General features: G+C 42.9%; 3 protein-coding genes and 2 long non-coding RNA genes across 5 annotated transcripts; 4 read left to right on the forward strand and 1 right to left on the reverse strand.

Moving 5' to 3' along the window:
- Positions 1–6,752: 6,752 nt before the first annotated feature.
- Positions 6,753–34,588, reverse strand: LOC116333737 (myelin-oligodendrocyte glycoprotein-like). The gene is made up of 5 exons (XM_039602879.1): positions 34,552–34,588; positions 25,377–25,718; positions 25,103–25,201; positions 22,324–22,517; positions 6,753–6,785 (listed from the first exon to the last, which is right to left on the reverse strand). Exons 1-5 carry the CDS (start codon positions 34,586–34,588, stop codon positions 6,753–6,755), a joined length of 705 nt encoding a protein of 234 aa, XP_039458813.1.
- Positions 34,589–42,209: 7,621 nt separating this feature from the next.
- LOC120434655 lies at positions 42,210–43,002 on the forward strand. Its single transcript, XM_039602880.1, has 2 exons — positions 42,210–42,904; positions 42,982–43,002. The coding sequence occupies exons 1-2, from the start codon at positions 42,221–42,223 to the stop codon at positions 43,000–43,002; spliced, it is 705 nt and encodes a 234-aa protein (XP_039458814.1). The 5' UTR covers positions 42,210–42,220.
- A 26-nt stretch (positions 43,003–43,028) lies between these two features.
- Positions 43,029–51,395, forward strand: LOC120437809. The gene is made up of 4 exons (XR_005611415.1): positions 43,029–43,149; positions 43,249–43,389; positions 51,093–51,297; positions 51,375–51,395. It is a non-coding gene; the product is annotated as an uncharacterized LOC120437809 (long non-coding RNA).
- Positions 51,396–51,431: 36 nt separating this feature from the next.
- On the forward strand, positions 51,432–52,570 carry LOC120437805. Its single transcript, XM_039608369.1, has 4 exons — positions 51,432–51,474; positions 51,560–51,750; positions 51,834–51,975; positions 52,060–52,570. Exons 1-4 carry the CDS (start codon positions 51,450–51,452, stop codon positions 52,509–52,511), a joined length of 810 nt encoding a protein of 269 aa, XP_039464303.1. The 5' UTR covers positions 51,432–51,449; the 3' UTR covers positions 52,512–52,570.
- Positions 52,571–58,234: 5,664 nt separating this feature from the next.
- On the forward strand, positions 58,235–58,637 carry LOC120437810. The gene is made up of 3 exons (XR_005611416.1): positions 58,235–58,275; positions 58,365–58,409; positions 58,494–58,637. It is a non-coding gene; the product is annotated as an uncharacterized LOC120437810 (long non-coding RNA).
- The last annotated feature ends 13,452 nt before the right edge of the window (positions 58,638–72,089 follow it).

Here is a 72,089-nt window from a genome sequence, read left to right on the forward strand (position 1 = left end):
GGCTTGGGCCTGGCGGGTGTAGTCATGAACCACCTGCAGCCGCTCCTCAGCCTCCTGTAATAGTCCATCTCCGCCCGCCGTCAATCTCCGGCTCAGGGGGACCCGAACACCAGATCCACGGGCATCCGGAGCTCCCGTCCAAACATCAAAGCAGCAGGTGTGCACTGGCTGGACTCCTGAACCGCAGTCCGATACGACCAAAGGACCAGGGGCAGATGTCGGTCCCAATCCCGCTGGTGGCGGCTGGTGAGAATGGCGCGAGCTGGGTGGCCAGCGTGCGGTTAAAGCGCCGACCAAGCCGTCGCTTATGGGTGAAGCGGTGTGGTTCTCGTCTTCTCCACCCCAGCCGCTGACAGATCTCCCGAAGACCTTCGATTCGGGTTACGCCCCTGGTCACTGTGGAGCTCAGCCGGGACCCCAAAACGGGTGAACATCTCCTCCACCAGCTTCTCCGCCGTCGTCAACGCACTCTGGTCCGGCACAGCGTAGGCCTCCGGCCACTTTGTGAAATAATCCATGGCCACCAACACGTACCGGTTCCCTGCCTCCGTAACAGGGAAAGGCCCTAGGGCGTCCCTCCCACTCGCTCCATCGGGGCCCCCACCAGGTACTGTTGAAGGGGGGCAGTGGAGCGTTGAGTTGGGCCCTTCTGTGCCGTGCAGGTGTCACAGCAGTGCACATGAAGTTCCACATCCCGTCGACAGCCCGGCCAGTAGAACCGTCCTCTGAGACGGCGGAGAGTTTTGGCATTCCCATAGTGGCCGGCCCCCACCGAGCCGTGGACGAGCTCGAGCACCTGCGCCCGCAGCGACCGAGGCACCAACAGCTGCAGGAGATCTCTGCCCTGCCCGGGGGCCCGCCATCTCCGGTACAGGAGGCCGTCGTGGGTCTCCAGATTGTTGTACTGGGAGTAGTAGGCCTTCACTTCGGCTCCTGTCCCGACACCCCGTCCAGTCGGGCGTTGCGCCATCTCCAGCCAGGCCCCACCTGAACCAATGTTGCATCGGCCTCCTGCTCCCGCTTCAGCTGCTGCGGGGTCAATGGGAGCCATCCCCCTCCGCTGGCCGTGGCCTGAGCAGCAGCCACCCCCAGCGCCTCCTGGGCCCGTTCCTCCTGTCGCAGACAGTAGCGACACTCGACGGCCATGCAGGGCCTTCTGGAGAGGGCATCAGCGTTGCCATGCTGTCGACCTGCCCGATGCTGGATCTCAAAGTCGTAACCCTGAAGGACCTCCAGCCAGCGGGCCACCTGACCCTCCGGGTGTTTGAAGTTCAGGAGCCAAGTCAGAGATGCATGGTCGGTGCGCAGGAGGAACCGGCAGCCGTGCAGATATGGCCGGAAGTGCCGCACCGCTAGCACCACAGCCAGCAGCTCCCGCCGGGTCACACAGTAGTTCCCCTCGGCTCGCCCCAGAGCTCGGCTGAAGTATGCCACCACTGCTCTCCAGCATCGTCCTGCTGGGAAAGGACCGCCCAACTCCTACATTGCTAGCGTCAGTGTCCACAATGAAGGGTTGCCGGGCGTCGGGTAAACCAGGACTGGGGCTCTGGTAAGGGCCTCCTTCAACTGTGCTTGAAGGCATGAGCGCAGGCATCACCCCAGCCAAACGGCTGGCCCTTGTCGGTTAAGCGGTGGAGGGGGCTGGCTGTCGTCGCAAACCCCTTAATGAACCGACGGTAGTAGGAGGCTAGGCCCAGGAAGCTCCGCAGTTCTTTGACGTTCGAGGGAGTCGGCCAATCCCGGACCGCAGCCACCTTTGCGGGATCGGTGGCGATACCCTGAGCGCTGATCACATGGCCTAAGAACGTAGTCTCTCTTGTCAACAGCCGGCACTTCGCAGGGTTGAGCCGCAGCCCAGCTTGACGGATGGCACCGAAGACCTCGCTCAGGTGGGACAGTGCACTGTCGAAGTCGCCACCGTGTACCAACAGGTCATCCAGGTACACAACACAGCGGCTACGAGGGATGTTCACGAGCACCCTCTCCATCAGCCTCTCAAACGTCGCTGGCGCATTGCAGAGCCCAAAGGGCATGACCCTGAACTGCCACAGCCCCTGTCCAATGGTGAACGCAGTCTTAGGCCTTGCTTGAGGGGCTAGCTCCACCTGCCAGTAACCGCCATGTGGGTCGAGGGAGCTGAACCAGCTAGAGCCGCTGACGTAGTCTAGGGCCTCGTCGATCCGTGGAAGCGGGTACGAGTCCTTCTTGGTGACTGCGTTGAGACGGCGAAAGTCCACGCAGAACCTTGGGCTGCCATCCTTCTTCCCCACCAGGACCACGGGTGCCGCCCATGGGCTGTTGGACGGCTCGATCACCCCAGCCGCAGCCATCTCACGGATCTTTTCCTCCGCCACCTGCCGTTTTGAGAGGGGCAGCCGATGTGGGCGCAGACGGATGGGTTGGGCAGAGCCGGTGTCGATGGTGTGCTGGACCAGCCCTGTCTGCCTGCAGTCTTTGTCGCTGGCGGCGAAGATGTCCGCATTCTTGTCCAGGAGGCACCTCAACCGCTGGCGCTGATCACCGTTGAGACCTACGCTGCTGCGCTGCCACAGGTCACCAACAGCCTCGGTTGTCTCGGTCGAGGGAGATTTGTTGGGCTGAGGGGCCGGGGCTGAGGTAAGTAGAGATGACCCGGAGCCACCGGCGCCCGAAATCTGCTGAGCGGCAGCTGCCTGACGCCTGTCTCGTCTGGCTCTGGCCCCCTCCGCTCCCTGCTTTTGACCGCACTGGAGGGCGAGAGTCTCCGTGCCAAGAGTGATAGCCCGCTTTGCGGTGTCGACGCAGGCCCCCCAGCGGGTCAGCAGATCAAGGCCGATGATGCACTGGTCTTGGATGTCCGCAAGCCAGAAGTCGTGAATCAGCTCCAGATCCTTCACTCGGATCTGCAACGGTTTCTTCCCCCGCATATCAGCTCTCTCCCCCGTCACTGTCATCAGCTGGATGTCGGTGGGTGACCAACCCTCGACCAACGACCCGGACGTTCCAGGAAGCACGCCAGGTCGTATCAGGGAGATGGTAGACCCCGTGTCCACCAGGGCCCGGCATGGCTGGCCCTCAACGCAGCAGCTCAGGTAGAGTCCCTTGAGGTGCCCAACCCGCCCACCACCGCATCGTCCTTGGAGGGGCAGGAAACTGGGCGGTGGTCCCTCGCTACACCGCTCCCACCCGCTTCCTGTGGCTTCGTAGTTCTGGCCGCCGGGCAGGTGCTGGGCAGTGACGCCCACGCGGCCAGGCTCATCGCACCGGTAACAGCGGTCGGTGGGACGACGACGACGCCTCCGAGGCACCGAGGGCTGCAGCTGGCATATCTCCGCGACCGCCCCCTCCCCGTCGCAGTCTGCGGCTCTGATTTGAGGGTAGTTTGGGGCGCGCCTGCTGGTTAGGGTGGCGGGTGAGCACCAGCTCGGCCCTTTCAGCCTGAAGGAGCGCCTCACTGAGAGTCTGAGGCATGGCCAGGCAGGCGTGTTGGCGCAGTCGCTCTGGAAAAAGTCCACGCAGGAAAGCATGCAGGCTAAGCTCCTCACGGGCTGCTGCTGGGAACTCTGGGTAGCCACGACGAGCATACAGCAACACATCCGCTGCAAAGGTGCCCAGGCTCTCCCCTGGCCTACGGCTCCGGTTGGTCAGCTGCTCCCTGCTCTGATCAGTGGAGTGCCGCTGCCCAAATCGCCTCTCGAGTGCTATGGTGAGGGCCTGGAGCTCATGCTGCTCTGACGCGGCTAGGTCAAGGAGTACCTGCAATGCATCTCCTTCCAATGCTAGCGCTAAGTGTGTAGCAGCCTCGCCGTCACTCCAGCCATTATGTCTCGCGGCTAGCCGTACTTGTGAGAGGTAGGGCTCTAGCGGGGTTAGCCCGTTATATTTCGGTACCTTAGCTGGCGTTGCAGGCGTCACTGCTCGCCGTCGGGGGCCCGGTGTGTCGGCCGACGGAGGCAGCCCATCAAGCATTGCCCTAGCATCGGCCCGCCGTGGTGCACTCGCGCCGTCGGGACCCATCGGGGGACTTACATGGCCGCTAGCTTCCTCTCTCCTCAATTGCCAGCTTCCCAGGCGGGTAATGTTCTCCTCGATAGCTTGCTCTAGCCTCCGGATGTCTCTCTCCATTCTGGCGAGGGTGAGCTATCCCACTTCTGACACCAATGTGGCGAGCTCAGGAAACGGAGGAGACAGAGGTTTCTTTGGTCTTGCTTTCGGCGAGCTAGCCAGAAAGCACAGCCGTTTATTATCCTTTTCTGGAGAACACTGCCGCTAGCAACTGCTCAGCGCGGCAGCCAAAACAACAACAACAAAAAAAGGCGCTCTCTCACCGGAAAACACACACAGAGGGAGCGTCACCTGTTACCATGACAACATAACAACAAACGTAACTGCAAAACAGAACATAAATGTCCATAACATCCCCGAACAGCTCTGGCCCGCTACAATATGAAGATATTACACACACAATACAGACTGCAGCTCAGACAGCTGCTGGAGACAGGTGTGTGTGTGTGTGTGTGTGTGTGAGAGTACTTTAACTCCTTTATTTGCATTTGTTCTGCTTTCTCTGCTTTTATTTGAATGTAAGAGAAAAACACAACTAGAATTTACACAAATGTGTTTGCAGGCTGACTTTAATGTGTTTCTACACATGTTTGTCCTCTGGTCATGTGATCATGTGGTTTGTAGGAACGCTCCTCTTCCTCAGAGGATCCACCTGTGCTTCCTCTCCTCTCTCCTCCACCTGTTACAGTGAGGGAACGTCCTCCATGATGGAGGAGCTGCTGGAAAGTGCTGAGAGTTTCCTCCAGAGTGAGACCTCTGTCACAGTTCAGAGGATCTACGGCAGTAGAGACCTTCATGGACACTAAAAGTCTCAAACACACAACAACAACATCACACTGACTCCACTCTGACATCACTGATCAATAATCAAAGAACACACAGATCAAACTGATTGATCAGCCATCAGAGGAGTCGGATCAATGGAGCTGCTTCTGTTCCTGATGTCCCCTGTTTGATCCTGGACCTGAACTCTCCCTGCAGAGGAGACACAAGACAGTCAGACACACACACACACACACACACACACACACACACACACACACACACACACACACCTTTGACTTTGAGCTGTGTAGTCTTGTATCCATACATCTTCAAACCATTTCTTTCCATTCTGTCAATTCTACACACATATCTCCCACTGTCTCTCTCTGTGGGGTGTTTCAGGGTCAGACTGAGGTCTCCAGTTTTCAGCAGGTCTTCATTCATCTTCGTTCGGTCTCTGTAAACCTGGTGCTGTTCTTCAGGCTGGTCAGAGCCGTTCTCATACAGGTGGACGGTTATTATTGATTCTTTTTCAAGACGTCCCCACCACACTTCAGCATCTTCAGGCAGGTTTTGTGTGGTTTTGAAGGGCAGCTGGACAGACTCCGCCCCCTCCTCCACCTCCACCTGACAGACTGAGAGGACAACAAACACAACATGAGCTGTACAAAGTGTGATTGGTGTTGACAGAGCAGCATCATGTGACTCTTGTTCTGCACTAAATGAAGCGATGGAGTGGCGCCTCCTTCAGGCAGAGAAACAGCTCATGGAGAGAAATAATTATTAGAGCAAAAACAAGAGTGGAGCTGCAAATAAGGCCGAGAGGAACGCTGCAGAAAACTGTTCATGTGTGAATTCATAACTTCATAGATTTATTTGAGCACTAAAATCAGAGCTGCTTCTATTTCTAATATGACAGCTGTACATTAGAGCTGGAACACTTTAAATGTGAGCCATAAAAACATGATACTCTACAAGTGCATTCAGCTCTGACACTGTCACATCATGAAGGAGACGTGGAAATCACTTTGTTACACAAATCAAAGTCAAATCAATTCTATTGATGGAATATTGTAAGTAGTAATATAATGGCAGTTTTTGCCCCCCCCCCCCACCCTCACCCACACCCACACCCCTCACCCACACCCCCCCACACCCTTCACCCCCTCCCCACCACCCTGCGCGTCCATGTGAGTGCGTGTACTCGTGTATAGGCTTTGCACGTGCATGTAAGTTCAGGGGTCATATCATAACGTTCAAAATGACCAAAGTGAGGACTACAGGCGTTTCTCTCAGTTGGTTGTGTTTAGGGAAAAACCGCTAAATACACTGAGACTGCTCCACATTGTTAGTGAGTTAACTCTGGATATCTGTAGGTTTGTCAAACCTGCACCCACAACATCCTGGAGGCAGCAGTCAGGCAGCCGTCGGTATAGTTTGTCATCATGCCGTCAAGCGCAGTGTCCTGCTGATGAGGTGAAACCTCTTGTGGGACATCGTAGCCCGGATTTGTCACTCGAGAGGCAAAGGATTTTTTTCATGTTTTGACCTATAAACACAGGCCAAAATGAGCAGCCCACTTGAGTAGCAAGAATTTCCTCTGTCCATATCTCGCTAGTCTGCGCCTCCCGTGTGGTCATAAACTTAAATCCTTAGCAGCTGTGCACAGCTGGATATCAAGTCAATAGTTCGGCCAATGTGTAGGTACTGTGTCGATCACCGGATCAAGGCTATATAGCTGCTGTGACGGTCACGCGTGTGCCGAAAATCAAAACGTTTTTCCATTTTTCTAAGTCCATTGCGTGGCTGGTTTATCATCTTCCCTCCCCAGGGAACGGTGTCGAATCGTTTCTGCCTCTGAAATATCCGTCATAAATCTCAATAATCCTCTGAGAATGATGATTGTCTATTCGATGTCCTGTTTTCACACGTATCCACGCTGATCACGTGTCATGTGCCCTCTTGCGCACGTTTTCCTGTTCGGACAGGAAATGTCATCAAAATGACATACTTCCGTGCTACGGCTTATTCTCGTCAAAAAAATTGCATCAACAATCTGAGTTTGAAGCCAAATAAAGTCTAATTTGGTTTTGGTTCTAGCTTTTATATTTATTTGTTTGTATTTCAGTGTGGCATTCTGAAACTTTTGAAATTAGATACAAAAATGTCAACAACAAAAAAAAATTGGCACAGAGATCTTTATTTTATTTTTTTAGGCAAAAAGGCCTTTATTGTTTTTAAAACACACTTGCCATTATCCAGCATTGATAGTGACAAATAAAAAATCATTTTAGTTGGAAAAAAAGTAAATTTGCCCGCAAATGTGGAAAAAATTGCGCCACCTGCTGGCCAAATAAAAAAATTACAAATTTAAGCCCCGACCTAAAAAAAAAAAATCCTCACTTACATGAATGCATTAGTTTATGTTATTATAATTTTGGGATGAAAAATAGCACTTATAATTGTTTTCAATGGGGCGTTTTTTGTCCCTAGGCCTCAAGGTGGATGCATTTCTGTAGTTTAGCCATTTTAGGCTAATTTAATGAACTTAGACCGCAATTTTTTTTAAAAAAAAGAGAAAAAAAAATGTTTGGCAAATTTGGCTATATTCCACTCAACACATTGAAGATGGTTTAAAATTAATGCAAAGGACAAAAAATGTCATCAGGACTGCTCCACCTGACATTTTTGGATTTTAGATCAAAACATCAAAGAATTTATATTATTTAAATGAACTGAAAATAGATTCAAATAGGGATGGGTACCGGTATCCGGCACCGGTTCTGACATAAACGGTAGTAACCAGACCGAAAAGCAGCGCACATTTCGATGCTTTCTTTCGGTGCTTTTTTTTCCCCCTGAGATGTCATACACTTTGAATTCTAGCCAATCATTTCACTTTTGCAAGCGTAGTAGGCGGGGCCAGGTACGTACGTTCTTTTAGAGCAGAGCTACAGATTAAAAATGCCCAAGGCGAAGCGGTCAAAAGTCTGGCTGTACTTCACAGCAAAAGATGCAAACTCAGCAGCCTGCAACAAGTGCTTTAAGCTGATACTGTGATACTGTCAAAGGAGGTAACACCTCAAATCTGATGAAACACCTGGCGACACATAGTGGGGTTTTTTAAAGCCGAGAAATGCGCCGTGTTTGATAGCTTGCTGCGAAACCTCACACCGTGCACATCTACTGCGGGTGTGGTGCCTGTTATCGGACCCGGAGTTAGCAACATCCCCCAAAAACCCAAAGAGTAGAGTCCTGGCCCCTAGCCCTGTCAGTGTAGCAGAAATGATGACGGATGATGATGGCAGCAGCAGGCGTTCTTCTCTGCTTGAGTAGCTTCATGTTGTTCGTGTGAAATTTATATTGAGTAGGCTAACCACGTTATTACATTAATGCATGTAAGGTGAACTAGCAAACACCGTCGTAGTTACATGCGGCTGTCTTCTTGTTTGATGGCAGATACTCCCTTCACCCTGGCCAAAAAGGCTAAAATGACCAAAGAAAAAGTGGGAAACAGCTAAACATGAGAGGTTTTTGGACAAAGTTTGTGTTTTTTTCCATTGTTTAAGCACTGCTTCCAGCCAAGAGTGATACCATATATGCCCTATAGCTGCAGAAAAGGCTAACATTGTTATCTTTTTACAAAAAAAACAGCTAAACATGAGAGGTTTTTGGACCAATTTTGTGTTCTCCATTCTTTAAGCACCGGTTTGAGCACCGTTTAAGCACCGGCACCGTTTCAAAAGTACCGGTTTGGTACTGGTATCAGATAAAACCTAAACGATACCCATCCCTAGACTCAAACTAAAAGCTTTTAGAGAATAAACTCCTACATGACCTTTGACCTGTATCTACAGCACTGACCTCTGACTTTCAGCTCCACCTTTCTCTTCAGCAGGATGTTTCCCTCCCTGCTGTAGACGGTGCAGGTGAAGGTCTTTGTTACTGTGGGGTATTTCAGGGTCAGACTGAGGTCTCCAGTTTTCAGCAGGTCTTCATTCATCTTCGTTCGGTCTCTGTAATCCTGGTGCTGTTCTTCAGGCTGGTCAGAGCCGTTCTCATACACTTGGACCTTCCTGTAGTCCATCCACTCCACCTTAGCATCTTCGGGCAGGTGAAGTGTGGTGTTGAAGGGCAGCTGGACAGACTCCACCCCTGAATCCACCTCCACCTGGGGGACTGAGAGGACAACAAAGCACAACATGAGCTTGGATGGAGACATTTGTGTTGACTCTAACAGGCTGAATGCTGCTGCTTCACTGGGAGCTCACTGTTAGATAGAAAGTGTTCAATCAGAACATCTCCACATTTATTTACACTTTGTGGTGTTACATTTTGTACAGTTTGCAATAAACTGTCTGCCACAGACCTGAGGAACTCATTTTAAAACGTTACTCCCAAACTTTGTGCTCTGAAAGTGAAACTCCTACAAACACATATGAAATAACCCAGCCACAGAAACTGTCCACAGCTTTCAGTCTGTTTGCTGCTATAGATATAATCCAGCTGATGTGGGAGAACTACATGTGACACTTTGATGCAGCCATGAATCTGACTGATTTCTTTCCATTTTCAAAGGTTGATGCATCAGTTAAAGTCCTTAAAAAGCTCAGAAATAAAGAGAAAGGTTGGTTAAAGCAAAGAGAGGCACTGGCAGCATTTAAGACACTAAACAAGAGAAACAGATCAGAGAACATCAGACTGAATAAGTGGAAAGTGAAACAGGAAGTTAACTGTGTGTTGGTCTGCAGGACATCCTGTTCTTCTGCTTTAATGCTTTTTAAACATTTCTTTATTGTGAGTATTAATGATACAATGAGTATTATAAGTTCATTCAGTCCCTCTTTATCACAGAGGTTTGTTACAATTGTGATTACTACTGAGCTGCTGTTATTTCATTTGGTGTTCATGTAGTATATTCTTATCATGTTGGTTATTTTGTTTCTGTGCTCAGTAGAAAAAGAGACGCACTGTAAGGACAGAACAGTAAAAAATCTCCTTCATGACGAGCAGAGACATTCAAGGTGAGAAATCTTCACTTCAGAGCTTCTCATCATCTTTGCTGCTGCTGACGCTCTGCTCACAGCAGCATCAAGAGACGGACGACACAAAGAAATAACACAGCTGTCCGCTCTCGAGACCAGGTCAGTGAACTCATCACCATGTAGTGGATCATCATTAAAGTGTAGCCAGCTCGTGCATTAAGCTAATTATGCTACAATGCAGTCAGAGATGATGATGATGATGATGATTGGAAAGGCTCACAGAGGTCAAACTGAACACCTCCCAGTATGGAAAGGAGGAGCAGCAGCTGTGGATGAAGCCAAAGTCCTTGACGCTGCATCAGAGAAGTTTAACCAGAACAGAAAACCATGTTTGAGGAGGACGCTGAGAGGACACAGCAGTGTGTAGAGCAGCAGCGACAACCACCAGACAGTGCTTCACCAGATATAGAGCCTACAGAGTCAGCTGTTCACCAGCTAACACCTGTGACTCCACCCAGATGAAGTTTTAGCACCACACCTGTAGAAACTGCCTGTTCACACTGAGGAATGAATGAGAGCATTTCAAGGTCAGGACCACCTCAAGAAAAAGACTTTGATTTGTCACCACTCAATACCTCACACACCACACAGCATAAAGGAACCCCCAAAATGTTGATTCTGTTCATCTGGATGAAGAGTTTTCAGTGGGAGAAACATTTTGTCATCATCCAAGTGACTTCTTCAGTCTCAGCTGACTGCAGGTTTCCCCAACCTTATAAACAGGACATTTGCATAATGACTGAAACCAGCAGCACTGAATGAACAATGGGCTGTGAGGTCAGTTCCTTAATCATAATTATGCAAATTGTCATGACCATTGATCAACAACCACTGATCACTGGTCATAAGTACCATTCACAGAGAGTTGGGGAACAGTCTTCCAATCATGCCATGACCCAACGGCCACTAGATGGCAGTGCTCATGTGGCTGATATTACATTTGGCATGAAGGGTTCTTTTTAAAGTGCCTCACAAAGGTTGATGACTGCCCTGAAAATCACTGATAACAGAAATCCTTTGTTCAGAAAGAATCAGTGAACTGAAACTCCGCCCTAAGTGTCTGAAACAGGACTCAGCACCACATGTGAGAAGAATGAAGACGGCACAGGTCAGTCATCCTGAAGTTTGATTAAATAAAGTCTGGGACTGTTTGAAGGAGTGTTTTGGCTCTCCACAGATCATTGAGAAATTTCTCCTTGATTTTTATTCTTGTTTAGTATATCAATAAGATCCAGCTTATCATCCATGTTTCTGAGGTTTAGAATCAGTCTCCTTAATATTTCTGACAGTTTCATAAACATGTTGTATGGTTTAATCTTCTCCACAGTTCTCTCATTTCCCTGCATCTCTTCCTGTTATTAATACTGTTCTGTTTAAACCAGTGAGTCCAAATTTGAGTCCTGATATGACCTCCTCTCCTCTCTCCAGCTCCTTCCTGTGCTCCTCCTTTCCTTTGAATTTTCTAGACCACCATCCTCTCTTTTCTTCCACCCACTGCTTTTCAACCTGTCTGAATACATGAACCCGAGTCTGAACGCATGAATCATCTTAGTGTTCTCATGTCTTGAATCATCTTCCCTGTGTACACTGATACCATCATTGATCCTTTTCCTACTTTAACATAAAACTCTGGAACAATGAATGCTGTGTTTTGATTGGCTGCATTCTTTGATGCATCTGTACAGATTTGGACATAAGTGTATGATCAGTGTTTGTACTGTGTGTGACTTTAATGTCAAAACTCAATCCTTGTTCTTCTTTTCCAATAATATCAAACCTGCAGCAACAGGAAGATCCATGGCTGTACTGTTGGTACCAACACTGTCTGACTGATGTCTAACTGAGAGATTTTAACTTCAGCTGTTTTCTCTTTCTTCTGACATCCTTTCTAACCACACACTCACAAATTTCAAATGTTCTGTCCTCCCAACTGTTGTTCATAAAATCTGAGTTTGATTTCATCTCCAAATTTTTATTATTTCATGTTTTAAACATGAAGCTGGAGCCATCATACTTCTCCCTCTCCTAAACCCACTCTTATATTTACACTCTGATATATTTTATTTTCCATATGCTTTGTTAATCTGTCATTTATCATCGTCTCCATTATGTTGCAGATGTTGGACGTTAAAGCCATCGGTCTGTCATTTCCTGATTTTCATTTTGGTACAATCACTGCTTCCTTCCAGCTCTGTGGAAGTTTCCCACCCTCCCAAACTCTGTGATATGATTCTGATGATTTATCCTGATATAACAAACCTGATCTTTTCCTGGTGCTGATAGTTTGGATTTCCCAAGTGCCTGATTTTCTTCTGTCTTTGTAAACAGTATATTTAATAAATCATGTGAGTCTTCTACTCGCTGTCAGAACTCAAGATTTTCCATAACTGTGTCTTCTTCACTAATATTATCTGAACTATATCTGTCTTTCACTGCTGTGTCTTCTCTTCTCCAGCCTCCACTGTCACTGCTCCACCCTCCCCTACAGCCGAGCTACAGACCACCACAGATGTTTATCACACTCTTTGTTTGTGACCTTCCCTCCTTTCTTCTTCATCGTCTGCTTTGCTGCTTCTAAAACAGCGTTACAAACAGAACAACCTCAATCATCAACACTCACATCAGTTTGTACATTTCCTACTCACTAACAAATATGAATGTCCTCCAGTCAGCAGCACTGAAACACCACTTCATCACCCCCTGTGTCACTCGTCTACACTCAGCTCTGTCTCATCATTACAGGAGTGAGGTCACTTCCTGCAGGAGCGTCTGTGACTTCCTGCCATCAACAAACACCTGACAGTCAATCCGAGAGCAGCCTGAGATCAGCTGCTGACTCTGTCCCTGCTCTAATATCTACTCCTGTACAGCTTCTTTAATTTCATTTATTCTTCACTGACTGCTCTGCTTGCTGTGACCATTAAAATCCCCACACCACATTTTTTTTCACTGTACTGGTTCTGATGACAGTCTGCTACATGGGCTGTAAAAGCTGAGCTTAAACTGTTCCAGTGTGAAATAATCAGCCTGTCCTCTGTTGGGATTCAGAGATTCTCTTATTGCTACGACATAACCTGCCTTATGATAAATGCATTAATAACATGTTTTACAGTATTATTTGATCAGTAATATTTCTTATAGGGTTCATATTGCATTGAATATGTTTGTCATCACAGTGACCTTTCTATTCACAGGTTGAGTTCATTCTATACACAATGCATAACTGTGCTTGTTTAGAGTTGATGTTCTATCCAAGAGGGTCTTAAGCTTCACTGGTGAGAGTGTCCAGGTGATACATGTTGAGGGAAGATGAGAACATAGCAGGTTAATTGCATGCATGCTTACAATACACATAAATCTAGCAACAGGCCTGAGCGAAGGCCCAAGTGTCTTCTGCTTCTTTTTGAGACCTGCGCCAATTCAGTCTACTTAGTGATTGAGGACGAGGGTCAATTATTAGCTCTTAACGATCCCGAAGCTTGAAGTTTATTACCTTAAAAGGCAGGTGTTATAGAAAAGAGAAGTTATAGTTATGACTGTTTATAGTTATTAAGATGTACGAGATGTGCTCATGTCTGTAAACAATGTATTTTTTCTATGCTATAAAACCAGCATTCAATGTATTTTTGTCGGAGGAAGACACATGCTGATGTTTCCTCTCCTGTGTTAATAAACTCATCGTTTGATTGCACTTGTCTGGTGCCTCCGTCGTTTGTTGTCTGGTCTGCCTTTGATCGATCTCGCTTCACCTCTCTCCTGGTCCTCCCACAGTCTCTTATTAACATGATATTGTCATAAGCTGTGTGAGTCAGGCAGGGATGTGTAACAGCAGTCTGGCGAGGAAGGAGCGGCTAGCAGGTCCAGTGGGCATGTGGTGTTGAGGTTAGCCAGATAACTCGAACCCCATCAATTAAATCAAACAACAGATCTTATTCATTGTTAGCAACATAAGACCATACAAGCCAGATCACCATGGCTCTACTCTGTCTGTGCATACGTGCGTGGGGATCGGTAGTCGCCGGTGCCAGCCCGTTACAACAGTAAGGTCTTACTGAACAGACACACGAGCAGCACGTAATGGCTGCTGGGCTACTACTATAATCACACACCTTAGGCGACTCCACTCAACTACTATAATAGTAGGGCAGCCCCCCGCCCTCCTAGTCGTGCTACAACACTTGAAGGGTTGTTAGAAATGGAGGACTCCAATGCAATACAATACAATAAAGTTTTATGTATATAGCACATTTAAAAACCCGAAAGCACACCAAAGTGCTTCACAGTAATACGGAAAAACAACATCAGTCAATAACAGAGTACAGATAGGGCACTAATAGAATAGGAGCAGGGAGGCTATCCCAAAGGTTGGGTGCAGCTGAGGCAAAGGCACGTTCGCCTCTGGTCTTCAGTCTAAACTTAGGTAAGGCCAGGAGTAATTGACCTGATGATCGTAATGCATGACAAGGAGTGTACAGATTGAGGAGGTCAGTGAGGTGGATGATCTGATATCGTCGTGTTGGTGTTGTTCCCAGATCATCATGAAAATGTTGTTCCAGGTTCAACATTGCAAGTGACCAATCACATTGTTGTGACGTTATTCTTTGGCGCGCCAAGCCATTCGTGCATTTATGAAATTCCAATGTTGCAAGGACAATATCAATTCTGCTTACCGTTTATTAAAGGGTTAGGGTCGCGGTCAGGGTCCGTTGATCGGCGGACAGAGGCGGTTTCAGAAGGACAGAGGGAACAATAAGAGAACAGCACCACCAAGGCTGGAGACGGAGCAATACTGGAAGAACATATGGGAGAAGGACGCAACCCATAACGGCAATGCTCAGTGGCTAGTGGATCTGAGGGCAGACCATAGCAACCTCCCTGAACAGGGTCCAGTAACCATCACGGTGGCAGACATCCAAGCAAGGGTCTCTAGTATGAAGAGTTGGACAGCACCAGGCCCCGACATGGTTCACGCCTACTGGCTGAAGAAGCTGACTGCACTCCACGAGCGTCTGGCAGCACAAATGAACCAGCCCCTAGTTGACGAGAGACACCCGGAATGGCTAACCAAAGGTTAGAATTGGCTTTGAATTGTACAAGATCAACAGGACCCTAAGAGCCTTCATCAGGAACTCAATGGGGATGTGGCGTACAACACTAGAGGCGAACTTCAAGCCCATAGCACAGGCCACCATCAAGTGCGGGATCTACCAAGGAGATGCTCTGTCCCCACTGCTGTTCTGCATAGGCCTGAACCCCCTCAGTGAGATCATTAACAAGACTGGCTACGAAACAGAGCGGTTGTCAGCCACCTTCTGTACATGGATGATATCAAGCTGTTTGCCAAGAGTGAACGAGACATCGATTCACTGATACACACTACCAGGATATACAGCAATGACATCGGGATGTCATTCGGGCTGGAGAAGTGTAGTTGGATGATAACAAAGAGAGGGAAGGTAGTCAGAACTGAGGGGATTGAGCTACCAGAAGGCAACATTGCAGACATAGAGGACAGTTACAAGTACCTGGGGATCCCGCAGGCGAATGGGAACCATGAATAGGCCACTAGGAAAGCTGCAACCACCAAGTACCTGCAGAGGGTCAGGCAAGTCCTGAGGAGTCAGCTGAACGGTAAGAACAAGATCCGGGCTATCAACACCTACGCCCTGCCCATGATCAGGTACCCAGCTGGTATAATAAGTTGGCCAAAGGAGGAGATAGAAACCACTGACATAAAGACAAGAAAGCTCCTTACCATGCATGGAGGGTTTCACCCCAAGTCCAGCACCCTGAGGCTGTACGCTAAGCGGAAGGAAGGGGGCCGGGGACTGGTGAGTGTCAGCACCACAGTCCAGGATGAGACAACGAACATCCAAGAATATATTGGGAAGATCGCCCCAACTGACCGAGTGCTCAGTGAATACCTCAGGCAGCAGAAACCCAAGAAAGAGGAGGAAGGCGAGGAACCATCATGGAAGGACAGGCCCCTGCCTGGTATGTACCACCGGCAGATAGAGGAGGTGGCTGATATCCAGAAATCTTACCAGTGGCTGGACAAAGCTGGACTGAAAGACAGCACAGAGGCACTAATCATGGCAGCACAAGAACAAGCTCTGAGTACAAGATCCATAGAGGCTGGGGTCTATCACACCAGGCAAGACCCCAGGTGCAGGCTGTGTAAAGATGCCCCAGAGACAATCCAGCACATAACAGCAGGGTGCAAGATGCTAGCAGGCAAGGCATACATGGAACACCATAACCAAGTGATCGGCATAGTGTACAGAAACATCTGTGCCGAGTATGGCCTGGAAGTTCCGAGGTCAAAATGGGAGACGCCCCCAAGGGTGGTGGAGAATGACCGAGCTAAGATCCTGTGGGACTTCCAGATACAGACTGACAAAATGGTGGTGGCTAACCAACCGGACATAGTGGTGGTAGACAAACAGAAGAAGACGGCCGTAGTGATCGATGTAGCGGTTCCGAATGACAGCAATATCAGGAAGAAGGAACACGAGAAGCTGGAGAAATACCAAGGGCTCAGAGAAGAGCTCGAGAGGATGTGGAGGGTGAAAGTAACGGTGGTCCCCGTGGTAATCGGAGCACTAGGTGCAGTGACTCCCAAGCTAGGCGAGTGGCTCCAGCAGATCCCGGGAACAACATCGGAGATCTCTGTCCAGAAGAGCGCAGTCCTGGGAACAGCTAAGATACTGCGCAGGACCCTCAAGCTCCCAGGCCTCTGGTAGAGGACCCGAGCTTGAAGGATAAACCGTCCGCAGGGGCGAGATGGGTGTATATATCATAATAATCTGACAATAAATATAATGTTGGCCATATTATATTTACATTACCAAAGTGAGATGACTTTAGTCTCATGAACAATGTTAGCTAATTGTTATTTATTAACTAATCTTGAAATGACTGTTCAGTACAGAAATGAAGCCCAACAATCATGTTTTACAGTCCCGTGGTCTCAGCCTCAGATACTCAACTAATCAAAGTGATGTCATGACAAAAATGAATGACCAAAAAAAAACATTTCTCCTTCATTTCTGTCAAACAAAGCTGTATGAAACGTTTCTCCCGGTTAGTATCATGGTTGCTAAGCAACCTGAGCAGTGCGACGAAGGCTAGACCGTCCCATTTCACAAGCCTCTCACTTCTGCACTTCCCGTACTTATAGTACGCACCATACGTAGTACGGTTGTGCACGTACTTCAAGCGTGCGGTCTCTTAACTGGGACACAGCCACTGACATAAATGCACAGAACTATAATGAGGAAATGAGAACATATGGGGAACACAGCTGACACGAATAACCACAACCAGACAGAGGAAGCAAAACTGAACAGAATCAACATGGAAACATGAGACTTTCACAATAAAACAGGAAATGTAGGAACATGATGCAGGAGTGGAAGAGAGGCAGACTAGAGGGAGCAAGAAAACACAAGAGAAGACATGAGGGGCTGGGGAAACATGATAGAATAAAACACACAAGAACTCACACAAGCACACAGACACCCAGAGGGCAACGACACAAGTGGGAATCTAAATGTACAAAACCTGAACAGAATAACTAACCTAGGTACTAAAGAATAAACACAAGACTAAGAAAGTGGACTTCAACATAAATCATAATACAAAATGACAAAAACACAAAAAAACTCAAAACGATGAGTCAAAAGGACACAGAACCATGACAGATATGTCTCTGAGAGCAAACACGTCTCTGCTGCCTTCACGGTTACTTTCATATTCTCTCGTGTTTACATTGGTCTGTACACTTTACTATATATGCAATGAGTAGAGTCATCCTGACCCCTGTAAGCGCTGTATGAGGTTCCTGTATCTGTCCTATGCTGACACTGGGCAAATGTTTCTCGTCCTCTTCCTTCTGTCCTTTGACAGTTTCTGTGTAACTTCTTGTTGTCAACTGCTTTGACTTCTTTTACTTCCAGCAGTTTGTAGCACAGCAGTGATCCTTCTATCAGAAACATGCTGCTTCTCCTTATGAGGGGCCGTACAAGCCAAAATTCATTCTTTCACTCTCACACACATACATTCTTCTTTCACACACATATATATTTTCACTCTCACATACATATATTTTCACTCTCACATACATACATTTTCATTTATGCATTCCTACATTTTGCTCTCATTTACATGCATTCAATATGCATTTAATCTCACAAATAATATATGTATGTAAGAAGAGAATGCATACATGTCAGAAGAAAATATATGTATGTGAATGAAAGAGTATAGTGGAAACGGAAGGAGTTTAATGGAAACGGAAGGCTGGGTGTCTGTACCGCTGTGATTGGCTGAGAAGCACGCGGGTCACTTTCAAGTGTCTGACAGCATGGAGGGGGGAGAAGAAACTCGAGTTCTTCAGCAAGCTATCGGGGTTTTAAGAAATATTTTATCATCTCCTGAAACGGTCACATCGTTGTCCTCGTCACTTGATCGAGATGGGACGGGCTCAACTTTTTTTTTTACGTGCGCTCAAATTTTTTTTACGTGCGCTCAGAATAGTGGGACAAAAATAAGGCCATAGGTAACAGGCATCTCCGAAAATGTTAGAGCACTTATGGAAATATGTGATGTCTTGATGAATCAAGCAGATATTTGAAGTTTACACAGCACCATTCTCGCATGAAAATATCTTAAAAGTTTATTTTGTGACCTATGGCGTTATTTTTGTGCCACAAAACCAGCCAATCACAGACTTGGATGCAAAAATATCTGATTGGCTGTTCTGGTCTCCAATCAGCTCGAAATGACGAAATGCAATATCTCAGAATCCATTTCATCCAAAACTCAAACGAGACAGTGGCAGAGAAGCACAGAGTGGCGGAGTTTGAAATATTACTCTTTCTGGGTTACTGTGGCGTTATTTTTGTGCCACTATTCTGAGCGCATTTGTAAAAAAAAAGTTGAGCCCGTCCCATCTCGATCAAGTGACGAGGACAACGATGTGACCGTTTCAGGAGATGATAAAATATTTCTTAAAACCCGATAGCTTGCTGAAGAACTCGAGTTTCTTCTCCCCTCCATGCTGTCAGACACTTGAAAGTGACCCGCTGCGTGCTTCTCAGCCAATCACAGCGGTACAGACACCCAGCCTTCCGCTTCCATTAAACTCCTTCCGTTTCCACTATACTCTTTCATTCACATACATATATTTTCTTCTGACATGTATGCATTCTCTTCTTACATACATATATTATTTGTGAGATTAAATGCATATTGAATGCATGTAAATGAGAGCAAAATGTAGGAATGCATAAATGAAAATGTATGTATGTGAGAGTGAAAATATATATGTGTGTGAAAGAAGAATGTATGTGTGTGAGAGTGAAAATATATGTATGTGAGAGTGAAAATATATGTATGTGAGAGTGAAAATATATGTGTGTGAAAGAAGAATGTATGTGTGTGAGAGTGAAAGAATGAATTTTGGCTTGTACGGCCCCTCATATCTCCTTCATCCTCCTCTCATTGATCTGAATCAGCTGTTTTCACAGAGAAACGCTGCACAAATCCTTCACTCCACTATTTCTGTCAGCAGATGACTCGCTCTATCATGGCTGCTGCTCCTTTTTCACTCATTTGTGCTTTGAATCAAATCTGTTTCTCATCATCACCATGAACAGGCTGCTCATCAATCAGCACATTAGCTGTAGATCAGCTGCACACCTTTCCACTCCCATCCAAGCATCGTCGTGTAATCATAGTTTCACAAAGTCACCTCCTGCACTGAAGGTGGGGCTTACTACAGGTGTCTGTGTGTCCCTCACTCTCTCCCCACTTTCCTGTCTACTCTCTGCACCTATATAATAAAGGCAAAAATGCCACCAATAGAAATCTTTGCAAACACAAAGTCCCACAGCAGCCCCGTGTTCTCCGGCTAAAATGAGAGTTTTTGTCAGTGGAGTCTGGTGGCTTTAACCACACAAACATTACAGCTGCGCTCAAATATCACAAAGAGCTGTGACAGCAGAGAAACACATGAAAATCCTCCAAATATCAATCTAGAAATAGAAATCTGTCCACTGTGGGACATGTGAGGCTGACATTAATATGTCTTAAAGTGGGAGATGAAGAAATGATTCCAGGGCCCAAATCATTGAGACAAACATCAATCCACACTTCACTTTGTTTCATGTCTCTAAAGTGGGAATATTTCAGTGTGATGAACAAACGGCCTCCAACAAATAAAGCTGATTTTCTTTTCCTGTCTTTTCTCCAGCGGCCTCAGCTTCTTCCTCTTTCCCCTGTCTTCTTCTGCAGACGCTCCTCTGTAGCTTCAAGCTGTTTCTCTTTACAAGGAGAGCTACAAACCTTTGCATCCAGCCACAAACACCCCATGGGCTCCTCTGGATCGTCACACTCATCATTTTCACAATAAAAGCCTCATATTTATGGCTGCTCCACCCTGACAGTGACAACATCCAAATGACTGGATCAAAGTGTTTGAATGATCTCAGCAGCTTTAAAACTATTGATATTTATACATTTACATTGATTTGGACTAAACTAACAAAACTATTGATTTGATCCAAACTCAAATCATGCCAGAGGCTTTTATTTTGAAGTTAGGATCATTTTTAATGGTCTTCTTAGTCTGTTCATTTAAACACACAGTTGCTCCGCCTGACATTTTTGGCTTTTAGATCAAAACATCAAAGAATTTATTTTATTTGAATGAAATGAAAATAGATTCAAACTAAAAGCTTTTAGAGAATAAACTCCTACATGACCTCTGACCTTTGACCTGTATCTACAGCACTGACCTCTGACTTTCAGCTCCACCTTTCTCTTCAGCAGGATGTTTCCCTCCCTGCTGTAGATGGTGCAGGTGTAGGTGGAGTTGTCTCCATCTGTGGGGTATTTCAGGGTCAGACTGAGGTCTCCAGTTTTCAGCAGGTCTTCATTCATCTTCGTTCGGTCTCTGTAAACCTCATGTTGTTCTTCAGGCTGGTCAGAGCCGTTCTCATACACGTGGACCTTATCACCATCACTGTCCTTCCACTCCACCTTAGCATCTTCGGGCAGGTGAAGTGTGGTGTTGAAGGGCAGCTGGACAGACTCCACCCCTGAATCCACCTCCACCTGGGGGACTGAGAGGACAACAAAGCACAACATGAGCTTGGATGGAGACATTTGTGTTGACTCTAACAGGCTGAATGCTGCTGCTTCACTGGGAGCTCACTGTTAGATAGAAAGTGGTCAGTGTGAAGAGGAGACGCAGCAGAAAGATGAAGACTGACAGGAAGAAAGCAGTGAACAGACTGTTGGAGCTGCTGTTAGTGGGACAGGACTTTATTCAGTCTCTGAGGACCAGATTTGACTTGATGAAGCAGAGAAACACAGTCTGAGTGTTTCTGTCACACTCACTTCATCACACAGCTCAGTTTGACAACATTTGGAAGAATTTGATAGAAGCCTTCCTTTAGTAAAAGCACCAATAAAACACCATGAAAACACCTCACTACACACAAAACTGCAGTACTGGCAAATTGGACATAAAGTGTGAAAAGTCAAAGTACTTATTGTGCAGAAAAATGTTCCCATCAGTGTCTATGGATCAATATTACTGCTGCACATGCTGATGTGGGAGAACTACATGTGACACTTTGATGCAGCCATGAATCTGACTGATTTCTTTCCATTTTCAAAGGTTGATGCATCAGTTAAAGTCCTTAAAAAGCTCAGAAATAAAGAGAAAGGTTGGTTAAAGCAAAGAGAGGCACTGGCAGCATTTAAGACACTAAACAAGAGAAACAGATCAGAGAACATCAGACTGAATAAGTGGAATAAAGTGAAACAGAGAACTAACGCTCCCTAAGAATGGAGCTGTCAGAGGAAGAGAGCAGCAAACTGAAAGTCTCTGTTAGCTGCAGAGCTCTGAAACTTCACACAGCTTTGGATGATAACATGGAGAAAGGATGTGGAGATTTTCACAGTTCTGCTAGAAATCATCTTCTAGTTATTGTGACTCAGATATGACTGATTATAGATGAGGACCAAAGAAGGTTTTTACTGAGATTTGAACTGACTTAGCTTAGCCTGTGTTTTAGCCACATGCTAAACAAACACATGTTCAGAAACTAGAAGATGTTACCTTTCAGATGAAGTCTCACACATGAACTTTGCTCCTACAGTTCATCTGCTGAAGCTTTTACATTTGGGTGGAAATCAAATAAAAACCAAAACAGCCACAAACATCAGACATGCTAACACTGTAACATTATTGGATGGAGCCCACTGAGACTGAACCACCATCATGAGTCTGAACTCTGACCTTTGACCTGTATCTACAGCACTGACCTCTGACTTTCAGCTCCACTTGTTTCTCCATCAGGGTGTTTCCCTCCCTGCTGTAGACGGTGCAGGTGTAGGTGGAGTTGTCTCCATCTGTGGGGTATTTCAGGGTCAGACTGAGGTCTCCAGGTTCCAGGACCTTCCTCTTCATCTTCGTTCGGTCTCTGTAATCCTCATGTTGTTCTTCAGGCTGGTCAGAGCCGTTCTCATACACGTGGACCTTCCTGTTGTTTCTGTCCTTCCACTCCACTTTAGCATCTTTAGGCAGACAAACGGTGGTTTTGCAGATCAGCTGGACAGACTCCACCCCTGAATCCACCTCCACCCAGGGGACTGAGAGGACAACAAAGCACAACATGAGCTGTAGTGAAGGTTACTAATGTTCTCCTTATGACCTGTTACAGAGGACTTATTTCTGTGCTTGTCCTGTTAGACCTCAGTGTAGACACAACATTTTACTACAAACACTAGAACACACCAGAGTTATTAAAGGAAATTCACTGCAGTGGTTTGAATCATATCTGATAGATTCCAGTTTGATTGTGTAAATGAGGAGTTTCCTTCAGACACAAAAATTATTCATAGATTTGTATCATTACCATGCAGATGATACATATTTGATTTTTATAATTAACACCAATTAAATCAGTTACAGGATTTAAAGACATAAAAACCTGGATGACCTGCTTCTAAATTCATCCCATGGATCCTGGAGCTGGATATAAAAACAAATCCTATTGATACAGTTTTATTAACAGGTGGTGTTTTTTCAAGTGATATCAGTGTCCACTGTGTAATCGCTGCAGTCAGACAGCTGGAACAGAATCCACCTCTTTACTGATGAGGATGGAAATACTTTAATGATGTTTTGATAATAAACATGTGTCCATCATTAAATTTAGAGTAAACCACAGAAACAATGCTGGGGTTTCTCCTCAGCTGTCCAGCCTCCTCAAACAAAGAGATGCTGTCTGAGCTCAGACCAGAGAAACTAAATCTGAGGCAGACTGTTTGATTTTTAGACCCTTTTTTTCAACCACTCAAAAACCACTAAACATCTGAATGATCCAAAAACAAATTAGGATAATAATGAAATCTTAATATGAGGATATATCCACCAAGATGGCTGCTTTTGTTTGAAAAGACTGATGTACTTTACTGAAAAATGTGACATTTTAAACTGTTTTATACATTTTGTTTCTTCTGGGTCTTTATTTGAACGTTTACATCAGATTTCAAACAGCTTAATGAACAGGAGGCTCTCTGTAACCACTCAAACTCAGTCTGTGCTTCAGGCCTTCAGCTTTTCTCCTTTGAGTGTCCTGGAGGTCCACAGGACCTTAAATCTGTTGGATCCAAATAAATCTGCAGGACTAAATCAACTTGATCCTTATTTTCTTAATAAGATGTTACAGCAGAACTGCTAACTTATATTTTTAATTTCAGCCTTTGAACAGTGAGAACTCTGAAATATGGAAATCTGTCCATGTTCTCCCTTTGAAAAGAGACGATCCTTCAGATGTTCATAACTACAGGCCTGAAACTAAATTGTGTGAGTTTAGTAAAAGTTTACAAAAATCTTATTAGTGAACAACTGAAAAATGTTCTGTACAAAAATGAAACTTTTTCTCAGCATCAGTCAGAATTCAGAAAACAGCCCAATAACTGCTGCTGTTAAAGTGCTGAACGACATCATTGATGAGCTGCTCTTTGTTTTGGCTTATTGAATGTTTTTCACACAGTTGTCATTTTAGTAAACAGACTAAACAATGTTGGTCTCTCTGTAAATGCTGCGAGTTTGTTTTTAACTCATCAGCTAGAACTCAGTGTGTCCACGTTGTTTCATATTAGGACCGCTGATCTTTTCTCTATAAATAAATAAACTCCATCTTTATGAAGATGACAGATTGTTCGTCTCCTTCAGTAAAACAAACCTGTGAATTTCTGAAGTCTTTGATGTTTTTCAGTCTCATTTAACTTAAGTTGGTGTTAAATGCAGAGAAATCCAAGTTCATGTTATTCTCAAACAGCAAAGAGTTGTTATCTACGTCTCCTGAGAACAAAACCATTCAAAGGGCTGAAACTGAAGTGGTCACATCTTATAAGTATCTCAGTATCATTATAGATCAGAATTTGTCATTTAAAGCTCACATTGAAAGGATCGTGTCCAAGCTGAAATTTAAAAATTTACATTTTGGGCATAATCTTGTTTCTTCTCCAAGTGAGGAAAAACTTCATCTCTGTAACTGTTTATGTTTACTGGATTACAGAGATCTGCACCCATCCTGTAGGTAAACAGGTTGGATACTGTCCATCATTGTGCTTTATGTTTGATTGCTGGCTGTGGAAATTGTGTACATCACTGTTCTGTGTGCACTGCTGCTAAATGTCCATCTTTGTATATGTGCAGATTTTCCTGTTTGTTTGGATTTTATCTATAAATCCCTGTTTGGGCTGCTTTAAGTCCTTTTTTAAGAATTGAGAGAGCAGCTCTTTTAGTCAGTGTGACGCTCTTGTTATGATCTGTTACTTCACATGTTTGTGTTGTTTCTTTACTTGTCATGTGTTGTATTTGTTGTAACTTATGCTGCCCTCTGCTGGTCTGGATAAATTTCGTATAATGAAAGAGCAGCTTGTCCACATGCAGCCTCTGTGTCAGATCAATGCAGTGAAGCACACACACTGTTTAGTAAAGTCATGTTGTGGAGCTGTTTCACTGATCAATGACTGAGTCTGAAGGAGGTTTTCTGACTTCTGGAACAAACCTGGAAGTTTCTCTTCAGCTCTCTGTATCAGCTGTTTGTAACTCTCAACTCTTTCAGCTTCTGGAACAAGTTTGTGTGAGCCGCAGTCAAGGAGCCACCAGAGGACACCTGCTAACCATTGGCATTATGGGTAGTGTAGTAGGAGACACTCACCTGACATGAAATAGTGCCGGAAATGAAATAAAAGACCTCCAGAAACCACAAGAAGAACCAGGAGAACCAGGAGAGCTTTGGCCCAGGATGGAAACCGTTCTGTGGAGGAACACAAAGAACAACATGACCTTTGACCTGACTGAATGAAATGACATATTTTACTAATATACTTCAAACTAATTTGTTTTGAATAAATATGTTTATTCAGCAGTAAAATAATAAAGTTTTATATGAGTGATGTTAGATGCATCTAGAGCAGGTGTTTGTTGCTGACCTTTGACCTGCAGCTGTACATCTCCCAATCTCAAAGAGCCGAATAGGAGGTCTCTGATGGAGCAGGTGTAGGTGGCGCTGTCAGACAGTTGGAGGTTGGTCAGTGTCAGGCTGAGGTCTCCAGTATCCAGAGCGTCAGTCTTCATGGATGTTCGGCCGCTGTAACGCTGGTTTTGATCTTTCAGTTCGTCTCCTTGAAGCTGACGCTGGTGGACGGTTGGAGGACTGAGGTCGGAGCGACTCCACACCACTGAGGGGTTGTCCAGTCTTAAAATGTCAACTTGACAGGGCAGGATGAATGAGTCCCCCTCATACATCTCCACAGCTGAGGCATGCTGGGAAACTGAGACACAGCACACAGACAGAGACTCCATGAGTCACTTTCAGGTGAAGATCAAGCTTAGACACATTTACAGAAACCAGGAGACAGAACGACAGAAACATTCAACATTTTCAAACGAAGTTCAGTGTGTTAATAATAATGCTGAAAAATAATACTGAACCTAAATAACCTATACCACTTTTCACAGAGTAGTTACAAATTATTTTACAGAACACAATAAAAAAACATCACATTCAATATTAAAAAGAAACAAATGAAAATTCAACATAAAACCTGAACAAACATATGTTTGATAAACATATCTGTTGACAGATAAATTAATATAATGCAAATAAATAAATGAACACAGAAATGTAAGAGGGAATAAATACAGTGGCTTGCAAAAGTATTCGGCCCCCTTGAACTTTTCCACATTTTGTCACAGCCACAAACATGAATCAATTTTATTGGAATTCCACGTGAAAGACCAATACAAAGTGGTGTACACGTGAGAAGTGGAACGAAAAATCATACATGATTCCAAACATTTTTTACAAATAACTAACTGAAAAGTGGGGTGTGCGTAATTATTCAGCCCCCTGAGTCAATACTTTGTAGAACCACCTTTTGCTGCAATTACAGCTGCCAGTCTTTTAGGGTATGTCTCTACCAGCTTTGCACATCTACAGACTGAAATCTTTGCCCATTCTTCTTTGCAAAACAGCTCCAGCTCAGTCAGATTAGATGGACAGCGTTTGTGAACAGCAGTTTTCAGATCTTGCCACAGATTCTCGATTGGATTTAGATCTGGACTTTGACTGGGCCATTCTAACACATGGATATGTTTTGTTTTAAACCATTCCATTGTTGCCCTGGCTTTATGTTTAGGGTCGTTGTCCTGTTGGAAGGTGAACCTCCGCCCCAGTCTCAAGTCTTTTGCAGACTCCAAGAGGTTTTCTTCCAAGATTGCCCTGTATTTGGCTCCATCCATCTTCCCATCAACTCTGACCAGCTTCCCTGTCCCTGCTGAAGAGAAGCACCCCAGAGCATGATGCTGCCACCACCATATTTGACAGTGGGGATGGTGTGTTCAGAGTGATGTGCAGTGTTAGTTTTCGCCACACATAGCGCTTTTGCATTTTGGCCAAAAGTTCCATTTTGGTCTCATCTGACCAGAGCACCTTCTTCCACATGTTTGCTGTCCCCCCCACATGGCTTGTGGCAAACTGCAAACGGGACTTCTTATGGTTTTCTGTTAACAATGGCTTTCTTCCTGCCACTCTTCCATAAAGGCCAACTTTGTGCAGTGCACGACTAATAGTTGTCCTATGGACAGATTCCCCCACCTGAGCTGTAGATCTCTGCAGCTCGTCCAGAGTCACCATGGGCCTCTTGGCTGCATTTCTGATCAGCGCTCTCCTTGTTCGGCCTGTGAGTTTAGGTGGACGGCCTTGTCTTGGTAGGTTTACAGTTGTGCCATACTCCTTCCATTTCTGAATGATGGCTTGAACAGTGCTCCGTGGGATGTGCAAGGCTTGGGAAATCTTTTTGTAGCCTAAGCCTGCTTTAAATTTCTCAATAACTTTATCCCTGACCTGTCTGGTGTGTTCTTTGGACATCATGGTGCTGTTGCTCCCAATATTCTCTTAGACAACCTCTAAGGCCGTCACAGAGCAGCTGTATTTGTACTGACATTAGATTACAAACAGGTGCACTCTATTTAGTCATTAGCACTCATCAGGCAATGTCTATGGGCAACTGACTGCACTCAGACCAAAGGGGGCTGAATAATTACGCACACCCCACTTTGCAGTTATTTATTTGTAAAAAATGTTTGGAATCATGTATGATTTTCCGTTCCACTTCTCACGTGTACACCACTTTGTATTGTATCAATTCCAATAAAATTGATTCATGTTTGTGGCTGTAATGTGACAAAATGTGGAAAAGTTCAAGGGGGCCGAATACTTTTGCAAGCCACTGTATATAAACTCAGTAATGCTCCGGTCTCGTTTTCTCACAGTAACTATTTTTCAGCTCTTGTTTTTGTGTTTCTGCAGATCTCAGACCTCCTGGTTCTCTGGAGAACTGAAACACTAAAGAGTCTCAGCCTTTATCTGCAGGAAACCAGACTGATCATGAAGATCCAGGTCAGCTGATCTGTGGACACACACAGCTACTTTAAACCTCAAACTGTGACCAGTGTGTTTAACACTTTAAATAACTGGATGAAGCTGCAGCAGGATTTTGTCTGATTGTTTTCTTTTGTTTCCTGCTTCAGAGAAATTCCCTGAAATATGTAACATGACAAAAATATGATCAGTCATTTTTTCAATAAAATCTGTTGCAGAATTGAACCTGAGCCTAGTGATGTGACGTTCTGTATCGAGGCTTCGAAGCGTGTGTCGAGTAATGGAGGGGGCGTTTCCGCGAAGCGCGTATCGAGGCTTGCTTCGTTTATGGGAGGAGTTGAAAATGATGACGTCCAAAGCCTCGCTGCCCGGCTAAACCACGTGACTAGTTCATGAAGCAGTTCGAACTTTGCCGCGAGCTATGACAGCGATATAAACCCCTCAGACTTCATTCAAAATGTGGGTGTTCGATGGAGAGTTACGGTTAGTGAGAGTTTGGAGACAGTTTGGAGACAGTTTGGAGATTTATGAGAGTGAGGAGAGAAAGTCAGGAGCGAATGGAGCCAGCTAAGAAGAGGAGGATGTCCTCCCCTGCGTGGGAACATTTTGATTTTATTCCTCCCAACAAGGTATGTACATTTGTACAGATGATGTATTTTCATAATACTGATGGTGCAATACAATTTATGTCAAGCTGTCTTTACTTTTGTACAAGGTGCCAGGGAGCTGGGATATAACAACAACACCTCATCCATGCTCAGGCACTACAGAGCTTTGCATGAGAATAAGGGAGACACCGATTGTGGAGCAAGACCAGGTGAGCCATCAAATGCCATGATAATATAGCATGCAGTAATCTTACTAAATGATGTAACAATATTATACAACTGTAATAAGTTACGTGTGTGATATTTATATTTGTGCTTTGTTTTTATTGTCTTTCCTCAGGAGAACAATCTCAAATAGATGGAGACCTGGTTAGCATGGTGATTGAGGACTCCCAGCCATTTAGCATTGTGGAGGACAAAGGATTTAAAAGATATGTTAAATCGAAGGAGTTTGCAAAGAAAAAAGTGTCTGGACTTCTTTAAGTTGCTTGAAGACGTTTCACCTCTCATCCAAGAAGCTTCTTCAGTTCTAAGAGACCAAACAGCCACTTCACAAGCGCATGGCACAACATAGAAGAGCCACCTCCACAGGACAAGACTCAGCAGTCCATCTGCATCTAAAGGTCAAAGGTCACTCTTTCGAGGATGCCAATGTTCACATTTTGGACAGAGAGGACAGATGGTTTGAAAGAGGAGTGAAAGAAGCCATCTATGTCCACTGTGAGCGACCATCTTTGAACAGAGGCGGTGGTTTACGACACCAACTGTCTGCCATCTATAATCCAGTTTTGAGTTCCCTCCCCAGACGCCTTAACGCCCACTCACATCCTGGGCCATCTGACCTCAGGAATTCACAGGACAAGGTGGGGCCAGGTTTCACAATGAGCTCACCCGAAACCCTGGCTGATTAGGTCCCACACCCGCTTTCACACCTGGGCGCATGTGATTAGAGGATCACCAGGGGGTCCTTTGTCCCTCCTTGGGGGGATACTCCCACTGGGTTTAAATCTGGGACTCTCGGCCATTTGACCTTAGAACTGAAGAAGCTTCTTGGATGAGAGGTGAAACGTCTTCAAGCAACTCAAAGAAGTCCAGACGCTTTTCTTTGCAAACTCCTTTCACTACGATGACCTGGATGACTGAGAACCTTCACAGACAGATATGTTAAATCATTAAATCCTAGCTATGTTCTCCCCACTAAAAAGGCCATTAAAGCAGTGAAAATTTAGTTTTTACAGAATAAAATGTAAACAGGCAGGACTGAGGCTCAAAGCCTCAGTGTGTAGCTGTCCATACCTCAACGTTACAAAAGCACAACCACTTTCCATACCCCAACCACACCTCACCTCACAGCAAATGATCATTTCCATTTTAAGCATTTCCAAATAATCATTTTCCAAACTGCCAGTATAAATATACACAGTATACTCCCATCACTACAATATAGATGTTTTACACACTCCTTTTGTTGTTGACATTTACAGGCTGTGTGCAAAATGCCACACTCTTCAAATTGACTATGTGCACGATAGCATATGCTAGTTCAGGTGCGGAAAATCCTGTGTGGAGCTTTGTTTCCGGTGTCCTATTCGCGCCCTGTTTAATGTCCAAAAGAAGTTAACCAAATGAATGAATTAAGCATCGATTTACATTTCTATAGATGTCTTGGTCATTTACCCAATATATCTGTAAATGATGTTCACGGACTTGTCGATATTTTGCCCCCACGCCTCAGAGGAAAGGAGAAAAGGGATTCAAATGTTATATTTCTCAGCTGTCCCTCGTTTATTACGGGTGTTATGTTCTAAAAATAACCAGCGATGGGTGAAATCAAGTAGCCAATTTTATTTTTTTGATGCGTGGACATCGTGGACATACAGTACTGCACTTTTTAATTTAGAAGGTAAGTCACAACATACCCTTCATACATACTAATGTATAGAAACCCTCACTAGCAATCGTTCATTTTTTGTGTGGCTTTTTTCACGGTTTGTTAACATGCTGTGTAGGTGTGGACATAACGGGAAACATCTGTGACTGTTGTTCACCTGTAGTTTGAATGCTGAGCATTTGCCTGTTTAAAGAATAAGACCAGTCACTATACAGAGATGTGCTTCTGAATGTGGACGATGTGTCTTATGCTGCAGTGATGCAGTTCTGCTTGTGTTGAGTGATGCAAACAACCAATCGATCTAAACTCTTTAAACGTCAATCACGTGGTTACCGGCTACCGGCGAAAATAATCCGGACGGTAAGCCAATTTCTGTTTTAGTGCATTTGCGCCGCTGTGTGTTTTTGTGGTCTTCTTTTGCGGCTAATTCAGTGAATTTTGGTCTGATCGTGGTGAAACTTGGTGTGTGGAGTCAGTGATAGCTCTGGGAGCTAACCAGCCTATCTTTAACCGGTTACTTATATGAAGTCTGAATAATTTCTGGTTCGGTTTTGTTTGTTTAGCGGACTTCTGCGCATTTACGTAACTGCTCGTTTAATCGCGGCTTATTTTCGGTGTGTTTGGTGGTTGTAGAAATGGTTTATATGACATTTTAGCTGAGATTATGAGGTTTCTGTGGATACCACACATGTCTGGACTTATATTTCTCAACCCGCGTTATAACCGATTAAACGTGATCTCCTCCTTTTTGCCCCCGGTACCGGAGACGTGGGGCTTAAGTGGTAAACGTCAAAATCTATCATTAGATTTTTTTGTGACACAACAGTGGTGAGTGTTCCCACCTTCTGCTCTTTGGAACTTAATGCAATCTTTCCATTTTCAAGTTTTGGACATGATTTTGGAGTATATCTTCGCAGTAGCGATTTACCGCAAAGTAAAGCTACCGGAAATGTGCAACCCCACATCCGGCCTCAAACCAGGAAGTTAGCATTTTCTCGTGCACATAGTCAATTCATGGCAACTAATATTTTCACGTCCACTAGATGTCCTACTAGAGCAAATGAAGCTTCACGAAACTTTGCGCTGGGGTGAACCAATTGGATGAAAAGCTTCAGTGCTTCATGAAGCTTCATCTGCCCATCACTACCTGAGCCCCTGCAGCAACCTTTCAGCTGCTCGACTCACTGAACTAAACTGGGACACAAACTTCACATCCTGAGCTGTGTGCATGTTGTCTCTACTTAAAAAGATGAGAAGGTCTGTGATTGGACAGAATTTTTTTAAAGCTCGATGCGCACGTTACATGCACTTCTCTCCACGACCACTAGATGTCTCCACACTCTGTGCTGACTCCAATGAATGATCAGAGCTGCTGAGCCTGTTTGCAGACAGAGGAGGAGCTCCTGGTGATCCGTGTGGGACTAAAAAGCTCTGATAACGTCCATCCAGCAGCTGATAACAGGGACATTTGGTGCCATGTCAGAGCTGCACAGTCAATCATCAGTTTGGCTCTTTAGTTTGAAGAGTTCAAAGCAGCAGCAGAGAATCTAAAGTGTGTCACACAGCACCAAGTTTCCTTTGGTCACATATGAAATGTGAGTCAGAGCTTCAGCTACACAACAACACACACACAGCAGCTGATTGTAACATGAGCTCATCTGAAAGCCACCAAGAAGAATCCAGTGATTTGAAAGTTGCTGCTTTGGATTGTTAGTTTGATCTAGAGTTGGATGTCTCGAGACCGTGGTCTTGGTCTCGATGGACTTTTGTCTTGGTCTTGTCTTGGTCTCGACGGACTTTTGTCTTGGTCTTGTCTTGGTCTCGACGGACTTTTGTCTTGGTCTTGTCTTGGTCTCGACGGACTTTTGTCTTGGTCTCGCTGTTTCGGTCTTCCGTTCTCAAATCGACATAGTGTTCGGGAGATTTGGAGTCAACCATTAGCGGAGCGGGGGGGGGGTGGCTTACTGGGCTTAAGCCCGGGTCATTTTTTCAGAAGCATGGGGCACCGTCGTAAATCCCCCCTAATTTTGGTATGATCCGAGCTCAGGCACTAGGCGACTGAGCACAGCACGCATGTGAGCGAGGAGAAGCTGCTGCCTGCGAGTTTGCTGCAGACAGAGGAGAGCTTAAGTTTGACCAGGTACCAAAGCAAATCATTCGTACTGAACTAATAATGTAAATATGACGGTGTATCACAAAAGATTGATATCAAACTGATCAGTTGGTTGCGTTACTCACTCTTCGAGTGAATCAACAAATGGATAAATAAAAAGCCGAACGACAATGCTGATTTTTTAGAGAGTCTTAGCTTACATTTCATATTTTCAGTTGTTACCCTCCACGGCTAAACAAACTCTCTAAATTGGTTTCAATTGTGTACTGATGAACACAACAATGGACATAAGAAGCTTCTTTTCAAGAAAAAACTGAGGTAGATGTTATTTTATATATTATGTTTTGTATGTTGTTCAGTATATCTATGCAAAACAAGAGGAATTTCAATACACAGCAGTATATTCACAGCTGAAACCAGATATTTACATACACTTTAGGTAGAAAACATAAAAACTATTTTTTACTGTTAAACATCAATTTAGAGTAAACTTTTGTTTTAGATAAATAAATGTTGAAATATCTTTTGAATTAGTTAAATGTCAGAATAAAAAGAGGGAGCTGTCTATTTTAATCACTTTCATCAAATTTAGCAGTATATGTACACTAAGTTTATTGTTAATTAATAAGAAAACTCCAGACGATCCCACTCTGAGCTAAAGAAGCTTCTGATAGGTTAGTAGAGTCCATGTGAGTAAATTGGTGGCACACCTGTGGATGCATATAAGGCAAAACACAGAGCCTGTTTCTTTGACATGGGAAAATCAAGAGATGTCAACAAAACACCAGGAACAGAATTGTGGAGCTCCATAAGTGTGGCTCAGTTTTGAATACAATTTGGTGCCATTTGCAGTTAAGAAATAAAGATAGTTTCTCTCTTTACTCTAAAAGTTAACAAATATGTTTTTTATATTTATCAATCTAAAAAAATAAACATTTAGTCTGATTTGATGTTACAAGTGTTTGTGTTTTTATCTGAAGAGTATGTAAATATCTGGTTTCAACTGTATATTTGATGATGTTGGTGTTTGGCTTGATTGTCAGCACAAAGAGGGGGAGAGAGGAACAGAGAGGGGGAGAGAGGAACAGAGAGGGAGAGAGAGGAACAGAGAGGGAGAGAGAGAATGAGGACAGAACAGAGATGGAACCAGAGCAGGTGAGACACACATGTTAGTCAAATGGTTGTTTGCCAAAACTCATCAGAACATGTATCTAGTACCTAGTGTTTCTTTTTAGATACCATTTGTTACTTTTCAAATTCTATATTTATTAAGTTATGCAGGCTTGTTTGCACAACAAGGCTAAATAATTATATAAATTTTTCTGAATCTAAATAGTGTACTTTGGTAGAATTAAAAAATAAGTGTAGTGCAGGTCTATGATGATTTTTAGTGCTACTATCATCTAGTTTTGATTCTGGTTCTGTCTTGGTTACTGTTGTAGTCCTGTTTTAATTCCGGATCAGTTCTGGGTCTGGTTGAATTGGGGTTTAGTCCCTGTGTCTTGATACAGGCCCGAATTTGTTCTGCCTTGCTGCTTAATTAAAAAACTAGTTTAAGGTGTCCTGCATATGTATATAGAAGTAATATATATATGAAGTCATTCTTTTTTGAACAAAACTCAAAACAGAGCCTAATAATCTTTCAGTCATTTCTACCCTCACTTAATTTCCTTTCGCTGCTCAGCTCTCACACAGTGGCTCAGTTATGCTCCAATCCCTCCATATTGTGGCCAATCACATGCGAGGATATAGGATAATATCATTATGTGAAAAACAGAGAGGGTGAGAGACGCGACAGTCAAGTGGAGCGTGCGTCTGTCCTCTCAGTAAGTGAGTGAGACAGTAGACAGTGGTGAGGAGGGCTGTGCGAAAGCAAAAACACATAAATATGCCTGACACCTGTAAACGAAGCAGCATCTGGCTGCAGTTTAAAGACTTTTTTTGTCTTGGTCTTGGTCTTGTCTTGGTCTCGGATTAGGCGGTCTTGACTACAAGTCTAGTTTGATCTGAATCAGAATCCAGTGTTTGATGGAAATCTCCTCCTGCTGCACTTCAACACATTAAAGAGAGAGAGGTGATGATGAGAGCAGAGAGAGGAAGGTGTACTTACCGTGCAGGAGGATCACAAACACCACAAACATCTTCATGTTCCTGTCAAACTCAGAGACTCTTTAAAAGCCCTTCAGGACATCAGCTCACAGCAGCTCTCACTTTCCTCTGCTGATCATCTACTGACACTCTCACACTGCTCACACTGTCACAGCTCAGAGTTCAGCTTCACACTTTGTTAAAGCACATCTGTGGAATGAAGTCCGGCCGGCCACAGATCACTTCTGAGGAAAGAGGAGGACGTCGGCTTTCCTCCTAGTTTCACGCCCGAGCGCTCGGTTGGAGGCGGCTGCTGCGGCCTCACCCTGACACGCACAAAGCTCCGCCTTCAGTCCTGACACTGAAACATCCACTGTAGTTACAATGATGCAGATGTGACCCTCAGCAGCTGGATTTCCTCTCCATAGATGTGTTTCCATGCAGATCATGGACATAAAGCAGCTCCAGGATGAAGAGTGTGAAAGAACTTCTTCCACTACAGGATTCATTACAGCACTGTGGCACTCCACAAACCCTCACACTGTCTCAATCCCTGTTTCCAGTTTGACTGAGAGAAGGCCTGAAGCTCAGCCAATCACAGGACAGCAAGTGATCAGCTGACACAGTGATTTGAAGCTGTCAGGGTGAGGCTGCTTCATGCAGGTGTGAAACTATGAGGAAGCTGAACGCCTCCTCTTTCCTCAGAAGTGATCTGTGGCAGTCTGCCATCATGTTTGGCTGCACACACTAAATGTGACTCACTGAAAGTAAAAGAGGTAACGTGTACAAAATTGGAAGAGAGTGGTTGACCAGTTAAGCTAATATATAATAAGAGTGACAACGTGATGCACTGAATTTACTGTGGGGAGTGTGGAAAGACCATTGCCAACAATACTGCATTTGTCACTGCTGCTAATACGTTTCATATTGAAACGCTGAAAAAGCACAGTGTATCCAGTAAACACATTATATGCTGCAATAAATGCACTGCTCAAGTGTCTCTTCTCCTCACTGCCTTTCAGCAGCAGGCAGCAGCAAACAGGTCATCAGAGGAAGCCGATGTGATGATGAAGTTTAACATTGTGTACAATATTGCCAAAGAGTGGCAAAGCACTTTAAGCACAAGCACTTTTTCAGTAACTTCTCTTTCTTGTAGAACTGTGCTGCAAATAAAGAACTTTGTGTTCACGAGATTGTTAGTTAATCATTTACAAATCAATATTGTCTGTATGGACAACACATTTCCCCCCCCAAAAAGTGAACATGTAAAGCTGCGGTGTTAATTGATGCGGTTGAAAAATTTTGGTGCACCTAACCTTTATTTGGAGTTATTACAATCAAAACAGAAAAGAAAAAGAAGAAAGAAATTGGTGAAGAAGTTTATAGAAGGAGAGGGAGAGAATCTGAGGATCTGCTCCAAACCTGCCTAACCCCCAAAAAAAAAAAAAAAAACCAACCCAAAAACCCAAGCAGGGGCCTGACAGAGCCAAGGGGGGCCAGACCCCACCAAGCAGCCATTAGCCAGTACACACCCAAGCACCAAGAACCACCAACAAACCAGAGGATGGGGGTACCAGCCCCCGACAGAGTGTGTTGGGGGGAAATTGTGTCTATTTTGATATTTTATTAGAGATTTCCATCATGAATTCATTGTGGAAACTGAGCACAAGTTAAAGACCAAACACAACTAAATGACATGTGTTTATCATCCAAATATAAAAGGGTGTTATAATAATATGTGGCTTACACGCCTGTTAAAACCTGCCTGGTGACAGATGACACTGACAGTAATCTGTGCTTTGATTCAACCTGAGAGCTGCTGATGATTGAACTGCAGATTTAATGCAGGAATATTTCCTGTTTGAACTCTTCAGGGACCCGTGTATTTCCTGAGCAAACACTCTTCTCCTCATGCTGCTGCTGTGCTGTCAGCTTTAAAATGCAACAATAAATATTTCTATTGATTTGCACAGAAAGCTTTTAAAAAGCAACAGAACAATAAAAGCAGCAGCAGCTCTGACTGTGTTCATACCAACTTAAATATGTCAAAGTCAGGTTTCTGTTTAAAACAGATCACTGAATATTTGAGTTACAAATACACAGATTTAACTACATTAACTTAACTGTGGTATAAAAACTGGATTTATTGACTGCTATGTAGCAAACATAGAGCTCAGTTTAACAAACAGAGTAGAAAGGTCTGTATAAGAATGAAGCTGCTGATGCAGGACTGTACACATGTTCCTGTTTAGAGGCAAAGTCGCCCTCTACAATGTAGCAACAGGAAATAGAAATATAGTTTTATTTTCCTTCTTTTTCTTCTGGTTCAAGCTGAATACAATTAGAATAAAAGAGTTAGACTAAAGTTTGTACTCACATATACTGATATGATTTTATCATTATGTTAATACAGCACAAGGGTCAGTTAGCTTTGCACAAAAATAGAAACATTGTTCAAATTTCCTGCTCTGACTTGGCCTCAGGATGTCTAGAAGCAAGAATCAAGCGCACCAGTGGTCACGTGCTCAGCACACAGAGTGGGAATGACTGAAGGAGCTGCTGTAACGCAGCTATAATGCAGTTTTGTGTGATTGAGTGAGTTGATGAATCTGTAAGTGTTCTTACTTTGGCAGATTCATTAACATGATACTGATTATAATCTGGCTGTAATCTCCTGCAATGACTACAATCAGCGGGATGAGGAATAAAGGACTTTTCTATGGTTTCCTTTAACTGTTGCTAGCTGCCATATTTATGCCTCACTATTAGCGACTTGTAAAACATGTGCTATTTAGCCAATTATGGGTCTGCAGTGACCCCTTGTGGACATTGTGAGATATTGCTTGTGTTGAGTAGATGATGTGTTGTGATTGTTTTCCTAGTTATCTGTGACTCTACTAATTATAAATTTGCCTGTTTCTGTTTCCAGAAAACCATGTTTATAGTCACACGTGTATGGAAGAAATATAGTATCATCAGAATCCAACTATTTTTAGACATTGAATTTATAACACTGAATTTTTATATTTCTTCCATACACGTGCTGTTTACTATAAAACAAGAAGTTCAAGTTTGGCTGCACCGAATTCAGATTAAGCCTCACAAACATTTTCATGTAAACAAATCTTTTGTGGGACTTAATTAAAGACAATTAACAAACTCCTGGACTGCTGCAGTCTTTCTGACAGAAGACTTAGACCAGACTTGTGTCCCCAGTATAAATATATTTTACATCCTTCAAAGAGACACTTTTTACTTTTACTTCAAGTACATTTCAGAACCTGTACTTTTTTACTTTTACTTGAATGAAGAAGTTGAATCAGTACTTTTACTTTTACTGGAGTATTTTTAATAGTAGTATTTGTAGACTTATGTCTACAAAGTCTATTTGTGGACTAAGTACTGAATGTCTGTAATTTGCCAACTCTCCTCATGTCCTGATGTGTTTACCTGTCCAAGCTGCACAGGTGAGTCTGACTCTGTGAGCTCAGCAGGATTCAGCCTGAAGCCTCTGCAGTGAGACAGCACCCTGACCCTCACACTCAGCTTTTTATTCTGCTTCTTATTACACTTAATGGTCTGTGTTTGATATGTGACTCACTTATATATTTCTTATTGTTTTAATCCACAGCTCAGACTGTTCTTTTAAATTAAACCAATCGTTTCCTCCTCTTGCTGTCAGTGTGGTTACTGAACATGAACTCTGATCTCTGAGTGAGAGCAGCACAGACTGAATACCAGGATAACAAACTGACATACTGTTTTATTTTGTTTTGAAATGTATTATTATTATTATTATTATTAGGGCTGTCATCACGATTTGTCAGCATTAATGCGTCAATGTGGCGTTAATGCAGCTTAAATGCGTTAACGCGGTCATCACGATTAACGTGATTAAAATTTTTAACGCATTAAAGCCATCAGTAGTGCAGAATGTAATATAATAATTAGGGCTGTCAGCGTTAACGCATTAAAACGAGCTAATTCGCATCTGTGTTAACTCGTTAACACGAATTAGCCCGTGTTAACGCACTAGCAAATAGGCAAAGACCAAACAGACCCCTGGATGGGGCTTAGCCAGCAGGGGGGCTTCTGCAGAAAGGACAAACTTTGGACAAACTGCCCGAAATGTGTTGACAGAGACATTTCAGGGATTTTGAGTCAGTTTGCGCTCAGATGGGTTAATTGTTAATCACGTTAGTCATGATGATGGCGTTAACGCATTAATGTGGCTTAAATGCGCTAATGCCGAGTAACTCCTTAGTAACTCTTGGTCTGCGTTAACTCGTTAATGTGAATTAGCCCATTAGCGTTAACACTGACAGCCCTGATTATTATATTGTTTTTTTTTCCTGTCCCGTCAGGCAGTCTAGCTGGACAGGACAAGACGAGAATGAGAATTATTGTCTGAAGGCCAAAAAAATGCCCAACAGAGTTATTTTCCCAAGTGCATCATTACAATGTAGCTTGCCATCACCAGTGTGTGAATGGGTGGATGACTGAATGTAGTGTAAAGCACTTTGGGGTCATTAGGAACTAAGTAAAGCGCTATACAAATACAGGCCATTTACCATTTACAGGCCATTACTGCTTTTGCTATAATGGCAGTCATATTTGATTAGAAATTTATTAGGATTTTTTATTTTCAGTTATTACTATTAGAACAGAAAAGACCGTCTGAAGAAAAAAAAAAAGAAAGAAATTGGTGAGGAAGTTTACAGAAGGAGAGGGAGAGAAAAATAGAGATGGAGAGAGAAAACACTGAAGATCTGCTCCAAACCTGCCTAAAACACACACACACAAACACACAGACATAAAACAACAACAGAGAAACCATGGCAACAATCAAGATATGTACAAGTACCAGTAAATGATAACATTAAATGTTACTGAGCAGCACACAGGACTACATGATATGTTTAGAGACAGCAGCCAACCAAGATAGTGTGTCTGTGAGTACGTGTGTGTGCACCTGTGTGTGTGAGCTTGTGTTCACAAGGTTTCACCATGTAACTGTCTAATAGTGGGTATGTGGAGCCATAGCTCTGCCCCCAGGAGATGAAGCAGGCATGGAGAAGATGCAGGCCCCAGACATCTAGATGTCCCCAGAGTACGAGAGCCCAAACAGGCCTCGCCGGCAGCCGGCTATGCCAGAGCAGACCACGCACCAGGCCCAGAGTCCTGAGACTCAGGGACCCCCCCACACCTCAGCAGGGGCCCGACAGAGCCAAGGGGGCCAGGCCACACCAAGCAGATGCTGGGAGTGACTCAGTACACACCCGAGCACCCAGCCCTGGACAGGTGGACTGAAGGTCCACCAGTGAGACATGAAGACCCAGGATCCTGATCTCCATGGATGGAAAACAGACATTTAATCAAATGGAAGACCTTTCAGACTCATTGATCCAACTCATTCTTTGGATATAATCAGAACTATTAATCAGCATCATTTTGTATTTCTTTTGGAAAATCAGACAAACACTAAAACATCAGTATCTGTTGTTATCCATGTGTAAATAATTGTTGAGAATACATTTTTAAAACTCAAATGAAGCTGGGACTCAAACAGCAGTTTTCAAGGAAACTAAGTCCAGAGTTTTTCTTTCCAAGCTCCTTAGACTACGATGACTGAGAACCTTCACAGACATTCCTTGTTATTATTATTATTTGCTTTCTTACATATTTATGCCTTTCAGTGTTTTTATTTAATTGTTCTCCTGGTTTACTAAGTTGTATTTGACATTTCTGTTCAGCCTGGAGCTTACAGACAGATTTACATTTCTAAATATCACTGTGTTTATTTCCGGTTTGTTGTCACCATTGATCAGATACACCTGTGCTGTGGAGAAGGGTCTGGCTGCAGCCACTGTGGAGCTCCACAGTAACCGGATACACGCATGGATACCGTGGAAGTCTTGCAAGTGGATCGCAAAGGTTGGGACAGAGTCTTTCTTAAATAAATTTGCCGTTAGTAATTTCATAATTCTAGGAATTGTCTAGTTTTCTTACAATGATCATGTTGCCACTTTTTTTGCGTTACAACAACATTCGTTCTTATTTTAATTTTTTTTCATTGTGCTCCATGGCAGAGAAACACACAGATATGCTTTTTCCTGGGCCTGGTTTAAGTAAGAGAGCTGGATTAACGGCTTCTGTGGGCGAGAAGAAGAAAAAAACACATTTTGCATTAGAGTATGATTTATTGTTGGCGTCAGAGATGCAAAATAACGAATACTTCAATACTGTACTTAAGTAGAATTTTCTGGTATCTTTACTTTACTGCTGTACTTTTTTGTGCCTACTGTATACTTCTTTATACTTCTACTTCTCACATTTTAGCACGCGTATCTGTACTTTGTAATCCGTGCATTTGTAAATTAGCCCCCCGCTCGCGTGCTTTGGACGCAAGATTACTTCAAAATTTTGTACATAAATTATATTTTAGACCCTGTACTTCTTACTTCCACTTGACTAAAAAGTCGGGTCAATGCTTCTACTTTTATTTGATTATTTTTAAACAGAGGTATCTAAACTGTAGTAAGGGACGTGTGTACTTTTGACACCTCTGGTTTGCGTCAACACTGTAAATTTCGTCACAAACAGATTTATATATTTATCAATACTTCTATTCGTTATTCTATTCTGTACAGCTTTTTTATTGCCCAGATTTTAGTTAGCCCCTGTTCAATTGACTGTTATATGTCAATAGAAACATATCTCACAAATTAAAGTGTCTTGTAAAATATTTGGGGGTTTTTTTCAAGAATTTTCTTCCCAAATCTCTTACATGCAGACTGTAAATTGTTATTTCTGCTAAAACCTGAACTTAAATGTGTATATGGTGTTAATCTGTTTTTCTCTCTGTTTTAGATGCACATATCAATCTGGAATTCGGGCTTAAAGCCAGAATTGCAGGAATGCAACACGTGTTGCAGAGGACTCTTTCACTGCCCTCTGTGCCCCACTTTCAGCCCTACTCTCAGGGCAAAGATTGAGGAGCATCTAAGTGTGCATATAAAAAATGCTTTGCATTTCAAAGGTATGTTTGTATTAAATATATAACTTTATAGTTATGAATATGCACTTTTTTAAGCACTTCTGCAGTATCTTTGTTGACTTAAAAGTTGCTGTTGACATTGTACAGTTCAGTGCAATCATCTGCAACAAAAATAGTGTTTTTATAAAATATATTTTTATTTACTTTTCACCACTTTTCTTGACATAACTTTTGTGATCCATACCATTTTGCTTTCATTATTGAGGTTGGCTTGGATGTTTTTGTTAACATGTGCAATCTGATTGTTAGATAAATTGATTGCATTCTATACAACTACATTTAAATTACATCTGTTTGTTTGTTTTTGTTTGTTTGTTTGTTTTTTTCTCTTACAGATTAAATGATATGCCGGTGCAGGCTGCCTTGTAGGACAACAGGACACTTTCACTGGCCTGTCTGTAAGATTACAATCATACAGTGTGGGGATATGGCAAGGCATTTATTGTCTTGTCAGCATTCTTCAATGCCAAGTCAGCCACCATTATCAGGACTGCTCCCCGCTGAACTCTCCGAGGAGACCCGTCTCCCCCCCAAGGTTTTATCTTCGGTGTCTGAACCATTTTCTGAATCTTTGTTAGAACATTCATATGCTCCGCCCTCTGTGTTCAATAAAATTGCAGCTGATGGAAAGTCCATGAAAATGACATGCCCTCACTGTGGCCTTACTCTTCGTACAAAAAACTACAAGGCTCACATGATGAGGAGGCACTCCAACCAATCAATAGATGTTTGCCTGGCCAGTCATCTGCAGTGTGTTTGTGTAGATGAAACTACAGGGTTATTTGCTGTGCAGAGAACTGGCCATGGGTTTTCTGTGCCAGTTCACGTTCAGAGGAAAACATGGGGGATGTCTCACAATATCAGATGTGAGCTGGAGGAATGTCAGCAATACCAGTTGCTGGCCCAGCGGAGCGGACTAGGCTTCAGTTTATGTGAGCACCTTCGCTCACTAGATTACTGCCGAGAAACTGTAAAGGAGGTTTTTCTTCAAGAGCACATCGTGATGGAAATGGTGGACCTTAAATTTTTTGGAGAGGCCAAAGCTGCTACATGCATAAAGAGACAGAAAGCTGCCCAGATGGCACATGCTCCACTTTGTGTGAGGGTGGATTTTGGTGGATCCTCAACACAGATCTGTTTGTCTGTATTTGAGCCGGAAATACACAGTTTCTGCCGTCTTGGCAGAATATTTGTGACTTACAATGCTCTGAGGAACACCTGGCATTGTGCTTGTGCAAAGCCACGAATATCATGTCCTCATAAAAACATAGCTAAATGGCATCTCTTCCAGACACAGAGAGACATCTTCCAATCAACTGTACCACTATCATCAAGCACCCCATCACAGACGACTCAGGAGAGTTCTTCCTTTGAGGACAATGCTGCCGTCGAAAGGAGTATACGCTATATTTTTAAAGAGAAAAAAATTCCTGGATCTCTTCCAGAAACAGCTCTTTCCATGTGAAACGTTGTGCCAGGTGTGCCCAGAGCACCCAAAACTTGATGAGGCTGTTCTAGTTACCAATAAAGCGAGGATTGTCAGCATGATGGGAGTGATTGAGAGTAAGTTTTAATGAATAAGATTAAATATCAGTGTGAAATAATTAGTTATAATGGTTCCTATACTAATGTTTTGACATTAATGTGATTTGTCTTTAACAGATGTTTCAACACACCATAGATCGTGTCCTCAGTGCCACATGGTTTACAGATACCAGGAGTGGACAGATGGGCTTCATAACTTTGACAACCACGTTGTTTTGTCTCTTGAACTCTGCCTTTTTTTTGAGAGAAAATCTGCAGGTGAGGATCGCAAAAATTAAATATACTCATCTGAAGATTGACACAAATGTGTTTGTGTCATTATATGTTGGCGCCCTGTTAAAGGAAATTTGTATTTATCTATTACTGTTTTAAAGTGTTTGTGCTCTTATAGTGTTTAGCTTCATTTAAACTTAGTGTGTGTGTGACATTAGTGTGATCACTGCATGAGGAAGCTGCTGGACAAACCCTGATATGGCCAACGAACTCACATATCTTCGGTTTACATATAGGGAGTTGTTTCTCTTTGTATGCTCCACCCAAGAATGGAATGCAAGCTGTCTGACTATATAATAAAGAACAAGCTGATGCCCCGGCGCGAATCCTCCGTGACTCGTCTCATACATGTCACTGTGTGAGGGGCATTCGTCCATGTACATGTAAAAAGCGCTGAGTCTGTGTTTCTTGCCTCCTGAGTTTTCTCTTAACATTTTTGGTCCGTCGAGCACAGGAGGGAAATATATCGAATAATTTGTTCGTGACTCCCTAACCAGAGGTCCAGAACTGCATCCTGACGTCGTGGGGATCCCGGCACCGTAAGACTGTCGACAGCCCTCCGAGAGGAGGATAAAAAACCTAGGACGTGAAATTCGGGTCTAGGTCGGTGACTTTATCCCCGGGCCACGGCGGTAGGATCCAGTGAGTGACTCAACACTACTCCAGAGATTCCAGGAGGGGTAAGAAACGACTCCATTGTGAAATGTCTATGCGATTAGACAAGAATAAAATAGGCCTGAAATAATAAAAGAGTCTAGGCACATTCACCTGAAACTGAATGAATTGGATTGGTTGTTGAGATAGCCAGTAAGTATCTCTGGAAAATTCTGGTGGTTTGACTCTCCACGGATAATAAGTACTTAGGCTGAGGAATAGCCGTGAAATATTCCTGGAAGTTAAATAGCAACTGCACGTTCAAAACTGTCTGTCTGTGTGTGTCTACTTTGGAGAACTAAGTCACGTTGTGGTCTTAGTGGACCAGACTAGTTCATCTATTGTTAATTTCTGGGAAATTAACAATAGATGAGTTATTTATGGAAAAAATATGCCCCGGGGCAGAAAAAATAAGTGTTAAAAGATGGAGAAATAAAAGTAAATTACCTAAAGCCGAACAGACAGGAGAATGTACCGAAGAAGTTATGATTAAATTAGAATCTATACTCAAAGAAGAAATACGTGTCACAAAAAACAAAAAGGAAAAAACTAAACGTGAAGAAGAGAAGAAAAAGTTGTTTGCAGAATGGAAAAGGGAAAGTGTACATAATGGATCAACAAGAGGTAGAGGCAGAGCTAAACAAACACTAAAAAGTGACTCTAGTACTGCATGCTGGAGGTGTAGAAAAGAGGGACATTTTGTACGTGACTGTAAGAAACAAAGAAGCAGTTCAGACTAGGAAGAACATAATAATCCCTCGTCAAATAAAAGATTAGAGATTAAAGTCTAAAAAGGGCTGGATACAGACCCAACTAAATTCATATAAATACAAGAGGAATAAAGTGTAATAAACAATAAGTTAAATTAAATTGGAGCTTCTCTTTAGGGTATTCTAACTAATAATAGGAAGAATAACACCCTGTAAATTGGTATTAACAAAAAACCCCAAAATTGAGTAGACAACCAAGCTGAATGAATAGAATAAATGAAAGCAGATAATTCACACAAAACATATTAAATAAATTAGAGAAATGCATAAGGTATATTAAGGCTGTGTCATTGTTCAGCCAAGGAAAGTGTGAAAAGGTAAATGTCTCCAGCTTGGGAAGGTGTGAAGCTGCAGATCACACCGGCCCTTGATGGATACATAATAAAATATATATGAAATATTATAATAGACTATTGTATATTTGTAGTATAGTAGTATATTGTAATATACTATTGCTGTTATAAAAAAGGACAAACAAAACAATAATAATATTAATAATGACATACTATTAATAAGAAGAGGCACCTCAGTCAGTTATGATGTGAGGTGGATAATTGTTAAAATTAGTCTGAATCGAGCTTAAGGTTTGCTCAAACTCAGTACAATGATGTATGAGATGAAGAAAATAAGGAAAATACCTAATCTAATCAAGTGCATAGAGACACTTGACCTGTTTGTAAACCTGCCATCCTAGATGAGACTTTGATAAGATGAAGAGCAAACCTATACTAACAACTAATAAGCCAAACCCTGTATACAACAGCTAAAGCTGCACAATTGAGAAGCTGAATTAAATATATGGTCACTGCTAAGCTGATGAGGAGGTTACACATTTTTTAGAGCAGGAGCTGCATAAGAACACATCAGAGGGAAGGGAAACAGCTATTAAAGCTCAAACATGCAGCTGTCTGTGAGCTCAGTTTTTGCCCTCACACTTCTGATTTGTTTTTGGCAGCAGCCTTTTTGCATCCTGACTTATGTGTGTAAAGCGTTCAAGCCATCAGTAACTTGTTTTTTGTTTTGTTGGTTTGAAAAATAAATACATTTGTGATCACACTTATGGACACATAATGATTAAGCAAATGATTTACAAATACAGATGAACTTTATTCTAAAGCTTAAGGAGAACGAAGAAGAACAACATTTTCAGTTGTGTCCTGGCTGTTGTTCTTTGTGTAGTGAGCTGAGGTTTTTTGTTTTGTTTGTATTTTTGTTTCTTGACGTTGCTTGAGTGAGGAATACTGTGACTTCTGAAATATTCATGCGACCTTGATGATGATAATTTCAGAGCCAGCTGAGAGCTGGGTTGAGAGCTATGCTTTATTTTAGGTGACAAGGCAGAAAAGTTAAACTTAGTTTGTTTTTGTTTTTAAAAAAAAAAAAGAAAAAAAGAGGAGGTTTTGTGTTTCTCAACCAAGAACAACTATAATTTCATTTTATGTTTTTGAGAAAGAATGGTAATAATAATAATAATAATAAAACAAAGAGTGATGTTTTGTTTAAGTGTTGAAGAAAGCTAATACTGCAACATACCGTCTAGTGCATGATCTGCGACCAATAAATGGATCATCTTATTTACCTTTAAATAAACTCCAATTATGGGCCACAACACTAAGCATTCACATTCTTTCTGACTCTTTGTGAGCCTGAGTTATGACCTTGGATCCCTATTTTTCTGCCTCCACCAGAGGTGGGATTGAAGCTCCCGTGGAATGTGCTCCATTCTCCTTATTATCAAAAAAAGGGCCCTGACTCTCTGAACACAATATTCTCTTCATAATTCAGCAGTATGAAATGTCATGAAACAGTGTAACTCACTCACAGTGAATCAGCAGTATAGGATAATACAAACCTATCTAATAAATCTAATGATTTTCACATTCTTTTAACTTAGAAGTATGATGCAAACTAAAACTACATACTGATTACACAAGGAGTGTGATGTGGCCTAAAGCAGTATCACGATTCACTCATTTTGATTACAGGTACAATGAAATATATAACAGCATAATAATCTTACAACTGCTACAAGCACATTTACCTTTCTTAACACACGCGAGAGAAAGGCAACTGTTAGAGGAAAAAAAAAAATGCCCCTTTGGGTGAGAGAGGCCCACAGGCCTTACATGCAAACGTATTAACAAACATACATGCAATGAAGAACAGCTTACACTATAGCACGCCACAAATAGACTATACAGACATCTTTGTAGATGATTCCACATCTAAAGGCGTTGATGGAAAAAAAGTAGGATATGCAGTAACCACAGAGACTGAGGTGATAGAAGCAAAACCACTATCATCTACGCACTCCGCACAGAGTGCAGAACTTATAGCAGTAATAAGAGCATGCGAGTTACATAAAGACAAAAGTGTAAACATTCATACACACAGTCAATATGTTTTCTCAGCAGTACATCATTTTGCCAAGATATGCAGCAACAGAGGAATGGTGACCTCAAGCGGAACACCAGACAGAACAGAAGCAATGGTTGAAACATGGAGCACAGTTGGACACAGATGATATAATGAAAATCGCAGGAAAACCAATACTACCAAAATCCTTACACAAAACAGCAGCATTAGTGACACATGGCTCGACGCATCTGTCAACAGGAGGGATAGTGTCTCTAGTAAAACAACAATTCTATTTCTACGTCATTAATTTTGAAAATTCAGCAAAAGAATTCATAAGAACAGGCATGATATGTCAAAAGCATAACGCTCAAGGGAACTTAAGACCAACGAGAGGTCATTTCCCTACTCCACCACATCCTTTTCATACCATTCACATGGATTTCATAGAATTGAACGAATGTCAAGGGTCAAAATATGCGTTGGTCATAATTGACGTGTTTTCTAAATGGCCAGAAATATACCCAGTAAAGAGAGCAGATGCTCTATCAGTAGCGAAGTGTTTATGTAATCATTTCATTCCAACCTACGGCATCCCAAGTTTGATCCGATCAGATAATGGCACACACTTCGTGAATGAAGTCATACAAAATGTATCACAAGTTCTAGGTTTCACATTAAAAAACCATTGTGCTTACCATCCACAGAGTGCAGGATTGGTAGAAAGAAATAATGGTACAATTAAACAAAGGTTAAGGAAAGTAATGGAAGAAACTAAGAAACCGTGGCCAGAATGTTTATCCTTAGTGAAATTTTGGATGAGAATATTGAAGGGAAGTGGCCCTATGTCACCTTTTGAAATAATATATGGGAGACCTTTCCCTTTGCCAATAACAAGTGAACCACTTCTGAAGTCTGCTAGAGAAATGACAATAGCAGACTGGATGGCCCAACTTTTTCAGAACAAAGAAATTGTATTGAGCAATAAACTGCCAGACGATGTGTCTCCAATCTCTTGCAGGCTACAACCTGGTGACTAGATCCTGGTCCGAGAGCTGAACAGGAAGTCTTGGAGTGAGCCGAGGTGGAAAGGGCCATATCAAGTCCTGATTGTGACCCCCACTGCTTGCAAAATAGCAGACCGCCCGTCATGGATCCACCAAAGCCACTGTAAAAAAGTGAGTGACAGCTTGGCCTAGAGACGCCGACGCCCCTACTCTCTGGTAATCTGAAAGGTGGAGGAAGGGCTGATCGGGTATATCCCGCCCTTTTCTTCTTGCCTTTAGTCTACTTATCAGAGGGGTCAGGTGCGCCAGGTCGACATGAAGAAGCTGTCCCTCGCAGCACTTGCTTTTGCTGTGCTATTCACAGCATGTCTTCTATGGCTCCGCCCGGATTTGACACAGCATCAGAAGAGAGCTTGGACGCATGATAACTCACACCACTACACAATGACACAGGACCACATCCACCCTTGGATGAACAATGCATGGTACCGCTATGTTTATGACAGCACACCTACTAAAGACTGCTACGTCTGCTCACATATGCCGCCGACAACACAGCATGCAACGTTGTATGTGTTACGTTCTTAGTCTAGGCGTGTATGAACGCAACAAGAAATTGGCCCACTCACACACCACCCAAGCAAATACACAAACAACAATATCTTCTAAAATGCTAAGCAGCCATTTATTTACTTCAGCTGTGAGCAGTGCCAAAAATAACAAACAAAACTCCCTACTGGTCCCTGTGCTTTCCTACACAAAATAAAAACCAACCAAAAGACAATCCACTTACCTAACTTTCTAACAAAAAACAGGAGAAAACTTAATCAACAAAAATGGCTCCTCACGCTTACTAGGCTGTTGCAGTGAAGAATATGTACAAGGTGAACAAAATACACGACTGCTACTTGACAAGACTATTTACAACTATTTACAAAACTAAGATACTAACACCAGACACCCGAGTGGAACATAGTGGATACACAGACGGACCAGCCCAAAAAAAAAAGACAGAGGACGCGATTTAAATACACACAGAGAAACACAGGGAGATTACATACAGGTGGGGAACACAGCTGGGAATAATCAACAAAACGAGACAGAGGTAAAACTGAACACACTCACATGAGACACAGACCTTCACAATAAAACAGGAAACGAGAACAAATCCTTAAACATAACATAAAACAAAACACTGACAACATTAAATCGTAACATATGGCAAAGCAATGAATATGACTCAGGTAAAGTGTGCAGCAAGTTACGCCAGCCTCGGGTACCAGTACCCTGGAATTGTGATCAACCACAGCAAACCTCTGGAGATAGGATTACGGAAGGGCACATGTGATGAACTGTTTTGGGTTGACCTCAAGGTAAAACGTAGAAGTAAAGCTGGCTCTTTTCCAGTCTTCCTCGGTAACCCAGGAAAATGGAATCATACCCGGTGCTACCGCCAGTCTAGAGGGACCATAGACATGGGAAACACCACAAACTGCGTAGGAACAGTGACACATGCTCCTGGAGCACCAGTAAAGAACAATGACACTTCCAATGGCACCTATTGGGTGCAGGGAATGGCCTGGCTATGTGGTCAGCGTGCCTATTTCACTCTCCCTCAGAACTGGACAGGTACGTGTGCTCCGATCTTCATATCCGATCACACATTCAAGATAACCACCGACAACCAGTCATACGCAAGAAGGAAAAGGTCAACCAGCTTATCAGCTCTAACAGCACATGACCCAATATGGGGCTCTGACGTCCCACAGGAATTCAAGCTTTGGACTACAGGACAGAAAGTGCTGCACTCACTCTTTCCGTGGGTGGGCACAGGAAAAATGCGCTGAGGATCGAGACATTGAACTACCGGTTTGGGCTGTTCCTGAATGCATCATGCCGAATCAACAGCCAGCAGAACGAAGAGATAGATGCCCTGCGAATAATGGTCATGCAGCACCAAGTGGCACTCGACATAGTGCTGGCTGAAAAAGGAGGACTATGTGTACTTTTTAACACCACCTGTTGCACTTACATACCTGACAACATACATTCTAGTAACATGACGGATGCATTAAAAGTTTTAAAACAGCTTCAGGATGTGCAGTCAAAGGAATACATAGATGGAGGCACAGATTGGCTGAGGTGGTTGCTAAGTGGCTCCTGGACTGCTTTACTGTATAAAGGTTTAATACTCATAGGACTCCTGCTTACATTGTTTTGTATTTTCACCACATGTGTTATCCCATGTCTCAGAGGAATGATTTCTAGGATGATTAACCATTCAATTGTAGCATATGTAAACGTAACTCAAGAGGAAGAAGATGATGATAACGATGATAAAAGCATAGATAAATACTGATTTGAACACACATAATGATGACTTGACTGAAAATGCAACTAGCAAGTAGTCATGTTCTGATAAAATCGGTGTGATTCATATACAGTTTAAATTTGCTAAAACAGGAGGGATATGTTAAAGGAAATTTGTATTTATCTATTACTGTTTTAAAGTGTTTGTGCTCTTATAGTGTTTAGCTTCATTTAAACTTAGTGTGTATGTGACATTAGTGTGATCACTGCATGAGGAAGCTGCTGGACAAACCCTGATATGGCCAACGAACTCACATATCTTCGGTTTACATATAGGGAGTTGTTTCTCTTTGTATGCTCCACCCAAGAATGGAATGCAAGCTGTCTGACTATATAATAAAGAACAAGCTGATGCCCCGGCGCGAATCCTCCGTGACTCGTCTCATACATGTCACTGTGTGAGGGGCATTCGTCCATGTACATGTAAAAAGCGCTGAGTCTGTGTTTCTTGCCTCCTGAGTTTTCTCTTAACACGCCCAAATTTAAATATCTGTGTAATCACAGTCTTCTTCACCCTATTGTCATATTACAGAACCATGTATCCACTTCAAGGGTCATTGACTCATTGGAGGGCTTAAGAAGAGTGAAGTTTCCTTCTAGGGATACCATTTTTCATGCTTATTGCCATTTTGAGGCTTTGACTGACACAGACTACATGTACTCCTGCATAAACTGTGGGTTTCACCCCCCTGTGGTAGTTATGGACTTACACAGAAAAGGGGTGTTCAAGTTAGCAGGTAAGTTTAATGTACATTTGTGTTTATAGTTCATTGTGTACATTATGTGCATGTTCTTATGAGTCAATTTATTATAGTGAGTGACCTCAAAGCCCGGAAGACTTCAATGGTGAACATGACATTGAAGGTTTTGGAACTCTATTCACCTGGAAATGATAAGCCGTGGGTTTTTTCCAAGTGAGTGATGGCAAAAACTTATTGAAAGTCATTCAGTGTTTTAAAGTAAATTAGATTGTAATTAAAAACGTGCCATTTTCTGTAGGCGGCGTGAAGAATCCATTTTCAGTTCCACCAAGTTACACGAACTGGGCACCATGGATCGGGAGTGAAACTCGAACAAGTGACATTGTGCTTAACACAGAGTTTCAAAAAGTAGGAACAAGCTCTTCACATGAAGAAAATCTTAGCAGTGTCACAGAAGACCGTCTGTTGGATGAACTCGCCAAACAAAAGGTAACATTGCCTTGAAGTTTTCAGAATATGTGACATAAAGTTCTGGAGTTGTTCCATTTACATTTTTCCCTAATTACTGTCAGGTTGGAGTGGTGAGAAAATTGTGTAAAGCCTGCAACATCGACTCCAAAGGCTCCCGCTCTGATCTCATCACCAGACTGAGGGAGAAGATGAAGAGCAGGCAGACATATGATAAGGTCTTTCACAGCATATGGGCTGCCTCTGGTAAGCATCACTTAGCGATTATTAGAAGTAGCATTAAAATATGTAATTACAATCACAAACAACTTTTTAAATCTTTGCTTGCAGGAGGATGGTCTGTAACACTATGTCCACATGGCATTGTATACAGTGTTAAATTTAGTCTTCGTGCTGAAAGTCCCTGGGATTTTGCTGACCTTCTCCTGTCCTGGAAGCACATGCCAAACATCTGTGTTTACGATTTTGCGAGGGGTTTGGCGGCACACACCAATTTGCGGGTTCCTGATAAACTGCCATTTCATCCACATGAAGGCCGACTGGCTGAGCCCACTGAGGAAAATGTCAAGGCTGCACAAGTTGGAAGCCTGAAAGTGAATCTTCCATGGCTACATGAAAGGATGGATGGTGTAAATGAAAATCCTCATCCTGTCACTGGATCTTCTGACCATTATGTCCTGTATGACAGATTTCATGAGGGAAATACAAAAGATCCCAAGCATATTACGCAGAATTCAACTTGTCCCAGAGCTGAAAGGCTGGCTGAACAGTCACGTTGTTGAACAGTTCTTTGCAAACATGAGGAAAAGCAATTACTTTTTAAGTAATATGAGTCCATCCACACATGTGTTTCTGATGAGTATAACTCATCATTATAACACTGTCACCAACAAGAAACTTCTGGAGAGGCAGCTAAGACATGGTCGACTTGGAAAGATCAATATCTCATTGTCGGCACTGGGTCAAGCTGTCGTAGGTAAGTACATGCATTGTCTCATGACCAGAACGCTACCATTGTTCACATGTTAGATTTGTTCCTATCAACAAATTAAATCCATAGTAAAAAAGAGATTTAAACCAGGTCAAGTTGAACTACAAACACCGCCAAGTGTGGTTCAATTTCTTACTCTTAAAACCCCCAAATTACTATCCAAAATATACAGAATGCTTTCTAAAACAGATGAATCAATATCACTTCCTATTGCAAAATGGGAAGCGGATTTATCAGTTAACTTAGACCAAAACTTCTGGTCTCAGATTTGCTTAAAAACCTTTCATCTAATTAGAAATCCCAGTCTTCAATTAAATCAATACAAAATACTACATAGAGTGCACTATACAGGTCATCGGATGTTCAAGATGGGCTTTACGTCTACCAACAACTGCTCACACTGCCAAACCAATTCACGGACAATTATATCCACGCTCTTTGGTTCTGTCCACCAGTTCAGAAGTTTTGGCGCGAGATATGTGAAGACTTATCAAAGTGTCTGAAATGTAACATTCCAACTTCCCCTTTAGTATGTTTGTTGGGCAGCTTAGATAATGTCACTCCGGAAAAGAATATAGCCCATATGGTTTTCACTCCCCTATGCATAGCCAAGAAAACAGTCCTCATGAACTGGAAAAATAAAAATAATCTTAATTCTAACCAATATAGAAATTATCTATTAGATCACATTAGTCTTGATACAGCCTCTGCCACCACATCAGATCAATTGCTCTGGGCTCCTTTGATCAGCTCCATCACCTAGTGGGGGTGGGGGGTCATAGTTTGGTCCCGCCTTCACTGTTGTGATGGGTGTGGGGGCAGGGACGGGCTTAGGGCATCGGGGGGTTCCCCAGGAGCATCTTCCTTGGGGGGCTCAACCCGGGGTAGCGGTCATGGCCAATTAGGGGCTCTGTTGGCTCTTGGGTGACGGTTTCCTCGTGGCTGCGTGCAGCAGGGCTAGGGGAGGGTCTGTGCTGACGGACGTGGGTTACTGACCTGGTAGCCTGGCTGCCCCTGGGTGGGTCCGGGACGGGCGTGAGGTTCTGGGGCGCCCGTCTCTGGGCCGGGGCCCTGGCCGGGCCTCAGGGGCTGGGTCCTGGTTGGTGTGTTGCCGGGGTTGTGGGCGGGTGGGTGTATGGGGGCCCGGCCCTGGCGCAGGGTGCCGCCGGTGCATCGAGCCACCTGGGGGGCTCTTCAACTGGTGGGGGAGGTTGTCACATCTTGCAGGAGCTTTCCTCTCTTCAGGATCTCTCTCTGCAGGAGGGGAGATACAGGAGAGGTGGAGGAAGATCTCAGCCTGGGCGTCTATTGTCTAGTGTAGTCTGGAAGATGAGTGGATGATGGGATGGGTGCAGTTTTCTCTGTGGTGGGGTCGGGTGGACTGTCCCGGGCTCTGTGGGGCGGGCAGCGCTGCGCTGGGCCCCGGTCCGGATGGGCCTGGGCCCCCTTTCCCTGGCGGGTTGCAGAGTATGGGGTGCCTACTGGGGTCAGCGGGGAGCTGGCCCCAGGAGGGGTTACTGCCCCTCCCTTCCTTCCCTCCCCATCTCCAGCTGCCTCCCTCTTCCCGCTCCACCACAATCACCCACACATGCAGGGCCTTGGGGTAGGGGTGTGTCACCAGGGTGCAGGGAGGCATCCCCCTCTGTCCCCTTCTGGCTGCCTCTGCCTCAATTTTATCCCACACCTTAGACATTCACATTACTCACACTCTCATTACACATACATATAGGATCTTGGGGTGGGCACGCCACACAGAATCCAAATTACCATCAGGGTGTACACCTCACCCCTGGCGTCGTTGCCCACCTCTCAATTTTAACTACACGTAGACATTGAGGGCTAGCAGGGGGGCTATGCGCTTACCTGCTGCTCTGGCAGGTAGCTCCATGCCCTCCTGGGTTTTAAATGCACCTTAGAACACACATACATCAACACTACATATGAGCGGGTGGAGGGAGGTTTGAGTCTTCACACCCCCATTCTCTGCGGCCTGCTGGAGCGGGGGCTGGGAGGAGGAGTTGGCCGTCCGACTGGGGTCTGGAATGTGGGGTCTCCCTGCTGCTACGGAGTCGGGCGGTCTGCTTCTCCCCACCGCAGGGAAAAGGGTAACACCACCTGGGTCTGGGTGCAGTTTCCCCTCCAGGGGAAGGGTACCCAGACCCGGTTCTTAGAGTACGCTTGGGGAGAGTGATTGTGTGTACAGTGTCTCTTTATGTCTGTCTCCACGTTGGTTGAGTGTGGAATAATTGCTTAAGAGAGCATGAGGGTGGGAATAGATGTTTGTATCTGTGTGTGCCTGTATGTCTGTGTCTATATGTCAGGTTGGGTATCAGACGCCACCTCTCTGGGGACATCTCAGGCCCTCCAAGGTTTGGAGGCCTATCTCCCCACCACTTCCCCTGCCGGTGGCGGACGCCCTCAGACATCGGTGCGTTGGTGGTTCTGTGTGTCCGGGGTGGCGCCCAGGTACACACCGCTCACTCCTTGGCGGCTGCTTATCGGGCGCCTGGAGCCTGGGGCTCGCTCGGGCCACTTCGGAGGCGGGGTGCCCTCGGCCTCTCGGCCCGGAGCTCGGTCACTCAGGCACAGCTGGCTGCCAGCGGAGCTCATGGGCACGTCACTGCAACCCCCCCGGCTTCTGCTCCGCGGCTGCTGAGTGACCCCTCATCTGGGACTCTCCTCAGCTCTTTCTGGGATAGTGACGCAGCTGCCCCTCTGTTGGTCTTCCTTGGTCTCTTGTGTTCTGGGGGCCTCTGGATGTCTAGAGTTTTGATCTCCTCCATACCTGCGTCATGCCCTGGAGGACGGAGCAGTGGCCCCCCACACCCTCTAGCCGATCATTACATGAAGGAACCTTTAAAAAAAAAAAAAACAAGCGCGTCCATGCTCACAGGTGTACACACAGGTGATCACACACACAAACTACACCCTTTTTGGCTCCTACCTCAAAGCACACTGTGCGCTGTCGATCTTACGTGCTGCACAATAATGTTTAATATTTAGTATTTACTGTCATATTCCCATATATCATTGTGATCTTGTTTATTACTCTCGTTTTCTTCTGCTTGCTTTCTTCTTTCTTTCTCAACAGGTGATCCAGGTGATCGATATATGTATTTTTTGTCTGCTTATTCTGTTGGTTTTGGTTTTTTGCCCTTTTTCCCGTCCCTCTTCCCCCGCTGTTTTTCTTTCCTCTTTCTTTCTCCCCTTTCTTTCCACCAGTCAAGTCTGTCCCGTATTCAGCAAGTGAAAATAAAATAAACAATAAAAGGTGAATCAAATGGACCATTACGGCAAGGCTGGGATGGTCCGTTTGGTAAAGTAAATCCGTTGGGCATCTTTCTTCGCCTTTAGACAATAATTCTGATGGCAAAAGAACCAAACGGGACAGGTTAAAAAAAAGAAAAAAAGAAAAAGAAAAAAAAAAAAGATTTGTTCCTATCTGTGTGTGTATATTGTTTTCTTTGTGTACCTAGCCCCACAGATGTGCAATAAACCCAGAGAAACCACAGAAACGGTGTTGAACCCAGCACCTTCAATGTCTGGTGACACTGGTAAAATTTCTTATTTGGAATAGTGATTGTCATATATAGGTGAAATAATAATCTTGCATTCATTATCTTGTTGTAGTTGAGGGCTCATAAACGAATTTGTTACATGCTGTTTCAAATGAATTTCCTTCTATAAATAGTGCTTATTTTTCTTGCATTTGTATGCATTTAATATGCATTCTATGTAGTGTTTTGTCTGAAACCTGTTAAAATCCCTACAGAACCTCAGGAAAGAGTTGACAACAAGAAAGCCAATAGAAGGTCAACAGATGCAACTTTTCCTGACCTGTGTGGTCCACCGTGCGAAGCTCTGACAAAGCCTGAGAATATTTTGGCCAGCCGTTCATCCTGGTGTTTTGTACCGCACCCTGGCCAACAACAGCTTGTATGTTAAAGTTTTCAGATGTCGCAAAGTGCAAGTGCTTATCTGATTTTGTCATCCACAGTCTATGACACCTCTCTGTTTTTTTTTAGCTCAACTATGTTCTGGACATCAGCAGACCCAAAGATGAGCTGATTGTTGAAACGTCTTCTGGATGCATCACGCGGGCAGATTTTTGGACACTGGGTTTAAACAAACAAATGGAATCGACTGTAAGTATGTTGTTTCTATGAATATGAAATAATAAAGTGCACATTCATTTTTTTGATGATTTTTTCTGTTTCAGATTGGAAATGGCTGTTTTGAGCTTATCACTAAAATTGTTCAGTCAAAGGTACTGTATGTTGTATATGATGATTGTCAAGCTTTAATTTAAAGAGTTGTTGTTTTAAATGTGCTGTTTTTACATTCTAGGGGATAAGCATTTACATAGAAGATCTGTATGTCACCCGGACTTGGCTTGCACCCTACGGCTGTGATCCATTGCAGTCCTTTCCTGTAAGTGTAACGTCCTTTAAAGAAACAAGCAAGTAATCAAAATGATTTTTTTTATCTCTTTGGTGAGAGTTCATATACAGAATACTTAAAAATAAAATTGTGTTTCAGACTGATGCTCAGAGGATGGACATCATAGTTCTCCCTCTCTGGACACCTGGTCATTTCCAGTTGTGTGTAAGTCTTGTTTTTTGACACATACAAACTGTTAGAATTTCGCTGTGTTTGAGATGTATTCAAGCTTTTATGACGCAGTTTCAAAACTCTTTGATTGTGATCGCCTGCAATGACATTGTTTTCAGGTTTGAAGTCATGAGTAACTGTCTTTTAGGTACTGAAGCCACCTAAAAGAGAAATCCTCTTTCTTGACCCATTATACACAAAGGCAGGATTTGGTGGCCAACAATATGTTTCACTTTTGAGGTCACATTTTTATAAGCATTTTTGGTTTGTTCCAGAGTTTTCAGGAACCTGTTCAGTGTTCCAGGTTAAGTGCATCCCCAGATCACGTTCTGCTGATCTTGAGTGTTCACACATACAGTACACTCACATGCTTTTTTTATAAACTATATCAGCATGATGCTTCAACATTTTATTCTATTTCTAATCTTCACATTCTGATCAAGTCAGTGATGCTGTCTTTAGATGAGTTTCAGACATAAATAGGGTCTTCAAATGTTCTAGTTTAACATAAAACACCATTAAATATTAGTTTATAAAATATGCCAACCTTAAATTAAAGCTGAAAATGCTTAATTTTGACCAACTGTGAGCATGTGACTGTACGTTTTCATTTTGTTATGCTGTTTTGTTGAGGTCGTGTTCCTAAGGCCTGTAGTTACAGTTGGTGCTATTAGCAATAAACATTTCACACCATCATGATGATGTCTGTTAACTTGTGAATGTAACTGTCTTGAAAAAAAGGAATCTTGCAGTGAAGATCATTCCCGGGCAGTGGTCAGGAAAAAAGAGCTTTGACTTGAAGGTGTATTTAAGTGTATGGTGAATAATATGAATTATGCTAGTCTTCTTTTAAGGGATTTTATTAATGAGCCTTTATTTTCAATGTAATACAGGGTTCTCCAAGCCAAGACTATGGAGTTGACGGTGGGATCTTCATGCTGATGGTAATTTTTCTCTTCTCTTCCTTGAGATTCATACAGAAGCTAATTTAAGCTTCTAAAAAAATGACATTTTTATTTTTTCTTCCAAATAGTCTGCTCTGTACGTGGCACTGGATGCACCATTTGACTATACTATAGTAAGTATCCTATTTACTTTCACAGCAATGGAGTCTTGAATCTTTTGAAAGTTGTTAAATATGTTTCATATTAATATTTTACAGTCAGACATGCCCTACATGTGTAAATGGTGGTGCTTGCTGTTGATGGAGAACTTTGATCTCAGGAGGTATTTATATTTTGACTTCTGTTCTATGTTGTGTCAAAGTTTACACACCTTAACAATATCAAAATTTTCTGTTAAGCTCTGGCAAGTGTTGGGATTCAGAGATTCTTTATCGCTGCCATATAACCTGCCTTATGATAAATGCATTAATAACATGTTTTACAGTATTATTTTATCAGTAATATTTCTTATAGGGTTCATATTGCATTGAATATGTTTGTTATCACATTGACCTTTCTATTCACAGGTTGAGTTTAGTTTATACACAATGCATAACTGTGCTTGTTTAGAGTTGATGTTCCATCCAAGAGGGTTTTAAGCTTCACTGGTGAGAGTGTCCAGGTGATACATGTTGAGGGAAGATGAGAACATAGCAGGTTAATTGCATGCATGCTTACAATACACATTAAATCTAGCAACAGGCCTGAGCGAAGGCCCAAGTGTCTTCTGCTTCTTATTTGAGACCTGCGCCAATTCGGTTTACTTAGTGATTGGTGACAAGGGTCAATTATCAGCTCTTAACGATCCCGAAGCTTGAAGTTTATTACCTCAAAAGGCAGGTGTTATAGAAAAGAGAAGTTATATGACTGTTTATAGTTATTAAAATGTATGAGATGTGCTCATGTCTGTAAACAATGTATTTTTGACCTGTATTGACGTGTATGTGTGGGCGTTAATTTTCTATGCTATAAAACCAGCATTCAATGTATTTTTGTCAGAAGAAGACATATGCTGATGTTTCTTCTCCGGTGTTAATAAACTCATCGTTTGATTGCACTTGTCTGGTGCCTCCGTCGTTTGTTGTCTGGTCAGCAGTTGATCAATCTCGCTTCATTTTGGTGGAGGATGCGAGGCACCTGAAGACCAGTAAAAAGAATTATCGGTGTTTGTTGTCGGCGGAGGTCGAGGCCAGATCAGGTGATCGGACGGCAGACGTCACGGTGATTGCATGACTACTGGGCCCACATAACAAAGGTAAGGCACAAACCTCTTAAACTGAAATTGTGCTGTATTGGATTATAATCCTAAAATATGTAGTCAAGTAGTCATCCGTTGATCTCTGTTTTGAGTTTTGTTTGAAATGAAAATCTTTGTTTGCAACGAAAGTGAAACTTAAGAGTAGTGTTGCATTCACGGTCGGCTAGGAAAAAGCAGTACTGAGCGGAAAGTAACTAGAGACTGATTTGTGATTAAGGAATAAAGAGATTATAAGTGTCTAAAGTCACGGAATTGAAGAATTCCAACCCTGGGAAAGACGTTTCCTAGGTGGTCTTGAGGACCTACTAGGGGAAGGGCCCCGCTGAGATTTGTGGCCTCAGAAATAGCCCTGGTGATCGCAGAGGATCATTTTGAGAGGCACTTAATTGTGAGAAAAAGAGTAAATACCGGACGCAAGGGTCCGAGGTGTTGATATATGATCTAAGAGAAACTCAGGCCAGCCGTGAGCTTGAGGTTTTGCAGCAAACCGAGTCGAGCAGTAAAAGTGAAACTAAGGTCTATTGTGTTGAAGTAATTCTGAGAATAAATACTGTGAGTTATGAGAGACGATTAAAAGCATTACCTGTGCATTTGTGGACCCGCCGTGGTCAGTGAAAATTTGTGGACCCGCCGTGGCCCGTGAAAAGCTGTGTTTTGGTTGATATTCCTGGAGAGTCTGCGGACTTGTTGACGTCTGAAAGACGAGCGGCAGTGTGCATATCCAGGTCGAACTGAACTGAGGTTGTGACGTAGAAAACTGTCTGAAATGATTTAAGTGCCAGCCGGCTGCAGGCTGGGTGTGTGAGAGGCTTTAAAAGTCTCTTTTTTCCTTTCTTTTTTCTGGAGAAAAGTGCGCAGTTAAAATTTGGGTGCGGTCACTTCCCCTTTTAATTTTAACAAAGAACAGACACATTGATTAAATGAGGGGTAGATAAAAAGGCATGCTCATTTCTGGATCGTGCCAAATTGAATAGTCACGTACAGGGGATCTTATTTATATGAAATGCATATGTTGTGCTGAAACGCTAGAGAATCATTATGGTTTTACAGTGACTGCAGAAATAAGACGGTCAGAACTAGAACTATATAGCTTTGTGTCGTAGTTTTCTCATATTTAGGGTCTTGGTAAATACAGTGAGAGGCCGCACGGGGATCCCATTAAGGCTGCTGAAGCAATTTCCCTGTTTTGAGAGCGTGCATTAGGTGATTTTGAAATACAGTATCACTGGACAAGGTGATTCTAATATAAGAGTTATTTTAATCTAACCAGAAACAGAGTAATAAATAAAGCTGTGAGCCTCCTCCTGAGTGCAGAGAATTTGCAGAATTTTTGAGTATCTCTTGTCAAAGAAAAAGGGGAAAGAGATTCTGTGCATTGAATGGTGTAAGGAGTAAATATTTAAACAAGACATTCTTCAGGCGAAATAAAGACACTCAAGACAGTTTAGATGGTAACAACGTGCGCACGCTGGGTGAGCGCTGCTGTCTCAGGCTCACAACCAGCATATGCGGCAGTTCTTTATTTATAGCGTTTCAGAGTATGTGTGTGTGTGTGTGTATGATCTCAGAGTGTGTGTGTGTGATTCTGAAGAATGGGCCCCTCTTGGTATTTGGGAGTGTATAGATAAGAACGTCCTGCTCTCCCCTTCCTGGGAGTGAAACGGCTCGTAGAGAACCAGGTGCAGAGGAAATATACTGGGTGAATCATATCTGAGAACACTATGCTTTTGTCTTTCATTTAAGCTTCACTTCAGCGAAACAGTAAAACCATAAAATACGATTAAATGGAAAGAATAAATGGGTAAACAACTATTAACACTAAAATTAAAGATAAACTTTCAATAACATATGAATAGAAGTGGGAATAATACTTGAAACATTTGAAAATCTCTTAACATATCCCTCCTGTTGTTAATTTGTTTTTACACATTTTAACTTTTATCAGCATACAGTCTCTGGACAGTGCATTTTAACTGTTGCTTCATTATTAACAGGAGTGTCTTTTTTCTTTTAGTTACAGGTTGTTTCTTCATCTTCGCCGTCGGTGTTTGAGTCAGTGTCGGCGTGCTCCAGCAGTGTCATAATTTCTTTTTGGCCGACAGGGTCCGGTGTAATAGCTGTGGCTATCAGTCTGTTGCTCATGGATCTTATGCAGGAATACAACAACAGCCACATAGGGTCAATATGGCTGCAAAAACAGCTATTGACACTAGGATTGATGACACTAGGCTGCGGTACTTTCCAAACATGTCCATCCAGCTGTCCCACATGGAAGTGTCCACTCCAGAATGTTCTTTCATTCTCTCATTCAGGGTCTTCAGTCTTTCTAGGGCTCTGGTCAGACTGCCGTCAGCTGCAGTGTTGTTAGGTATGAAGGTGCAGCATTGTTCTCCACTTCTTTGTTTTCTCGTTGCGCTGCTGCGTTCTTCTGGGCATAGGCTGCAGCTTAAAATGGTTCCCCTTTCAGGACACGTCACATTTGGAGCCTGCCGGTAAATCCTCGGGCAGTGTGGGTCACATGGGTTGCTGGTGCAGGCCGTGTTCATGCCTACCAGGGCCAGTGATAAGAATACTGTGAACACGAGCATGGAACACATCGTTGTGACAGTGGTCAGTTGGCATCCTCTTGTCCAGCATCGACGTCGTCTGTGCGGTCTCTCACCCTCAGGGGCATCCTGGTTTGCATTTAGTATTTCCATCTCCATCAGGTCTCCCTCTGTGAGCGTTTCTCCTCTTCTCGACCGTGGACACACCCTTGGCCTCCAATGAGTAGACACCCAGCAAGAGGAGCGAGTGTCTCAGTGTTGCCACTGATAGCCCTTCTCCCCACCGAGTGAACACCAGAGGTTAGAGCGGTCTGCAGTCTAGACTTTACTGCTCACTTTTCTATTCGGGAGTTTGTGGTTCTTGGATTGGTTCAACCCTTTTTCAACCTGCAAGAAACTGGAAGAGAATCACTCGGCAGTTGATTGTTCAAAACTATTTCTCTGTTTTCCAGCAACTTTGTCATCCACTCTGCTAGAGTTGTTTCTCTTATTGACTTGTTTGAAATTTTATGCATAGAAGTGTCTTTAACTAGTGTTTTTAACTAATTAGACTCCCTCCTGTTGACGCATGAACAACTTCATGTGTCACAAGAGCTACTGTTTTTGTATAAAGACTTCGGTTGTAACGGTTTCCCATCACATATGATCAGATCATCCTGTAGAATTGCTCCGCACCTCAACCATTTCTTTCGCTCTAGTAATGGCACAAATGTGTGGTTCATTTCTCAAGATATCCAGTGGAATTTGCATAGAGGTGTTGTCACCATAAGTGCGTCTACTGTTTGTACTGCTACTGATTTTGCTGCTTGGTCTGCAAAATTGTCGCCCTCTGTTATGCCATATTTCCAAAATGGCGTACTGCAGATCAAATTCATTATTGATAAGTCAAACCAACGAAAAAACAAAACTAGAAGTCAAAAAAAAAAAAAAAAAAAAAAAAAAAAATATTCTTTCGTTAACAGAAATAAAAATAAAAACAAAAGTAAAACTGTCTAAAACTGCAATGAGTGGTCACAAAATTAACTGATTTTGTAGCAAAATGTGTTTAGTTTTAAAATCTTAAGTCAAAACTAAAGAAAAATAAAACTAATGAAAATTGCAAAACTATTAAAACAGTTAGAGTAAACATATTGGCTGTCTCTGTGTCTCTCTGTCTGTCTGCGTCTTGACACAGTCAGCTCCTTTGTATGGGCATGTAGTTCCTGTTACACGCTTTTCCTGTTACAGACACATTTCCCGCTTTCTCCAGAGTAATCGAACTCTTTGTTGAATTTAACTGTTTTCATCTAGTCTGCACTTCCACCTAAATATAAGTAGAAAGGTTATATCCAAGTTACTGAATGCTATTTTTATAGATGCAGTAAGGAGAACAGAGCACATTCCACGGGAGCTTCACTCCCATCTCTGGTGGAGGCAGAAAAATAGGGAGCCAAGGTCATAACTCAGGCTCATTAAGAGTCAGAAAGAATGTGAATGCTTAGTCTTGTGGCTATCGCGCATTGTATATAACTTCTTTTCTTTGTTTAGTAGCTTTCTGCCTTCACCTAAGGGTGTACCCTAAGTATGTGACTCAGGTCTCCATAATCGGAGTTTATTTAAAGATAAATAAGATGATCCATTCATTGCTCGCAGATCATGCACTAGACGTATGTTGCAGTATTTAGCTTTCTTCAACACTTAAACAAAATATCACTTCTTATCCATTACCATTCTCTCGTATTAAAAAACAAACAAACAAACAAAAACAAACTAAGTTTAACTTTTCTGCTTTGTCACTTAAAACAAAGCATCGCTCTCAACCCAGCTCTCAGCTGGCTCCGAAATTATCATCATCAAGCATGAAGTTGCATGAAGAGAGCTGTTTCAGAAGTCACAGCATGGGGCACTTTGATGATTAAAGTGTGTCCTAAAACAATGTCAGCTGACCTTTACTGCCTCTGCTGCAGCTACACCGGCCTGCACACAACAGAGTCTAATTTGCAGAAGTAAAATGCAAGCAGACGTTGTTTTTCTCCAAATGCCTGTGTTAAAACAGCTTTCATGTAACCTGCACTTCCATCTACATGTAAGTAGAAAGGCTATTTCCAAGTTACTGAATGCTTCTTCTTCCTTTTGTCTCTGTAGATACAGCACTACATATTTTCTTAAGGCATTTTGGACAATTTCTATTTCGTTTTAAAATAATTCATATATCTCATACATGTTACATACGTCAAACTTCTAAGTTGGGAAAAACTTTGCATTGCTTACAGCTCGTAGCTCACAGCTCTAAAACTAGGCATCAGTAAATCATGTGCCTAATCATTTCGTGTCACTGTGATCCTCAAGTATGATCACAGATTTGTTTTTCAAACCAACAAAACAAACAAACAAAAACAAGTTGCTGATGGCATGAACGCTTTACACACATGAGACAGGATGCAAAAAGCTGCTGTTAAAAACAGATCAGGGGTGTGAGGGTGAAAACTGGGTTCACAGACAGCTGCATGTTCGAGCTTTAATATCATGCAGTTTCTGCTCTGAAAAACAAAAAAAATTAATACAAAATAAAAAGTGTGTATCTTGCTTATTAGCTTGGTAGTATAGGTTTGCTCTTCATCTTAACAAAATCTCATCTAGGATGACAGGTTTACAAGCGGATCAAGTGTCTCTATGCACTTAATTAGTTTACATATTTTCTTTATTTTCTTCATCTCATATGTCATTATACTGAATTTGAGCAAACCTTAAGCTTGATGCAGATTACTTTTAACAATTATCCACCTCACATCACAACTGACTGAGGTGCCTCTTCATATGTAATATTATTTCATTAGTAATGTTATTATCTTTTTATATAACAGCAATAGTATATTACAATATTTTATTTGTGTCCACCAAGGGCTGAGGGTGAGCTGCAGTCTCACCCTTTCCCAAGCTGGAGACATTTTCCTTGGCTGAACAATGACACAGCCTTAATATGCCGTATGCATCTCTCTTTTTTTTATTTGATATATTTTGTGTGAATTATCTGGTTTCACGCATTCCATTCATTCAGCTTGGTTGTCTTCCCAATATTATTTCATTGCTTTAATTTAAGTTAACCTTAATTTAACCTTTTGTTTATTCCACTTCATTCCTCTTTCCATGCTTTAAAATATTACAACTCTTGTGTATGTTTTGATTTCTTTTTAGCTTCCTTTTCAGTATTTATTTCTGCTTGGAGGGTTTCTTATAATTTAGTTATACATTTTCCCTCCCACGTGGGACATTTAGGTTTTCTTTAGGATTTCTCCATCTGTTTGCGCTTATTTGTCCTGCACCGGGGCATTTCTTTTCTAACCATAGTTCATCTGCAGTCAATTCAGGCTTTGCGGGTTTATTTCCCATTTTTTGGGCTTAGATTTATCAATAATATTTTATTGTAAATTGCTTATAATTTTATTTTTCCTATATTTTTTTGATTTATTATATTTGGAACTACCTTGTTTTACTTTTATTTATTAATACTGCCAACATACACTCTGTGTGACCTTCGCTGATATTAGAGTCGGGGGAGGTTATTAAGGCAGCCTTCTACCCTGGTCTAGACCCAGGGCGGCCTTAATTTTATGCGTTGAAGCGCAACCTTTGACCCCTTCTCACCAGTACATCGGTCAACACAGGAAACAGTAAGAGTGGTGCAGAAACCTGTTGTTTCTATTCAAAAGGTCACTCACTCTTCAACAACACATAAACTTCACACGCGGTACTATAATCCTATTTTAATTGACACGTTCTTTATTTTCATTCACTCGTGAGAGTGAGATCCCTTTATTTTCATTCACTCGTGAGAGTGAGATCCTTTATTTTCATTCACTCGTGAGAGTGAGATCCCTGACTTCAACCTTTTAAACTGCGGAGTGACCCCACACAGGACCGTCAAACTCCGTCTTACAGGCGAGTCCTTTCACTCGTGAGAGTGAGATCCCTGACCTCCAGTCCTTAAAGGACGAGTCTTTTAAGAACCGTGTCAATCTAAAAACCGATTTTAGCCGCAATGTGTTCTTGAGTGTTTATATTCACCTGGTTCGGATGAAAATGCCGGTCAGAGAGAATCCTCCTCGCTCCCTGGGATCGTGGACCTCTTGCTAAAAACGCTGGCCAACGGCGAATTCACGTAGTTGGTCTTTACTGTTTCACTAGAAACAGGCTGTCGCGACAGACTTTGCAGCGTGGGTTCACGAATCCAGGAAACGCACGAGGTCACTCTGTTGGCTCGAAGGACCAAATAAATGTAAGGAGTAAATATTTAAACAAGACATTCTTCAGGCGAAATAAAGACACTCAAGACAGTTTAGATGGTAACAACGTGCGCACGCTGGGTGAGCGCTGCTGTGTCAGGCTCACAACCAGCGTATGCGACAGTTCTTTATTTATAGCGTTTCAGAGTATGTGTGTGTGTGTGAAGTTTATGATCTCAGAGTGTGTGTGTGTGATTCTGAAGAATGGGCCCCTCTTTGTATTTGGGAGTGTATAGATAAGAGCGTCCTGCTCTCCCCTTCCTGGGAGTGAAACGGCTCGTAGAGAACCAGGTACAGAGGAAATATACTGGGTGAATCATATCTGAGAACACTATGCCTTTGTCTTTACTTCAGCTTCACTTCTAGTGAAACAGTAAAATACGATTAAATGGAAAGAATAAATGGGTAAACAACTATTAACACTAAAATTAAAGATAAACTTTCAATAACGTACAAATGGCAGTGGGAATAATACTTGAAACATTTGAAAATCTCTTAACACTGTACAAAAAAAAAACTGTTGCTCTGCAAGTGCAAAGTTTCTAAGCAAACTGTGTCTTAACTTCCTGTTATCTGTCTGTGCAAGCATTTTGTTTTTACATTGACCTTTTACTACACACTGTCACCTTTCACTTATTCTACTAAAAGATCAAAGAGAAAACAAACATTTTCAATCAATTAAGTTTAAGCATAAAAGCAATTACTTATGAGTACGTTTTATCATAGCTAAATTATCAAACACCCAGAAAGTCATAAAATGATCATAAAGCCCCTTATTTCAAATTAAACCCAAAGGCTGTATCCCAATTCAGGGTCTGCAGCCTTAAAGGCCGCATTTTAAGGCCCATTACGTCACAGCGACGTGACGAAGGCTGTCCCAATTCGAAGGCTGCTCGAAATGCGGCCCTCAAATGCGTCCTTCATTTCCCTGAATCTTAAGGATGTGGCGGTGTAGACTTCGTGGCCCAACATATCCCAGAATGGATAGAGCGGCGGTGGGTGTGGATAATTTTGCCGAAAAAAACGGTGGAAGCGGAGCGGCCGAAGAGTAAACTTTTAAAAGTGCTGAATATTATGTCACTTATTTATGTGCAAGTGTTTAATAATGAAGAACCTTATAACATTACTGTTGGCCACATGTCGGCAAAGTTATGTGACATTAGTGATGTTTGTACTAACTTGGTTTGTATGATGAATTATGCAGAAAAAGTAGAACTGGGCTGAAAGATCTATCGCTTTATCACCTATTCAGGTTGTAAATCGTGTTTTTAAAAAGTAACTAAGTAACAAAGTAACTAGGTAATTAATTACTTTTGAAAATAAGTAATCAGTAAAGTAATGGGATTACTTTTTTGGGGAAGTAATCAGTAATTCGTTACTGATTATTTTTTTCAAGTAACTTGACCAACACTGCTGTTAATGTTAGCTATGTTATATTGCTGCCTCTGCTCGGTGGTGTCGAGCCAAACGGACTTTAACGTGTGTTTGAACGAGCTGACGGTTCACTCGTTAAGCTGAAAGAAAGATGCTTTAATCACAGGAGTCACACATGTGTCCACTGGACCATCTGGAACTCTTCTTGTTTAGCACTCGTAACAACACAAACACTAAATCCTCCTTCTCTTGTGCTGTTTTGTAGCAGTGTGTACACCTGAGACTGTCACCTGTCTGTCTGTCCTGCACTCTCTCTCTGTTTCTTTCTCTCTGATTGTGGAATAAAAGTATGAACATGTATTTATAAGTTACACTTGTGTTTGAATCCTGCAGCTTATCACACATTTGATTTCCATGTGTGACAACTGCAAGTGTCCAGAGTGAGGACAGACTGAGGGACCCACTGCTGCACATCATCTGTGAGGCTTTGCACCCCTGATGATCCACCAGGACAAACTCAGCAGTGTGTGAAGAAGAGGAGGAGGAAGAGCCAGCAGCAGCTGACAGGTGGAGAGAATAGACAGACTGTTCCCTGTTTGTGAAGGACTGCTAGGAAAGTTTAACATAACTACCGTAATTGTCGGGCTATAAGCCGCTACTTTTTGCACAAGCTTTGAACCCTGCGGCTTTTAGTCAGGTGCGGCTTTTCTATGGATTGTCCATGATTTTTGTGATATCGTAAGACGATTTGTTTTGTTTGTTCCGCTGTTGTACGGCACTACGTTGCCTGGCGGAAGGGCATGTGATCAGACACACGTATCGGGGTTCAAGAATGGTATGTTGGTCACATTTCCATCCGCCAGGCAACATAGTGCCGTACTAAGTAGCGCGAAAAACAAACTTCAAAGTAGCGCTATATAGATATATATAGATATATATATATCTCCCAACTTACTGTGCATGCTTCAGTCACCCCTTGCATGGGAACAGGTAAAAGTGATGGAGTGTTATGTAAAACTACACACAAAAAAACCCCACAATGTCAATAAATGTCACAGTACAAAAAGCCGGGGTGTGACGAGGGGGTGCAGGACCACCACCTGTCTTTATTTGCTCTGCCCTTTTCTTGGTTGCTGTTATAAACAAACAAACAGATTATTTCAGGGTCTCTTTTCAAGAGACTAAAAGCAATATAAGTGATAAATATTACCATTCTGTAGAATATTCTTATATTTCACTTTTACTTGTTCCCATGTTCTAGTGGGTCCTGTTGTGGCTCTAATGTGAAAGAGGATATAATGTAATATAATATAATAAATTACTTACCAGTTTAATTTGTCAGCAACTTTCTGCCAGCCCTCTCTCCTTGCTTTTGCAGCCTTTGCAGTGTTCCCTTGCATTTTAATTGAACTCTGAAACTCCTGAAATCCCTCAATCAAGAGTTCTTGCTCTGCTGCCGAAAAATACTGAGCGCCCGACATCTTCGCCGACCAATCAAAGGGTTGCCGATCAATGTTTCTACTATCGATGCGTAGCCCCTTTTAAGACACCCAGTGATCTCAGATTACTTCATCCAGCTGTACTAATCGTCAACAACAGGTGTGTTCGGAGAACCGGATTAGCGAGCTCAAAGTTGGCGCGATGATTTGATCTTGGATGTAGTAAGCGAGGTACAAAGAACGGGGGGGGGTTTAGAGGGAGTGTTCGCCCAGGGCGCCAAACAGGCTAGGACCGCCACTGACTCCACCCACACCTCAGCATAGTTACAACTACTCAGTACAGGCTAAACAGCACCACCCTCAGGCCAACATGGAGAAAAACATTCCCACTGAAACAAGACAAATGATGATCTGGGCTCCAAACATTCATATCCAACACATGTAAAGCCTTCAAACGTCATCTGCTAATGTTTCTGTTTATTCTATGATTATTTTAAAATGAGCTCACAGCCACCTGTCGTCCTGCTGAGCTCCACCAAGGGGCCACTTTAAGGACCTGTCAGATAATCTTATTAGTCAATCATTATCTTATCATTTTACAATTCTCTTTAAACTTTCAGCAACAGCCGTTTAACTTCAGTGATCCTCAGAATGTCTTTGATATCCAGGAGTTTTACCCACGTCCAGTGAAAATGACAATCTGGACAAATGAAAAAATCCACACTTTTTCTTCTTTGAGTCAGTTCCTGAAGAGGGTCTTATATCTGCCAGACTCCCAGAAACTCAGTGTGTTCAAGAGTGAGCTGACAGTCAGAGTTCCTTCAGTCTCAGCGTGATCCAACCATATTAGTGTGAACAGCATCACAGAGGATTCAGCTGCTTTAAATGGGACAGTGTGAGTAAATAACAGGGACTAGAAAGAGAGAGCAGAGTTCTCCTCAGTAACACCAGGATACCTGACCCCTCTGAGTCTCGCTTCCCGCCTCCATCATTTAGTGACGGCCTTCTCTACCATGTCTGTGCCGAGCGCTTTGGTCAGGGCCAAACCTTGTGTAACCATGGCAACTACAACATGACAGCACTCAGAGAGAAACTTGTGAGCCCACGACTACATTAGATGTTTGCTCTGCTGAATCCAGCCAGCCCCTACCTGGCTTTAGTCATATGGGATAAAACGGTAGGGCCAGAGGTGGAAGTAACAAAGTACAAATACTCTGTTACTGTACTTAAGTAGGATTTACAGGTATCTGTACTTTCTACTCCTTACATGTTCAAACAGGCTGGTTACTTTAACTTTAACACATTTGAGGGGAGTTATTATTTCATCAGTGCGAGTCTTCAAACATCAAAGTGATTTGAGCCTAAACAGAAACACATGAAAGGAAATCCTGTTCATTTATTAATCACATAAAAAGAGACCAAAGAGTCAAACTGTGAGTCACAGTCAGGGCTTAAAGTGGGCCATGTTTTTATTTGATATGTTTTTGGGACAACACCTGAACGACTGCAGGTGTCTGTAAGTTGTGTTAGCGCTACTTTAGCATCTAGCTAGCCCTGCTGAAGAGGACCTTACGGTTTAAGCTGTAGACGCCATCAGGAATGCACGAGGCGTTTAGGTGCACCTCGTAAACTCAGCAATCTTACCCCCAAAATCCAAAACCAAATCAAAAGTTCCTGAAAATCAGCTGCTTGCATTTGAAGTCATGATCACAAAAACAAACAAACGAGTGAACACAACACGTGAAACCATCAGGAACACAACAGCAACACTTTCTCATGACTTCCACACAAACTTTCATCCTTGTTAACCAGCGACTTTTCAATGGGTCTCTGCTTCCTCTCACATATTTCTCTGGATGTGTCTCTGCATTCTGATTGGATAAAAGCTGTCATGACTCATCTTCTGCTGACCTATCAGGTATAGCAGAAGAATTAGAAGACATAGCAGTAACTGTAACTAAACAATGGACAGACTCCACAGTTCACATGTCTGAGTAACACTGACCGCACTCCTCGCTGTTCCTCTGCACACCTCTCAGGTGGGAGGGGCCAAGGAAGTGAGGAATAATGAGGGGGCGTGTCCTTCCAGCACAAACACCACCTGTGCTGAAGTGTGACTGTGTGGCTCAGCTGGGACCTGCTGTGAGCTCCTCCATCACCTCCATGTTTTCTACTGCACTGAATGTATTGCAGCAGCAGGAAACAGGCCTCCGTCACCTTCAGCCACACAGGAAGTCAATGGTCAATGGTAACTTTATTGTCCCTAACGGGAAATTGATTTGCAGTATGTCCATACAAACAAACAAACAGACAACCAAACACATCACATACACACACAAAATAATATAATATAAGCTCTGAGAAAACAACCTAGATTTTATCATCAAAAAAGTGCAATAGCAACAACACTTATGGTTCAGTGTTATTAACCATGATAATAGCAGTAGGTACAAAAGACAATCTATGTCTCTTTGTCTTCACTGCAGGCACTTTATAACGACGACCTGATGGAAGCAGTTGAAAATCATTAAAGATGATCTGAACACAACAGGACAGAGGTTTCCTTCCTCAGCACCTGCCTGTTATAAAAGTCCACAAGCTGGACCTGAGACCTCCCTGAAATCTGACCAGCCACTTTAACCAGGTTGCTAAGTCTGGTCTTATTATTCAGGGACATATTACCGTACCAAGCAATGATACAGAAGGTTAAAACTGATTCAATAAAACTTTTATAAAAAAGAGTCATCACTTCAGATGAAACATTAAAACTATGGAACGCCAGGACTGCCATAATGAATTAAATACATACACCATTAAACAATTAATTAAATGTGTCATAACTATTTAATTAATTAATTAATTCCAATTTTAATTAATTATTAAAAAATAATAAACATAAAAAAACCATAAAAAATAACTATGAACTAATTATTAA

This window comes from Oreochromis aureus, linkage group 3, assembly GCF_013358895.1.
Source record: "Oreochromis aureus strain Israel breed Guangdong linkage group 3, ZZ_aureus, whole genome shotgun sequence".
In the NCBI taxonomy this organism is placed as follows: Eukaryota; Metazoa; Chordata; class Actinopteri; order Cichliformes; family Cichlidae; genus Oreochromis; species Oreochromis aureus.

Excerpts from the sequence above, each read along its gene's own strand:
- LOC116333737 (XM_039602879.1), bottom strand. The coding sequence starts at position 34,588 with ATGAAGATGTTTGTGGTGTTTGTGATCCTCCTGCACG. Across the intron at positions 25,202-25,376 it reads TGTACAGCTGCAGGTCAAAG|AACGGTTTCCATCCTGGGCC; the intron begins GTCAGCAACAAA and ends GTTCCTCCACAG. Across the intron at positions 6,786-22,323 it reads GAACGAAGATGAAGAGGAAG|GAAAACGTGCGCAAGAGGGC; the intron begins GTCCTGGAACCT and ends CTGTCCGAACAG.
- LOC120434655 (XM_039602880.1), top strand. The coding sequence starts at position 42,221 with ATGAAAATGACATGCCCTCACTGTGGCCTTACTCTTCGTACAAAAAAC. Across the intron at positions 42,905-42,981 it reads GAGACATCTTCCAATCAACT|GAGTATACGCTATATTTTTA; the intron begins GTACCACTATCA and ends TGCCGTCGAAAG.
- LOC120437805 (XM_039608369.1), top strand. The coding sequence starts at position 51,450 with ATGATAAGCCGTGGGTTTTTTCCAA. Across the intron at positions 51,751-51,833 it reads ATGAACTCGCCAAACAAAAG|GTTGGAGTGGTGAGAAAATT; the intron begins GTAACATTGCCT and ends AATTACTGTCAG. Across the intron at positions 51,976-52,059 it reads CAGCATATGGGCTGCCTCTG|GAGGATGGTCTGTAACACTA; the intron begins GTAAGCATCACT and ends CTTTGCTTGCAG.